The sequence below is a fragment of the Acartia tonsa genome, chromosome 8 (genome assembly GCF_053477335.1).
Source record: "Acartia tonsa isolate MP-2025a chromosome 8, ASM5347733v1, whole genome shotgun sequence".
NCBI lineage: Eukaryota > Metazoa > Arthropoda > Copepoda > Calanoida > Acartiidae > Acartia > Acartia tonsa.
In genome coordinates this window covers 20316767-20373433 of record NC_137267.1, presented here as the reverse complement: position 1 = coordinate 20373433, position 56667 = coordinate 20316767, and the positions used below count along the sequence as shown (strand labels likewise).

The following is a 56667-nucleotide window of genomic DNA, read 5'->3' as shown; positions in this document are numbered from 1 at the left end:
TCAGTTTCATAATTCACTTTGTCCGTTTGTTGATCTATATTTTTTGTGCTTAGCTGCATATGAATGTTTTCATCCTTGTTTTGTCCATTTATAATGTGTATTTGTACTATTACTGCTTCGTGTTGTTGAAAAAGTCATTGAAATTTAAATATGTGAAATATATTAGTAACAAAATTGACTCAATTAGGCAGTGGTGTCACAAACTGACCAGCGCGGCGTAGAAATATATTTATTTTACTTACAGAATTATCTACAGAATCTGATGGCAAATATATTTCTGCTCTTTTTTAACGACTTTCTTAATAATTTCGACGCTATTGGCTGATGCCCAAAGACCCAATTGAAAATTGGCACAGGGACCCAACGTGGGTAGAATTACATATAGCTCGAGCCCCCTCTTTTCTATTACTTTAATGGATCTACAATTATTTACTAGTAGATCAAACACATTTAAAAATACAAATTCATATTATGAATTTAGTGTTTTAACAAAAAATTCAAATTATTATACCTAATTTCTAGTATGGCTTTGAAACAAATTATTATCCGCTGGAATAGGGCCGATCCTAATCTGTTACTAAAAATCATTTATTTAATGGCCAGTGCTAATGCCCCTCCAAGCCACCAAACTGGAATAATTCTTAAAATTTTTATTTTTCTATCAAAGGAAAGCTGGCTATAAAATACGACACAAAGAGTAACTATTCTTTTCAATTATTTAGGATTGGGCTACTATTTTTAAAGTAAGAAGTTATCTTTTAAAACAAAAATTGTATTTTATGATAAATTACTCTAACTCTATGTTTTAACAGACGTACACACACAACTAAGTCACTATGTAGATGAATAGCCAATTGATTTATTGCCTTAGATGGTCTATCAGACACAAATCCATCCCACTTAAAAGGAATTTATTGCAGACGAACGTGTTTGTCTATGTTTAACAACATATGATTCATTAATTTATTTATATTGTAGATAACTTAATTAAACTTTATAACCAATAATGTTCCCCGATTGTTTATTCACTGTGTTCATCTTGGTCCAATTTACTGAGTAGGGATCTAGAGTTACTATATCTATATAGAATGACCAAAGAAACATTTAACAGGTATATATATTTCAAGAGTTTTGGCATCATGTCACAAATTTTTCACAAAGTACAATGTGATTTTTAATTACAATGTTTTAAACATTTTTAATGATTTTAAGTATCTTTTTATCAAAGAAGAATAACTTAAATGATTAAATAAAAACTTCTTTGCAAAAAAAAGATTTATTTACTAAATATTAACAATAAATTAACTGACATACTGTTTAATATTTTTTCAAATTTCTGACATTTTTTTTGCAATTGAAGCCAAAAAATATGAAGAAAATAAGAAACTTATAAACAAAACATTAATTTTTAAAGGAATTTCTTAATATCTTAATTTTTCTCGGCAGTTTAAAGTAAAATGAAAGTTCAGATAATAAAAGGTTAGCCCAAATAAAATTATGCTGCTACAAAAAGTGATCTTTTTTTTTAGATTTTCTAGATTTTTGCTTTAGATTATGAAGATGTACATATAGAAAAACTTAAAAGAAACTAAAAAGATTTATGAAATGAGTGAATGAAAATAAAATCAATAATTATTAGTAAAATGCGAAGAGAAAAATAGAAAATAATATGAGATTAATATTTGTTACTTTTATACTATTCGATAATATTTGGCTAGTCCTAACATAAATTAAGATAATCATTTTCCAACATGGCTCCGAATCAGATTAATTTCCGCTGGATTAAACCCGGTTCCGAGACTAACATAAGATAATAATTTTTCAGTTTACTATCCGCTGGTAACTGACTATAATTGCTTTGAAATGAAAAACATATCTTGGAATAGAAAAAAATTAAGGATTATTCCTGTTTCATACATTTTTCTGATAAATATGCATAAAGTGAGAGATTACCATAAATAATTGAAGAAAGTAATATCAAATTTACAGTTTTAAACATTTACTTAATTGATTTTAAAAATATTTTTATGTGCTTTTGGTTTATTCTGAAGTGGCTTGAGCTAGAAAATTGACCATTTTTGGGTACTTTTCAATTGGTACTTTTTGGGGTACACATCAATTATTATATTTACACAATAGTTTGGTACATTTTAATTTCTCCTGGTACAAATAAAAAAATTACAATAAATACAATTCTACTGATATAATTCTTAATATTCTTAGATAACAAAAAAATGAAAACTACGAACTTTGACTACAGAAACTAGTTAAAAACAAACAAAAAATAAAATAAAATTTAGAAAAATCTCCATTTTAGATTCTCAGAGTTTTCCAGTGTTATGAAATAACTGAATTTTCTTTGAAACAGTTTCATTTTCGCAAAATATTATTTGTTAACTTTTTGGGAAGTTTATGTAATTTTTCTGGGTAAGCTAAAGTAAATTATTTTTAACTACGCCTTTCATGGAAAGGATGAAAATTGATCACATTTTTCTACCTCTCATCATAATATCCTAGTTCTAGATTTCACTTTTATAATAATAATATTATTTAAAGTGCTTTTTATCACTGCACTTTGTTGGTTAAAGTATATTGTTCTAAAATTGATTTTATGCTTTAGAAATAATTTTAAATATTTCCTTTTTTTGTTTCAAAAAGGTAGATTATGAATGACATATGTCATTGGGGTTAATACCCCTGTGGGGTTAGCACTGCCTAACCTCATCAATGACAATAATCTTATCCTGGAACAGCTTTTCCTTGGGGTCCAGAGACCTGGCGGACGCCTCCGACCTGACGGAGATGCCGCCGTCCGAGGTGACGGTCATCACGGAGGGCGGATGGATGTCGGAGCATACGTCGGAGGTGCCGCAGCTGTTGTTGTCCGTCTGCACACCCTCGTCAATATATTCCTGAAAAATAGGATAAAATAAGTGGTTGGTTAAGTTGGGACTGTAAATTACACTGGTGCCAAAAGTTTAATGATCACGTTTTCTTAGTCTTTAGTTCAAAAACTTTCTATACTTTAATTGAATTTTGACTGGTTGGTTATAAACTTGAATTAACAAAATTTTTCTATACCAATAACCATAATATTTAGAATGGAAAATTTGTCTATTTTAATTTTTTGTCCATTATCTTATCCCCCAGGATCCTTGAATACCAGACATGCAAGAATAACATGTCGTCCATGGCATCTATGTAGTATGTAAACCCTATACTTTTCCACCAAAGAAATGTTTAGACAACAAAATATATAATAATCATAATGTGACAATATTGGAGGCAAAATTTATTTAGGAAGTTCTTTAGATAAGGAACTAGGCCCAATAGGTATATAATCTGGATAAATCCAAAAAATATTTAAATATTTAGGCCACTATAAGATAAAGTATAACAAAAACATTCCATACTTTTCCTTTCATAATATGTATGTGTGGGCATATAGATAGATAGTACTTGCTTTTTGTTTGCCAACTGCCTTATCAGTAGCGCAGATACTCTTTATCTTGGGCCAAACTGTGTGTCACAACTCAGTAAAATGCCCATCTTCCTTTAATTAGTGTTGAAATAAGACAACTTACATATTATGATTATTGACAATATATGAAAATTCTAAAATATTTAAATTATATCAGGTCTTTAGAGTATTACTTTTTTATCTTGACTTTATTATACTCTACTGTTCTTTTTCTTTTCTATTTTTTAATATTAAATTTATATAAAGAAATTAAATATGCTTAAATAAATAAAATAACATGGACGACAACAATTTCCTATTTGTAACAAAGCAATACAAATTTAATAGAATAATTGATTAAAACACAAATATTTTGGATTAAAAGTAATATAGTTTATTAGGATAAAAGGTTTTTGATTGTTATGCTTTTTAGAGAATTTTCTTTATAAATCATATGATACCTTATTTATTTCCAATTTAACGAATTGTCTATCCTTTTTTGGGCCTCTCATTGCAAGCATTTTTGTCTGTCTAGAAACTACACATGTATAGACGTTGTAAGACGTGTAATTTTGTTATAGTAGCGTAGCAACTCTACATATGTTAATCATTAGTTGTTTTAAGGTTTGTGTACTATCTGATAATTGTTAACCAGAGGAAGAAGGGACATTATTGGACTGTTAATCATACTTGTACCCAAAGTTATTGGTAAAAGTTTTGGGTACTTCTATTGAATCTTGATAGGTTGGTTCAAAGTAGCAGTTTAAAACTTGTAACTAATAATCTACATATGGGGTAATGTTTATTATTGGAAATGTACATTGTACAATGTACATTAATTTCTTTTCCATTGTCTTATTTCTTCAGATTCTTAGATATTAGGAAGGATATATTTAGTTATCCTCGCTACTTTTGAACTTAATCATCCTGGTTTCTGTGGACGACAATGCTAACGCAATTTATTATTTAAAGGCGTTAAAAGCTAACAAAACGTAATTAGTTTGTTGCAACAGTTTTGTAAAAAAAAACAATACACGTAAAGCCTTTTTTTACCATCCCATAAATGTTTAAAATAACATAAGGTTGGGTAAAATATAATTTGAAAAAGGTAGAGATGGTTATTAGATTCAAAAAGGTGATATTATTTTAAATAAATCCAAAAGAGATTATACCTATCGCAGAAAATAAGGCACTAAAGACATATAGTTTTTTTTTTATCTTGCTCAAGAAGGAAGGCTTTAAAATGAATTAAAAACGATAGTTATTTCCGCGGATAATGAAATGAAAAATTGTCTGTAATACTATGCTATAGATGATTTTTCAGTATGGCTGATAATTGGTTTTAATACCGCGGATATTAATCTGCTTTGAAGCCATACTATGTAGACGCTAGTTTTAATTTGTATCAAAGGGGTGGGGAGGGGCTTAAACATCCCAAAGTAAAAATTGTGGGATAATGCTAACTTTGTCTGTCTTATGACCTGTGTTCAATGTTGTACAGTTAATTTAAACAGGGATGGGGCATCCAAAGAAAACTGTTTTGCCATGTTTTGAATATTGTAGAAAATAGTCTAAAATTAACCCAACCAAATATAAAAATAGCAGAATGTCTATATGTCTGTGTATACTGAAGGTTCTCGCTAACCACTGAACCGATAGGTTTCTCCTTTTTTTGGGAGGGTACCACCACCCTTCTAAGACAAATCACCCTAGAAAAAATTACCCCCCCCCCCCCGCTTAATTTTTTTACTGAAAAATTTGAAAGTTTGGGTCAGGGTCGACTCCCCCCCCCCCCTCCCGACCTCAAGTGCTCATAGTGGACTCTTGGGGGTGTTGCTGGTAATAAAATAAGCATCTCTGAGAAGCATTTTAAAGATAAACAATATCAGCCTGGTGTACAAGCTATTAACATTTTGTCAAAAATATCTTTAGAATGGCCAAAACCTTCCAGGTAAAACAGTTATTCATCAGGTGCTGTGTCCACCATGTTCCTCAGACTTTCAAAAGTTTTCATGAATGCTAAAATATTAGAAAGATAACACTAATTATGTGGGCTTGTGTTCAGGGATCTCAGGGGATAAGACAATGGGTGATAAAGTTATATATATCCCTAAATGTGATATTCAAAATTATAGTTATTATTGAAAAGTTTGAATCCAACCATGAAAATTAAATAAAAGTACCCAAAGTTTTTAAGGCAACTGAATATTCTGTTTATTAAACGTTGGGTACAATTATAATTTACTGTCCAATGTCCCCTCCCTTGATGGCTTGAGTTGGGTTTTAAGTTTGAGTAAACAAGTAAAGGCGTCATCCTTTGAAGGGTGACTAAATAAATACGTAAAAAAAACATTTACAATGTCCAATAAGCCAATTATACTTTAGGATAATATATGACAAATGCTTAGAGAAAAAAACATTTAAGATTAAAAAAAAATTTGATCATGCTTATTGCTTAATAAAAATCATAACCATAAAGGCAAAAACTGTACCATCTTAGTCTGAAAGTTCTAAATGTGCAAGGCAACGTTATGGACCTTTCAAAAGCCATGGTATTCCCTATTTTTGATGCTTATATTTTCAACGAATCCAGGATAACATTGGATTGTAGAAATTTAAAGTGTCCAATCTTTTCTACCATTGATTCATAGAAGAGTTAAAATTGGGGTTTGCGCCAATTTATCGTCCATTGAATTGTCTTATCCCATAAGAATACTATGCTATTGTTCTCTTTGATAATATGAATTTTTTACGAAATAATTATAGTCCCAAAATTGAATTAAAACAACTTAATGCAAATGTACTAAAGTTCAATGTACTATGAGACTTATAATTAAACACGCGAAAGAAAAAATACATTCATTCAATTGTATTCATTAAGTTATTTTTTTTACATTTTTTCAAATTAAGAAATAATTTATTTTATTTTGTTTTAAATGCCATTGACCGAGTCTATATGCAAATATTAATGTCAAAGTTATTTATAAAGTTTTGCAAGTCAAAGGTTTTAATGATAATACCTGCATTTATACCAAATAATCGACATAAAATTAACCTTTCACAAATTTAAGGCTCTAGTTAATGATAAAAATACATAAAAAATATGATTGATAAGTTTTCCTTATAATAAGGGGATAAGACAATGAACAATAAATTGATGCACATGATAAACAAAATGACCCTTGAGTATTGTGCTACAATCTATTTCCCTACCTTAACTAATAACCTCTAATACCTAGATTTAAATTGTAATTTTTTTTCCACCCAAAGCATTTTTTAAAGTGGAAAATTTAAATAGTTTGCTTTACATTCCAGGCTGAGCAAAATTGTACAATTTTCAAGCAAGGTTATTTAATTTTTATATCAGGGGTTCACAAATATTTTGAAATTCAAATTTAAATACATCATACTTATGTTGCATCATTAGAGTAAAACACTAGATGGAGAAAGGGTTAAATAACTTTTTTTCCCTATTGCAATGACCTTGTGCCGACTCTCAATTGGGTCTTTGAAAATCAACCAGTGGTGTCGAAATATTAACATACATCATACTTATTTTGAATCAGTAGAGTAAAACACTAGACGGAAAAAGGTATAAATATTTCCCTATCGCAATGACCTTGTGCCGACTCTCAATTAGGTCTTTGAAAACCAACCAGTTGTGTCGAAAATATTAACACAGCCAAGTAACAGAAAACAATTTGCTAGCTGACGAAAAAGGTCATTGAAAAAGGGGGGGAGGTATTTATCTGTATTACATCTATACTATAGACCTGTTGTTAAATCAATAATTACACTAAAAATGTTTAATTGGGGTTACAGTTCAAAAACTCTATTTGAGTCTAAAAAACTACATTGCTTGAAAAACAAAGCCTTGAGTGCGATTCTGTCTTTTAGGAAAGTCAAAATTCTTTGCTAATATAAATCCGTCAAACATCTATATCCTGTATTTTTATTTCTCCTTTTTTTTCAAGCAGGTTTATTTATGGCAAATTTTTCACTTATTTTTCTTTATAATCTTTTAAGTTTAATAGAAAATATAATATTAAGAATATGGCAAAAATGTTAATATTTTGGAATATTGCAATGTGGGGGCCAAAATAAGATATTTAAAGCATTTTAACCTGAGTTCAAAGATTTACAAACACTAACTTTCCTAACAGCTTATAAAAGAAAAAAATAGGTATAATGTCCAGAATTTGCTAAAATCTAAACGCGCCACGATAGAAAAATAACAAAACAAAAAAGTGACTGGCGTGAATATAAAACCAAACCCCCTTTAATTTTGAATAAAATGAAAACATGGGTAGTTGTTTTTATAACAGCGCCTTATCTCGACTATGGACTTAAAAGAAACTAAGAATTGTATTAATTATAATCTGTATTAAGGTTATTTTATTTCATTTATAAACTCTGTCTTTTTTCTTAAAAAAAGGTAAAAAAAACTAAAATTTTACCTTAAATTTGCATGGCTCCGGCTCCACTATTCTCACATGATGGCTGTTATGATGTTGCTGCTTCGTACTACTGCTACTAGGAACCTGCAGCCGGTTCTCTGATCCCTGCTGGCCCTGGCCAGGTACAGCGACAGCGTGGCCGGACCTACGGCGGTCAGGTATCTCTATGGCCGCCAGCTCGTACTCTGACAAATCAATCTCCAGTTTGTCTGAAATAAAGAAGTTATAATTAGGTTTATATGTGGGGCAGGGTGGGGGAATTTGACTTTTAAATACACTGGTATGAAAAGTTTTATAAACACATTATCTTTTACGTTAGCTTTAAAAATTTGATTACTAAGTGTCTAATTTTTCTAACCAATAATCTTAATCTACAGGAAGAGTAATTTGTTTATCAATATTAGGGGGTATTTTAACCATTTATTTATTTTAGAATACGTTGATATTATGACAGGGAAAATTTGATCGTCAATTTAGATTGCTACAATGTTTCTCATTTATTGGTCAGTTCGTTCGTCTAGTAGGACGCTGGTTGATTGGGTAAAAGGGTTCATGGGGGGTACTGTTAATTTATCCAGCTAAGAATAGCATATGTATTTTTACTATCAGTATATTCGAGAATCTCGCACACTATCCCCTTATTCTATATCCATAAATATATGTATGAAACTAAATTTGTACTCTGACACTCTTATACACGGTGTAAGATAATTCCTTAACAAATTAATTTATTGAGTATATATTTGTTATACAGATAAATCCCAAATGATTTTAAAACATAATTTAAGATTAAGAAACAAAAGGGTTCTTTTATTTCAAGAGCCCTCATGAACTTTTAATACCACTATGGAACAAAAAATGTAAAATAAAACAGCATTTTATCAGTGTGTAATAATATTTTTCAAAGTTGAAATATGATAATCAGATCAACTCATGAATAATACATATACACAAACTTACATTTCATATTTGAGTTTATGTTTACACTGTAAAGAAAAATTTGCTATGAGGGATGAAACTTTGCACTGTAAATCCTACTGGTACCGATATTTTAAAACATGCTCGCTCATTTCTTTGCTAAAAAGACTTTTGATCGATAATCTTAAGATTTTAATTAAAAAAAAAAAACAGCCCCAAATCATCCTAATATATAAATTTATAACAAAAAAAAAGCCTAAAACCGGTTAAACCCAATCGGTTTTGTGGTAAGCAAAATCTCACAGACAAACAAAAAATTCGTATTGCTTCATATACAGGATAATGTATTGTTTACTATAGATATAAATATTGTACAAATTTACTTCTAATCATTTTGATATTTGATATTACCAAAACTGTTTGATTATTTTATTAATTTTTTACTACGACCAGCTCTTCCATAACTAGGGCTATGTACGTAAGGGCAGTTAGTATTAAAGTCACTTAAAGATTATAAGACAAGGATGACAACATCCATAAAAGAGAAGCTCTGAAATGGAATGATAAACGAACATTAACACTTGTAGAGTTTTAGAACTGAAAAAGCAGATTATAAATGTTAAGTTCAAACAAAATTGTAAGTAAATTTGTTCCAAAACTTCTTAAATACAGACTACTGTTCAAGGACATACATACATTTTTAGAAATTGATTATTGAGATGCTTCGCTTATAACATTGTTCCTTGATGTAATTGGAATCAGTTTACCAAAAATCAGATGACTCGGATAATTTTAACATACAAAATTTGTCAAAAAAGTAAAAAATCAGCATGTTTTAAATGGAAGTACGGACATTCTGTTAACGATTATAGAGTCGCTGCACTTTCTAAGTCGTACCTAACTGTTATAGGGGTCATCGTGCAAAGTTTTAAATCGATAGGACAATTGTAACTTTGATTTTTAAATAATGTTTTTCGCTTATAGATATATTATAATTATCCTTGTTTTCTTGGTTATAAAACAATTCTTAAGTAAATTCACTTATGTATTAACAATTATTTAGTACAATAACAAATTTAATATTAAAATTCCTTCATTAAAAATATTTAAGCTAAATTTTAATAATTTCTCAAGCATCCTTAATTAAAGTTTCTTTTTACGTTTTAATAAAACTTTTATAAAATTTGTATTTTGTGATACCTTTACCTTTTTCGGATTTTTATGACTTTTCTGAGATCTTAATTACAATAGTACATTGCATTGATTTTAGACCTGACAATAAATGCGCAAAAATAGTACATTCTAGTGATTAGCGGACATTTTCACGAGAATTGGAAAATAATCAGGTTTAAACTCTAGAGGACTTGTACATCCCAAATTTTTTTATGGAGTACCGGAACCAAGTTTTGATTATTTGCTATATTCATTTTATCATCAACTATTTGATTGTACTTTCTTTGTCTTAAAGTCCTAACGATTTTCGAACTTTTATCAAGATCTCCTTGTGAATAGACCTGATGTAGATTTAAAGAATTTGTACGGTGATTAAAAACAAGAATAATTTTGCTTAATGTTTCACAGTAATGTAACAAAAGTTTTTTTTTTAAAGCATAAGATCTTTATAATTGATAATATGTTTAATTTTTGCATTTTTGAAAAGCTATATTTTGATCCTGTTTTGGTTTTAGTCTATTTTCCAGAGGATGAAAATAACTTTCTACCTTAAAAACAAACAAGGCTATGGAGTATCATCGCATCCCCCTCCAAATAACACATTCAATGAGCACGTGTTCCTGTATTGTTTAGAAAGTCCAAATTTTCCAGAAAAAAAAGAGAAATAAAGTAAATACTTTTTTTGTTTAATTTGTCTGAACTTATAGCATCATGGATACGGATTCTAAATTATAAATGGTGTAAGAAATAACCGCGTTATTAAAGGGAGTAAGAGGTCAATAGACTATAAATTACACTGGTACCCAAAGTTTATACTCTTGTTATCTTATTTGTTTATAAAAAACTATGGGTACTTTTATTAAATTTTGATTGGTTGGATCTAAGCTATTAGTGTCCAAACTTTTCCACCAATATTTTAAATCTATAAAAGGGTTGTTTTTGTCTAAAATCATTGGGGTTGTAAATTAATTTATCGTCTATTGTCATAAACACGTTAAGATTGATATGAAAAGTTTCTAAAATGAACAATTAATTGTAAGTTTGACTTTAGCGTGACGTTTGTTTCATTTGATTTATTTTCCCTAATATTTTTTCATATTCCAAGTTCAAACAGAAAGATGTGTACTTTTAGTTCTATGTTTATTTGATGCTACGAAATAGCCCAGCTACTTTTGAATTAGTTAGCCTGTCATTTTAAAAGTACTTTTTTAATATAATTTAAAGTACATGATAAGTTTAGGAATGAAAATTCCCCTTTTAAATCTTGCTTTAAGTTTGGGTTAAGTTAGGTAATGTTGGCTTATATTGTTTCCCACTTGGTAAAGAACATATGATTGATCTACTACAGATGTATGAACCCGAGGGGAAAGGAAAAAACATTTATACTTACGTAATTTCTTTTATTCTTAAGCTATTTTTAATAATTTAACTGTTTTAAATGGTTATATATATATTTGTTCTGTTCCGAGCGATTATGTAAATGTAAAATTGTGAAGCTAGACCCTAAGGAACATTTTCTATTATTTTTCCAATTATATTTTTTATACACAGGGCCCAGCCTAGCTGGCTGATCACACTTAAAAGTGTTTCTGTGTAGTCTCTACAAATTCGCTCTTAAAATGATGATTAAAATACTATATAGAAAATAAATTTAAATATGTATATGTCGACTATTTTGCATAAATTTTATTTAAACAACAAATAATCTATATAAAAAAAAACATACCTTAAATTCATAAAAAGGACAAAATCACTAAAAAGTTAAGGGATCTAAAAAGGTAAGACAATGGCCGATAAATTGATGTACATTCCCAATGATGATACACAAAATTACCCCTTTTGGAGATTAAAATAAATGATTGAACCGTTTGAACATTCAACTTAATAAATCATCCAATCAAAATTCACTTAAGTCTCCAAAGTTGTTAAGCCAACGAATGAGAAAAGGTTATATTAAACTTTGAGGACTGGTGTAATAAACTGTCTAATGTCTCCTTTCTCTCCAAAAAAATGCTATTTAGAAAATCTGCTAAAAAGAAAGAAATCCACTAATGTTTAAAAAACAAGAAATTATCTTTGGGCGTAAACAAAGTCTTTCTAAAATGAAAACTTAAATATCACAGACTTTTAACCCATTATCTTCTATGGATGAATAACATTTTCAAATGTTTTCCAATATTGAGAGTTACTTTTGGCTTTTCCCTAGCCTTAAGGGGCTTTGTTTTAAAATGGAAAGGAAAGAAATTGAGAAGAGTTTATCCACAATTCAAACAAAAACCTAAAACCTGCAATGGTTTTAAGGTTTAAAGATTATATTATTTTTTGAATGAATGAAAGGAAAGAATTTTAAACACATGTTTAACCATAAACACAAGAAGTGTCAAAACATTTCCATTTTACACATACATTTTTAATCTACAAAATGGGTATTATTATCGTTCATTGTCTTATCCCTTAAGATTCATGCTTGTTATTAAAATGCGCAAAATAAGGTTTCTGTACTATTATTTTCATTAAAAACTCCGCCCTTAAATCTTTGGATTTTCCAAACTGCGTCACTAGGCTATGAAATACAACAAGGATGACAATAGCTAACATTAACAGAAAAAAGTAAGATTTCAATAACTACTAAAATGAATTAATTGTCTTTTTAAGTTTATGCTTTACGTACTGTCCTGGATGGGTTTATTTTATATTTAAGCCTTTTTCTGTACTTTTAAGGGAAGCTTAATAAATGTCCTTACTCTTTTTTCCTTGATCTAGCCTTCACTCCTTCAGAGGCTAGGGGCAATTCAAAGTAACTACTATATGATAAAGAATGAAGATTTTTTTTATTTTTCAAACAATAAAAATATTTTGACTTCCTTCTGAGAAATAATTGTCATGTTTTGGTTTCAAAGATTAAAAGGGAAAATATTTTGATATTGTTCAAAATACAGGATGATATAAATAGAAAGTGCTTTCCCTCAAAGTTCCTATCGAGCATTGAACTCCCCCTTTCCTCTTTATCCATGAAATAAATTAAAGTTAATGGAGGGAGGAGCGGCGGTGTAGTTTATTCTATATGTCTAACCCTTAAAGAACCTATATCTGATGTGCTTTAACAATGCGGGGCTACCCTGCACCAATTATAAGCTTACCTAACCCAATCTAAAGCAACAAACAAACAAAAAAGGAATTTTCTTTCAAATAAGGCGTTGGGTTATGTGCTGGATTAGGCACTTTGAAGGATAGAACAATTCCGACTAAAACCTTCATAATATTCATAAATGCTATAAAGTACTTTCTTCTTGAAATAAATGGCGTAGCAGCTCTATACTTTATTTTGACCATTAGTATACAGAAGCCTTTATTAAGATTATTTATTATCTGTAGATTAATCAAATATTAAATTAAACTTAATTTTACTCCTGTAAGCTGTTATTTCTGAGCTTCTTATGATTCTAATTATCCTTGCTTAAAGATTATTTGGCAGCCGAACTTAAGTTGAACAAAAAGCTTTGAAAGCTTTGAGGTGTGAAAAGAAAGGGTGGGAGGGGGAGTTATAACAAAACATTCTTAACCTTTCATTAAGAAATGTTTCACTTTGCTTCATAATCAGGGATAAGGCAACAAAATATTCGTTATTTGTCACTAATTTTTCTACAATTATAATATTTTTTTTAGCTAACATACATTTAGAATAGATTTAATGTGTGTTAAAAGTTGTAAGTAAGTAAGTTCTAGTACTCTAAGTATTATGAGCGAGTTTTCTCATTTTTTGGGTTAAAACTTTGGTTCCTATGAAAAAATTTTTAGTTTGTTGCTTCCAAACTAAGTAATTTTGTTCATCATTATTTATATAAATTTATACTAAATTGTCTTATACCTTAAAACCCTTGTATATCCACGCAATTAACTAATTAGATTTAGGAAAGATTACTTAACATAGCATTAAACACTTACTAACATAGGTTAAAATAATATCTTATGCAATTCTAAAGGTTTGCTTTAAAGAATCATATATCCTCGTGTAAAATTAATAGGATTGCTGTAAGTCTGTGTAGCAAACGATCTCACTAACCCCTTGACCGACATGGTTCTCCTTCTTTTGCAATTCTAAAGAGTTTACCATAATGAATCATATATCCTGGTGTAAAATTAATAAGAGTGCTGTCTGTCTCTAATAATTTGAAGTAGAGTAGTTTTCAATTTATTTCTTAAGAAATGAAAAAGAATTTTATAAGCATCAAAATAATAATTTTTTAAAGAATAAAAATCAAAGCAATAACAAATTCTTAATATAAAAGAACAAAACATCTAAATTTTAGATATCAAAACATATAAATCAAATCTGTTTTATATAGGCTAATGTGCTACAAATCTACTCCATAGATAAGGTTAGATATAATATTGACAATTTTTTATCCTTTAAAATTTGTGTTGATATGAAATTTTTAAGGTTAATGAACATATATCATTAGTACAATGAAAAACCCAAAACAATTTCCTAATCATGACACTAAAATTGTATTTTAATGTGCATATAATTGCTATCTAATATTTATAATTTATGGAAGAGTTTATTTTTGTTTTATATTCATATTTGTAGCTCAGCAACAAGATGTTATGAAGTTGCTCTAGCATAATTTAAACAAGAAAATTTTGTTCATAAGTAGCGGAGCAACAGGAAGTTAAGAATATTTAAGGTACAAGATGGTAAAATGAAGTTATATTAATTGATATTTGGTGCGAACTGAGCATCTAGAGAAGGAACGAGACAGAATTAATAATACCCTAAGAATTAAATAAAAAGAAGTAAATGGAATAAAATCAATTTGAAGCTTCCCTAAAATGAAGATCTCATTTTATTCAGTGTCTAGAGAGATCTATTGATAAAAAACCTTACTACTTTTTATGATATGATATAATATAATAAACGGCTGTATTTTAACAGTCTGACCGTCAAAGGATATGATAAAATGTAGCAAAACTGCTTTGAAACATTCAAATTATAGATGGAAAAAAGAAAGCCGTCATTTTCCTAAATCATTGTTCCGCTTAGTTAAAACAATGCTTGACGGCCGAATCCACTTAAAGAATGTTTTTCAAAACCCACTTAAAGTAATCTAACTTGCAACAATTTTTATGAAATCTCGAACCCGGTATTAGTGTCTTAGAAATTATCTTAGTGACGTAACTAAAAACGAGGGATTAGAGGGGAGCATAGGCGTCCAAGGGGGGGGGGTAATGGGCCATTTGGCACCCCCAAACGATTTTGGGGGTGCCATAGGCACCCCCAAAATTTTGTGAACAATACCCCCCCCAAAAAAAATTACCCCTACCTTGGGGGTGCCGTAGGCACCCCCAACGATTTTGGGGGGGGTATTTACCCCCCCCCCAAACCATTTTGGGGGGGTAAATACTCCCCCCAAAATAGAAAATCTTTAACAAAAAAAATTTTTGCGCGCTTCGCGCGCATTTTTAATACTAAATTTTTTATAAAATTTAAATTACCCCCCCCAAAAATTTTACCCCGGGGGTAAATTTTGGGGGGGGTAAACAAATTTTACCCCTGCCAACAGATTTCAGGGGGGGTAATTACCCCCCCCAAGCAAATTTTACCCCCGGGGTAAAAATTTTGGGGGGGGTAAAAAAAATTTGCGGCGCGCTTCGCGCGCCATTTTACCCCCCCCAAAACCAAATTACCCCCCCCTTAAAAAAATTTTACCCCCCCCAAAATAAAAAGCTTGGACGCCCCTGGAGGGGAGGTGGGAAAGGTAACCCCTAAAAAAGAGATGGATAATAGAGGTGATTGATAATTGATAATTGATAAAGAAAATGTAGGAAATAATTTATACTCTCTGTACTTTCTACCATAGATTAATTAATTTGTATTTTCTAGACAAGGATGACAACATCCATAAAAACGAAGCACAAAAATCAGAAGGTAGAACAAACGCACAATAGCTAGAGTGTCAGAACTTAATAAGCAGAATATTAATTTTGAAGTCTAAATGAAATTGCACATAAATTTGTTGCAAAATTGCGTAAATATAGCATACAGTAAAAGGACATACTTCCGTGCAAAATTTGAAATCAATAGTATAATTCTAATATGTCTAATAAATGTTGTCAAAAAAAGGTTGAAAATAGTCCGCATATTTGATTAAATTTTTCTTAAAATCCGCATATTATGTTGATATAAACTATAATATATTATCACTAGCAGTAACATCACTAGAAGCTTTTAGGGTGGTAAGGGGGAAAGTTCATTCTTCCAATTTTAAATTTAAGTTTTAAAACAAAGAAGTAAAATTGCGGAGATGGTACTTTTTTTCTAGGTGTTATTTTTTTTGGAGAGTGGAGAGCCCTCTTCCTAAATAGTTATAAACTTCTCTATACCTATAATAAGCTTCACTGTAAAGAAGAACCCTTTAGGTTCAGCGGTTAACAAGATCCGTTGCTAGAGTCAAAAAAAGCTTAGCTTACTAATTTATATAATAGGATATAATAAAGTAACAGGATGTCTGTTTGTCTGTCTGTTTGTTTGTTTGTTTGTCTTTTTCTTTTAAAATCTAGAAAAATAAATTGGTTTATTGAATTGGACTCTCTCCTCCTCAAGTGCCCCAAGAGGCCTCTAAGGCGTAGCCGCTAGTAATAGGATACAGTAACAAAATGCTAATCCTTATATCAAAGTAAAAGAATGTTTGTGTGTGTGTGTCTATTTATATGGAAGGATCTTCCTAACTAATATGCTTCTCCTTTGCAGGGACATAGGTCATAGGTCATGGGAAGGTTTATAACTATTTTAGGATAGGGTACCTGTACCCTCACGCGCTTAGAAAAAAAACCACCAACATTTTTTAAATTTTTTTCTTTTAAAACTAAATTGTCCTTTTAAGTATATCTGTCAGACAGACAGACAATAAATATATGGAGCAGATCTGTATAAATATAAGGTATCTTGACTAAAACTTACAGCTGGCTATCTAAAAAAGCAGTTGTGAAAATAACATTTCTCCAACAACAAGGTTTTTTAAGCATGACCGACAGTCAGACAGACAAAATAATGTATAGAGTAGATGCAGGGGGGGGGGGAAGGGGTGATTACTTGAGGGCAACCTCAAATTTTGGAAGTTGTTAAGTAGATGCACATATATCTTGGGTATAGTCCCTTTCATGACAATGCCTCTTAAGGGACGTTTCTTGGTATTTTCACAGTAGATTTTATCCTATTTCTAGCCACTGCGGGGGGGGGGGCTCTATCCATGCGGGGCCATTTTCCTAACCCTGCAGGGCAATCACCTAACCTAACCTAAAATAATCCATCAAAAGCTACTGTAAAAAAAAATACATTAAAACACCTCTTAAAAGACCTTTTCACTTAAAATTTCAGTTGTCTTTCTTCAATAGCAGCCAAAAAACACACAAAGCATGTTTTAAATGGACGTACTGACTTTCTGTTAACAATGATAGAGTTGCTTTCTAAATTATACCTAACTGTCATAGGAATCATCATGAAGAGTTTGAAATTGATAGGATAATTCTAACATGTCTTGTTTAATAATCTAAAATCAATTAATAATTTTATCTAATTTCAATTTCAATTTATCTATGAAATAAATGTAAAGCTGTACAGGTTAAGGCTACTATCTGACTCAATACATTTCTTTTTCTCCTCTTTTTAGCAACCGAATGAAAGTAATTCTTTTCAATTCCAGATAATTATAAGAATTGGTAACATTTGCTTAGATATTTATTTTATAAAAACATAGCAAAAAAAATAATAACCGTATTATAATACAGGTATTAAATATTTATATACAAACAATAAAATTGAATATGAATAAAAATTAAGGATAGATCAATCAAATAATAATTATGTACAGTGTCAAAGGACTAAACAATCTTGTGAGAGGTAATATAACTTATGCATTTTAAAAAGATATTTGTTAAATAGACTGATTATTTGAAGACATATTTGTTAAATATGTTGCTCTACTGGATATCATTACTCTTGTTAGAATGTACCATTCATAAAGAAGGTTATTTTTTAATGGCAAAACTGTTTAAGCTAGCTTTTTTAACAATTACGTTCAAATTCCGTTAAATTTATTGATATAAATAATCTAATAATTGATTGTTTTGTTTTTATTCGTAATTGTCTTTTTTATATATACATTATTATGCTTAACCCTTACAGATCGGGCCCCAATTCCCACCTTAATAGATCGGAGGGGGGGCTCTTTGAGCCCCCCCCTCTATCTCGGCTCCTGGTACAGATAAAGACGTAAAATTTTTTTCTGGTGGTTCATGTGTATTTTTAGAGAAAATTATTTTTTCTAGTCATAGCAGTCAGACCGCTCTTTAGCCGCTTTTTAGCGGCCAGCCGCTAAATTTTAAAACAGCTGTAGAGAGGCCAATTTTGCAGCTAGGATGACCAAATTTTAGGACGAACTTTTATTTTTCATAACAAAAAAATTACTTTTTCTGATCATCGCCGAAAAACGGCAAATAACGGAAACCGCCATTTTCGGCGGTTACGGCGGTAAAACGGCGGTTGGCGGCGCAAATAATGTTTTTATCTGTTTATTGTTGCTCAAGGATTTACCAAAAAAAATTATAGGTCTCTAGCTGTAATAGAAGCCACGATATTCATGATATATGTCTGTAGTAAAAGCCAGACAAAAATCGGTCATAAAGTCGGTCAGGGAGCGGTCAAACGGTCATAACACCACTTTTCTCAGAAGGTCATTGATATCTAAGTATTCACCAAAAAAATTTTAGGTTTCTACCTTATACACAAAAGTCATAATGTAGAAATTAAGATTTATTTAGAATTTTTTCTAATTTTTTTTTCTACCCAACCGACTTTGACCGGACACCATGACCGACACAGACCAGATATCCTAATAAAATCAACTCTTGCCGACGTATAATTACTAAACTTAAAAAGTCATGAAGTTACAGCTCTCCATCTTACCTACAAAAAAAATGAGATTAGAAAAACTAGAGGGGGGGGCTCTTTGAGCCCCCCCCCGATCTGTAAGGGTTAATTAAAAATTTCTGATAAACATCTCATTATATTTAAAGAAAAATTAGCTGTCTCTAAATTTAATATAGAAATAAAATTATTATGGAAAATCAATTGATTTTTCATGGTAACAGGTATAAGTTATAAAATACAGACGAATTTATAGATGTAATCTTGAAAAGATAGCTTTAATTTAAAATGATAAATATGCGTTATTTTTACCAAAAACTAGACAAAACCCTTTTTTGTTGTTGTTGATAGCAATATCTTATTTCTTTACTCTCGTTTATATATAGTTTTAACCTAATATCTTTTGATTTAATTGTTATTGGTTTGAAATTTTGACTAAAAAGCTGGCTTAAAAAATAGCTCATATGTGATAAAATATATAGCATTTTGCGCTAACTTATGAGGGGTTTATACAATAAATATAATTATAAAAGCAAATATTTGAAAATTATTTAAAATCATTCAATGTTTAATGTAAGATTAAGCCAATTATTAATCACGAAATTACATATAGGTTTTTTATTATTTTGCTAAATAATCTATAAAATATTTACACATTGTAAGTCAACTCTTGAGTTATGTAAGAAGTACAATATCAGCTGATAGATCTTATTTCAATTTTGAAAGATAATTTTATAAAAAAAAATAAAAAAAAGTTGATTTTGTTTTTTAAAAGTGAGCAAAAATAATGTAGAATTTTTAGAAATATTTTTAATATTTTTTTAAAAGCACAAAAAATCTTGATTTCAGGCCTATATTAACAATTCTTAAAAATCCTAGTAGTATCGACACATCCTATTTTTTTTACGTCACTAAGATAATTTCTAAGACACTAATACCGGGTTCGAAATCTCTTTTAAAAATCTGTTAATTTATGAGTATATTTTGTAAAAAAAAAGAGGTTTATAGATTTATTAAATAAATATTCAAAACTCATTTTAATTCTTAGAACACCTAAGGCATAATATCATCTTTTTCCTATTTTGTTTTAAAATTGTATTTAACTCTTCATTTTAAATTTTCAACAAAATTTAAAAATTGTAAACAGTCAAAAGCTTGAGGAAAGTCTAAAAATATGATAATTTAAATCCTTTTTTCTGGGAATATTAAAAAATTTGACATATTCTAAATATTGTCTCAAAAATGACAAAAGTCTTACATTTTATACTGCCTTTAAAAGTCAATTTTCACCATAAAGCTTTTTGTTTTGCGTGTGGGTGTGCATGTGTGCGTATGTGTGTGCGGGCAAATTTACTTTTCTGGTCATATAGTAAAAATAATTTGCAAATGTTGTAAAAAACATCTTTAAGTAGTTTTACAACATTGTTAAAAAATCATGAAAATCTTTGTCATTATATTTGTTACTTGGTTCCCTTAAAAAGGCTGAATTAAAAATAATAATAAGGCAAGTTTTAAGCTATTTTTAGGAAATTGGGTAATCCCCTAAAGCAACTTCTTAAAACTTAACAGAGTAATTGAGTAATATAAAGATGGCTCTTTTTTAACTTTGCTGTTTTGTCTCAACACTTAATATTTTGGTGAGTTTCAAGTTTCTCCCCTCCGCCTTTGTTTTTTCTTCGCCCTGCTTCACATAAATCTTTACGTCATGAAAAAACAAGAATATTTTAGAACTTTTTTTTCATTAAAAATTAGCGGACTTTAAAAAAGATGTTAATTTTAAAAATGTAATCTAATAAAATTCATACATTAAAAAGAAATAAATTCTTATAATAAAGTAACAGGATGTTTGTTTGTCTGTACCGAAGGATCTCGCTAACAGCTGAACCGATTGGGTTCTCCTTAACACATTAGCTTCTCAAAGGTCCCAGGAAGGTTTATAACTATTTTAGGTAGGGTACCACCACCCTCCCAAGAGAAATTACAAAAAATCGGGGTTTTTTTGCGTGGAGACTTGAACGCAACATATACAATTTTTTTTTAAATTAGATATTTGAAATCAAAAAAACACATTTAAAGTGCCACTGAAGGCCTCTAGGGGCGTAGACGCTTTTATCATATAAACTAGCTATAATACGATGAATAACTAAAACATTTAGGAAAAACTATGTATGAGCTTTGCGCCTGTAGAGAAAATAAAGGCTTACTTGTTCACATTTATGTTAATGTCATCTGAAAAGTCATTTACTTTTTTTTCCCTCCTGTCTTAACTCAAAACAAGAATCGTTGATTCCGCTAGTAGACCGGTAAAATTTTATGCTGTCACAAAAAATAACTGTTTGTTGACCAACATATCCCTATCACAACCCTGCGGGGCTTCCCTCACCTTACAATTACCGAAAATATTTTCTACAAAAGGTTCATTTGTGGTCAAGATATAATGGTAAGGAATCCAGAAGATTTTAAAATTCTTAATAAACCTTCCATTCTGAGACTTAATTATTTAGAAGTAATTATAGAGATGCAATGATTTGAAAACATGCACACGAAAAGGAATAATCATTAGAATAAAAACATTTAGCAAGAAAAAGAGTAGGAAAAAAAGCTAATCTCAGATAAATAACATGTTTATCAAAACTTTTCAAATCTTTAAAGAAAACATATTTTATGTAAAACTTCTTTAGAATCTTGATATTTATCTTTGGGAGTATGTATAGAGCTATCATTGACACATACGTTCAAGCTATGAATTTAAAGTTGACAAAAAATACAGGTAAAGCTAGCTATGCATGTAGTGACGTCGTTATTTCTACAGCGCAGCTACTCTTTATATAACCAACCATACGTCCGTCCATATTATGCTTAAAAACAATTAATGCTCTATAATTAAATGTTATATGTTAAAGACAGAAACAGATATATTGATCTTCCCTACATTCTTCCCCCTACAAAGACATCCTTTTATATTTAGTAGAATAGTTTTAAATTTGTCTGTTAAAATATCGAAAATAACGACAATTAAGGGAAGCTTTACATAAGTCCCAGGATGGTCTTTAAGCTATTTTTTTCTTTCCTATCAAACCCTAGACTACATAGCCCCTGCTGTAAAACTACCTCTGCTATATAGCTTTTAATTAATGACAGTATGACTTAAACAAAGCATATATTTCATTTAACTAATCTAGTCATGTAAAAAATAATTCTTAAAGAATAGACTTCTGTATACAATATTTTTATAGACTCAGACTAATTTAAACATTTTCCTTTCCGTTATTAAGAATTACAGAAAAGAAAACTTTAATGAAAAGCTTTTAAAGACATTGTTTTAATTTTCTTATTGACGTTTTTGATATACGTTTGTTAGCATTCAATTTTTTTTATTTTTCAAAAGCTATTATGTTTAAAATTTTCTAAAAAATATCTTTGAATAAACATCCAGGGTAAAGGCATCAAAAAGAAAACTAAATTGCATCTATTTTTTCGTCAGTTAAAAACAGCAGATAAATTGTACTTAATTTGAGGTAAAATTATTTTTTCAGTTTTCGAGAACAAAATAAAATTTTTACATTATTTATTAACATTTATCTTTATTTTCTGCAAAGAAAAATATTGGAAAAAACGCAATAAAATTTTTAAAATTTCCCACTCCAAATGCATTTAAATAAAATTTTTTTGCATTATTGAATCTATTCTTATATTTCTTTTTAAATGGCAGGTACAAAATTATCAAATACCTGCAGCGGCTATCTAAGCATCAAGAGGCATCTAGAGAATTTGAAGGTATATCAATAACTAATAGATTATATGAGAAAGTTGTACTTCTATTCTCTTTTCCCTTTTCGAAAAAAAGGCGAAACTAATTTTTGTACTTTGAAGTTTGACTTGATCTAAAGGTTATAAAAATATTGTAATTTTCGTCACCCAACCTCGTAACAAGAAGCAAAAACTAAAGTTTATGGGAAGGGAGAGTTGTTTATAAAAATTATTTATCCCCTTTATAAAAGACTAGCGATTGCGCCCCTCGCATCTAGGGGTTCTTAATTCCAATAATGTGTATGTAGAACCTTCTCAATATGTAGATGTTAAAATAGCCTTTTACCAACCCAGAAATATATGCTAATTGAAAAGCTAATTCAGTTAAGCTGTTAGTGAGATCTCAATAAACATATAAACATTAATACTATATATGATTAGGATTAGTTGATAGATGTCAGTGGGTTTTAAGTTATTCTATGACATAAAGTAGTAAGGATTTTTTTGTCTTTTAAGATCTCTCTAATAACTAAATTGATCGAGTTCTCCATTCTAAGGAAGCTTTTCTAGTTCCCGAGACGGTTTTTATGCTATTCATCTTTAAATTTAAGTCTTTTTCTGGTTTTATGCTTTTTTACTACCCTCTTTACTTTACCAAAGATGTTAGGGTTATAGCCGCTAGCAAAAAAAGGGTCTTCAACTTTTTCTTCAAAATTTCTATCCTATTCTGTGTTATGATGCAATATTTTATTTGAATATGCAAAGCAGAAATAAGAATGAACACAAATATAAAAGCGAAGCTCATAAATTAACATATTTGAGATGGACATATAAATAACTTTAGCGCTAAAATTATAGACTAGTCACTGTTATTAAAAAGCTACTCATTTTAATGAATGTATCTCTATGGATAAACTTAAATATAAGACACCAAGCAAACCGTAAATGTACACTTGTATTTAAAGTACAAAGGCTAATAACAGTGAAGTTAACGATAATCTATTTTATTTGTATATGAGAGTGTGACAGGGTTTGTTTGTTTGTCTGTGTGTAAGTGTTTAAAAAACATTTTCTAATTAAAATCTTTAAGTTGTTTGGAAATGCCTGGCGTTTTTTTGGTTGTAAAACATTGATTAGATCTTTTAATGCGGCTGGATTTAAAAAGTCCAGCTACTTTTTGTGCATTTGTCTGTATAATCAATCCTAGATGTTTAGATTCAAGGAGATGAGAGAGTTTGGGGGGGGGGGGGTGATTCATTCACTAAATAATAGACTAATCTCCAAAAATTTTATATTTACAAAGAATAAACAAAAAACTTGTTTTACATCCTGCCTCCTTTTATGTAAATATATTGGTATTTTAAAGAATTTTAATTTGACTCTATTTATATAATTTATCGATAAAGAAAAAGATCTAATTAAAATTGCTCTTTTGTTTTGCTTAAAATAAAAAAGATCTTCGAAAATTTAAAGTTTGATACCTAGAAATTTGAGAAATTGATATTGATTATTTAGTTAAGAAAAAATATTTAGCTACTACTATTAAGTGTTCATTTATTCGTATGTAAAATAAAAAAACGTGGTCTTTAAAAGAATAGTTTTATCCAGTAATAGCGGCTTTTTATTTAAAAAAAATTTGAATTCGACCTGTGCAAAAAAATGCGGCAGATTATTTTTGTCTCGTCCTACTAGAGAATTCGCGCGCCATTTTTAATTAAACCCGTGTCAACAAAGGAATTACAATAGATTTATCACCCTAGATGGAAAATCAGGATGTTGCACCATATGTTTATGTACTTTGACAAAGTGATACTCGCAGCTGGCTCAAATAATTATTACTGTATTACTATTCAGAGATCTAAGAGGGATAAGACAATGGCCAAATGTTAATAAACAAAATTACAACTTCTATTGATTATAATAAGTGATTGAAACGTTTGGACATTCAAAAAATCAACCAATCACAATTCATTAAAAGTCCTCAAAGTTGATGAGCCACCGAAAAAGAAAACGTTATTATCAAGCTTTAGGGACTAGCGTACTAAACATCCCATTGTCCCCTCTCTCTCTCTCTCTTTGGTTACTATTGGGCCAATTTAGGGATTGCCCATCTAGACTTTCTATATCTATTTGAATCACACATATCCAGTCGTATCCACCCTGAACCGGTTTTAATTACTTTATTTGTGGGCGCGGACACACAAAAAGTATTTTTTTATTTATAGAAATCAGCTTTGGGTATGTTTTGTTATGTTAGGCATTTTCTGACATTTCCTTAGTTAGAAATACGAACACAGAACATAATTCTTAAGAAATAGAGTTTATATTTAATTTTCCATCAGTTTCCTATTAAAGAATTTAAACATACTTAGATTACTCTAAATTCAACTCACAAAATTTCTATCCCCCTCTGGTATTTTGTTTATTGCGAGGGAGGCTTAAAACTCCAAATTATATTAGTACCCAAAATTATAGCAACATGATTTTTCAATAGTTTTCTTCAAATATTGGGGCTTATTAAACCTTGATTACGTTGTACCATTTATTGCTTATGAAACAAATTTGTATAATAAGTAAAACTTTTCTAAGCGATAAGTTAAAAGAATTTTTATCCGAAATTTCACTTATGAAAGCCTTTTCCATTATAATGGCCACTTTTTGTACTATTATACTATATATCACTTATCAGCTACAAGCTCTGTCAATAGTACAAAGAAAAGTTTAGAAAAAATCACTTTCAATGATATTATATAGAGAGATAGAGACAGAGAAAGTGAGGGAAGAAGAGAGAGAGAGAGAGAGAGAGAGAGAGAGAGAGAGAGAGAGAGAGAGAGAGAAAGAGAATTAGTGAGAGAGAAAGAGAGAAAGTGTTGGAGTCAGAATAATTTTTCAGAACAAATATAGTAATTATATAAAAGGAAACGCTTACATTTAACATAGAATAAAAAACAAACAAAAAATCTTTAAAAATTACTATTATTGATCAAAAATACATTTATGACTGTATCTTATATATTTTCAATGAATCACTAAAAAGTTAGGAAGTCACTCATAATTGAATAAAGCATACAAGGAATTACAAAAATTATGTCCTTTCATTTCAGCAATAAAATAGTTGTTCGTATTTTAGCTAAATAGAAAATTTTAGTTGCTTTGTAGACTTTGGATACCCTAAAATTTATTTTCAACACTTACTAAATACTAATACACACATAAAAACACACAGCCTAATACTGTAAGATTTTTTTCAGACCCTATTTGGCTCTTCTAAATATAAGTTTTAATGCCAAAACACCTAGAAAAACAGCCCAGGTAATTGGATACCTAGGCCGGTAGATAAGTTAGATATCCAGCTAGAAATTAAAATAAATTGTATGCCTTTTTCAAAATTTTATAATACAGCTTTATGATTTAAACAGAAAACAACAGTTCTTATTTTTTTCTTGTTACTGTAGGTAAGCCGTTTTAGAGATATCAAGTAAGGAACAGACAAAATCAAATTCAAATAATTTATTAAAACTATACTTGGTAACTTAGAACTTGTTACAAAGACAATCATTTCTTTATAAGTTTAACCTTTACCAGGGAGTAAGGGTTCATAGGACTTTAAATTATACTGGTACCCAAAGTTTTTAATAGTTATTTCTTTCATCGTATTATAAACGGCTTTCCGCGGATATAGAATGTACAATTATAAGATTAAACTGGTTTTAATCTTATGATTGTACATTTTTATATTCGTAGAAAGCTGGATATAATACGATGCTAGACATAGTTTTTTAGTATGGATGAGAACCGGTTCCTATCCACCGGATTCGAATGAATACGAGAAAATAAGTTCTCTCATTTTATGGCTTACAAACATTAATGACTTTTTAAAATCTTGATTGATTGGTACAAACTAAAAGTGTCCATTTTTTTCCACCAATACTCTATCTTCCCTAGTCTTATCCCTTAAGATCCCTGGCCCTCATACATAATCATTGCCTGTGAAATTTGGGATATTTTTCAAGGCAATACTAAATATGTATCCGTCTTAAATTTATCATTTTTGAAAGGATAAGTTTTCATTGGATCTAGTTAAATACCCAACCAGGAAATAAGAATTTTACTGTAAAGGAGAGCCATATCAGTTCAGTAGTTGGCGAGATATTTAGATATACACATTCATACATATATTCAGACAAATATTATGTTATATACATTTGTTGAGAAAAAATTTGAATAGCTGCTAAAAGATTTTAATGAAAGAAAAATCAGTTTTCCAAATGATTATTATGAATCAGAATTAGAAGGAAATCAGTTGTCCTGCCCTTCAAAGTGCAAAGCAAGGACAGAACACCCCACATACCCCATATTTAAAATTAAATAAAAAAATAAGGAGAATTTATTTTTCTATACTTAATACCTCCGGTAGCCTAACCCTGTTGGGCTACATTCTATCCAAGTTAACCTAACTTAACATTGCCTAAGTTATCAAGTATCACCAGAAAAAAATCAATACCTCCCTTATTTTTAATCTATTTTAAAAAAAAGGGTGGGGGAGGGCTTCTTTGATCAACAATGTACATTGAGGGAAACCACCAAATCAATTTGTGTTAATTGGAAATCTGATAACAAATCTTGTCTTTAGATTACAACTTTTAATTTGATCAGTTCTCTTTAAATGATTACGGTGATGGTCTACCATACACTTTACACAAATAAGCAGAGATCTTAAGTGATAAGACAATGGGCGATAATCTTATTTACATGATCATTAAACAAAATTACTTTTTAAGTAGATTTACATTATTGGTCTAATCAATAAAAAGTAAAAAGTAATACAAAACTTTGGGTACCATGTAATTAAAAATTAGATGTCCTCTTTTCTAAGAAATAAGAAATATTAATTTTTATATTTTACTGTCTTAACCTGAAACTGAACTTAACTGAAACCTGTGGATAAACCTGTGGACGTAGTCAGTGCAATTGCTACCTTCAAAAGCACCATGCAGGAGGTAAAAGCCATCGTTGGTTCTGAAGCTAAGGATTACCACCACCTAACTCTGATTCATATTTTTAAAGACAAATGTCCAGATGGCCTGAGAGATAAAATTATGATGGAGTTAGGTAGCATGAACTTGCCAGATATCAAGAAGATTGTAGAACTTCTGGAGAAGACAAGGGGAGCAATGTTGGCTGGTGATATGTCCTATGACACTGGTGCCGGCAGGAGGAATCGTGATAGAGCTGCCGCCGCGCAAGTATCTGGCCGCAGTGACAATAAAAATGGACGGGCTGGTAAGGACAAAACTTCCAAGTGGAATAGTACATGTCCTATTGAAAGCTGCAAGGATAAACATCCGATTTTCCGTTGTCTCATGTTTAAGAAGATGGATGTTGTTGACCGAAAAAAAGTTGTCCAGCAGAAGAAGTTGTGTGAACTCTGCCTGTGTGAAGGCCATGCTGCTGACAAGTGTACTAAATCGGATAAGCTTGGTGTCTGTGGCACCAATAATTGTGACAGATATCATAGCCGGTTGCTCCATGAGGCTAGTGCTGGTGTGAATACAGTCTACAAGTCAAGTTCTGCACCTAGCCCCTGTACCTTCCTGCTTCAGTTAGTTCCTGTTGTAGCACCTGGCGGCGGCGCCTGCCACGCCACCGTTATGTTTGACTCTGGTGCGAATCTACCACTTGTGTCTGAGAAGTTATCCAACAAGTTGAAGCTGAAATCTACTGGCAGATATACAACCATTTCTGTGGCTGACGGCAGTGAAACATCCTGCCGCAATGTTGTGTTTTATCTGAAGGACAGGGATGGTAATTTGAGGGAGTTTGAGGTAGCTGTTATGCCTACCCTTGGTGGGGCCAACGAGATGCGCTCGGTCCACCCTGAAACCGCCGCCGAAATATTTAAGATGCCGCCAGAAAGATTTACATATGTTAGTGGAGGCTTGGATATCATCATTGGAAATACCCATCCTGACGTGTTTCCGTCAACCTACCAGAAAGTGGGCCAGTCTATGTTGTGGCGAACCATTTTTGGTAGTGGTTTTATCTGTACAAGTGCTGACGGTGGAGCTGGTGACCAGAAATCGGCATATAAAGCTGTCAGTGTTAGTGGAGGCACTTCGATATTTATTCTAAGAGAAAATCAAGTATTTTTTTAGCAGATTTTTCTTTAAAAAAATTACATATGAATTTCAATCAAGTAAAACATTTTATTCAGATCAAGGAATGATTGAAAATTCATATTTAAATTTTCATTTTTTTTACAAAGATTAAAATTGGTATTTTATCATAATTTCGATGGAAATTCTAACAGAAATATTATTAGTTTGCTATTATCTAAGTATCGAAAAGTTTTATTGTTGATTAAGATAATTACAGTTTTTATTCATTGAGTTTGAAAAACTTTCTGCCCAATGATTTTGAATTTTTTTTCTAACTACTCTTTTTGATGCTTAACCAATTTAGTTTTAAGTACCTATAAATCTTAATTTTCTTGTCTAAGATTTATTTCGTTATTTGTTCTTACCATTATTTGTTCACATTTCAACCAAATTATTGTAGGTACTTATTGATTTATTAATAATGATTTATTACCTATTGATTATCAAATGATTATTAACCAGTATAAGTTGTTATATTTATAACATCATGATTAATAGGGTTGGGCCGGATACTTTTTTGGCCGGATACCGGATACCGGATATCCGGCTGATTTCAAATGCCGGATATCCGGTATCCGGCCGGATATCCGGCCAACGCCGGATATCCGGCAAATATCCGGTTATCCGGCCAAATTACCGGATATCCGGCCGGATAACCGGCTAAATTATCAGATATTAAAGTAGCAAAAAAAATTTATTAACAAACTTTTGAGATTTCATATATAAAATTTACATAAAGATAAACATATTCAAAAAATGTTCTTCTAGCTTCAATAATAAGACAAGGATGACAACATCCATAAGTAGCGAAGCACAAAAAATTGTGGATGGGAATACGTAGAAGTAGATTTAAAGTATATTTATTAAAATCAAGAATAGATGTATTGGAGAAAATAAACACAAAACCTTGTTTTATTTTGTATGATGAAGACGGTTAAAGTAAATTACATACTAGATGCACATAACAATGGGGGAAAAAAATTTGAAACTGTTAATGCAAAAAAGTTTTAAAATTGGACCAAAAATACCAAAGATATGGGAAAATATGTCAAACATATAAAAATAGCCAAAAACCTGCTAAAAGGCAGTTTGGCCGCCATTGTTTCTTTTCTTAAAACACCAGAAATTTAATGTTAATATCTTTAACTGAAAAATTTTAGAAAATTGGACTATAAACACCAAAGATGTGGGTAAAAATGTGATAAATACAAAAATAGCCAAAAACCTGCAAAAAGGCAGTCTGACAGTCATTGTTGTTTTCTTCAAATGACAGGAAATTTAATTTTGATATCTTTAACTGAAAAAATTTCGAAAATCGGACCATAAGCACCAAAGATATGGGGAAAAATGTGAAAAATATAAAAATAGCCAAAAACCTGCAAAAAGGCAGTCTGGCCGTCATTGTTGTTTTCTTCAAATGACGGGAAATTTAATTTTGATATCTTTAACTGAAAAAATTTTGAAAATCGGACCATAAACACCAAAGATATGGGGAAAATTTGCAAAGTATAAAAAATAGCCTAAAACCTGCTAAAAAGCAGTTTGACCGCCATTAATGTTTTATAGTTAATTGTGCTCCTTAATGATGGGAATGTTGTCAAAAAATTTCAGCTCTCTATCTTTTATAGGAGCCGAGAAAATCACGTTTCCCCCAATTCATTAATTACGGACGGACAGACGGACGGACAGACGGACGGACAGATGGACGGACAGACGGACAGACGGACGGACGGACGGACATTGTGAATTATAGAGTAGCTTTGCTACTAAAAATTATAGCCATTTAAAATTTTAAAAGGCAGAGATTTTTGGTGTAAAATATAAAAAAAGTTATAGCCGGATATCCGGCCGGATATTTTCAATATCCGGTATCCGGCCGGATATTGAAAATGGCCGGATATCCGGCCACACCAGATATCCGGCCCAACCCTAATGATTAATAGGATTGTCCATTTTAGGATTTTGTGTATGTGATCTTGTGAGTGTCATGTGCCTGGAATATTGTATGGTACAAACCAATCCCCATCCTTCTATCCTAAAATGTGAGGTATTATGAGTCCTAGTGAGGAGTATAATATTGTGTATGCATTTCACGGGGTTTCATTTGGTTAGGAGCAAAAATTGTCATGTTTTTCGGGATGTGGCCATTTTCATGTGATTATGGTGAGTTGAGTTTAGTGAGAAATGTTGCTAGTGCTCAGCGCAAAAAAAATCTTGAATCTCGTTAAGGAAGTTAATTTGACTTTCAAACGGGGGGTGTGTCTTAACCTCTTTTCGAGGAAGCTTTGTGTTTATCAAGATCAAAATTAATTTCCTTATTTACAATTCCAATTCAGAAAAAATGTCGTCTTTGTTTGACTATCCTTTCCTAAAGAGACGTGGCATTGAATGTTGTTTTTGTTTGGGGTCTCTCCACGTTATTTTTGAATGATATGTTTGTGGATAAAGATTTCGGAGAATAGAGTCGGGCCTATCATTGGTCTCATAGTGCGTGATTAACCCTAGTATGCCAGGTGCTTTAACCATAAGAACTTCAGGTAGATTTTTCTTTATTTATAAATAGTTGTATGGCGTATAGGACGGATTTATTAAGTTAAAAGCTTTAGCCAGCTACACGTGAAACTTTATTATGATTCAAATATTATGTTTTAGTAATTTTTTTATGTGCTTATATTTATGCATGTAACAATGATCTATTAAACCAAATAATTTTCCTTTAAAGCCAAAGTAACCAAAGATTCTTTAACCGTAGAAAAAAAGATTTTTAAAAAGCAAATAATATTACGTGGTTATAAAAACTGGAATTTTGTATTAATTGATTTTGTAATTTCAGGACTTTGAAATAGTTTGTATCAATAAATCTATACTCAAACCTGCTGTTGAAACTTGATGGTTCCTGGTGTTGGGGGTTTTGTCCGTAAGACTAAGATCTCTAGAACTTCCCGCGAATTCGGAAGTCAAACTTAACCAAAGTGTCATGGTTAAGACATTTACCATATAAGTAAAGCTTAAATATGACAACTGAATAGTTTTTATGTTAACGTAAATGATATAAAATACCACAAAGTTACAATATTTTAAAACGTTTTGCTATTAGAATTTCATTAAAAAGGGTTTTTAATTATACTATTAATTCAAATTTATTATATCCTCAAAGATTATAATTCTTTTCTGTATTTTTGGTTGAAAATTTTTTTTTACACTAGTTTGCTATTTGGAACCGATCAATCAAAATTTAATAAAATTACACTAAAGTTTTAAGCCAAAGAACGAAATAACTTTACAGTCTTACTACTTTTTAAAATTGGTAAATTCTTACACATTGTAAAGTTAAGACTTGTAAAGGTTATACAATCAAAAGGTTGCTTGACTGTAACGGGGATTAATAAGAAACATGATTCAAATTGAAAATTAAATTTTTTTTTATTGATTTGTTGACAATACCTACAAATTTGGGGCGAGAAAAAGACTTACCTTTCCGATGATCATGGTAGATACATTTCCATTTGAGTAGGCCCGGATAATCCATGACAACCTTAATCAAATTCTATAACAGACTTTGGGCATATTCATATTTTGTGGCAGCCGTGCAGATCAAAATAATTATCTTCAATTAAAATTTTGAATTGCCAATGATAATGAACAAAATTACACCTCCTATAGCTAAAAAATTGGAAACTGCTAGCTCAATGAATAAGTATTTAATGAAAGCACCAAAAGTTCTTAATTGCTCAAGTTAGCCAAAGTGTGTATAAAACGTATAATATACGGTCCAATGACCCCTCCCTCCCTTACTGCTTAAAATGTAGATCTATACACTTTAATTATGATAATTTTTAAAATTACGATTCAAGTATCTTATTATTTTAATTAAAGAGATTTTTTAATCTGTACAACTGCGATACATTGTATTTGTTTATGTTTATGTATAATAAAACTAGCAATTGTATGAATATCCCAAAGTTGGGCCAAATTATTTTTTTTAAAATCAAATAAATTTTATTTGCCCAACAGGAAATAAATTGTTTATGTTTATGTCTTATAGAAATAGTCTTACTAAATTCTATCTAAGCCTATAGTAATCTAATTGTTGGGTTATTCTAAAGTAGTTTCAACACAGCATTCTAATCTATTTAATCTTTAATTTCTAAGTGATACAACTAAATAAAATCTAAAAGTAATCTTAAAGTAATGTAATATGATCTTTAAAATTCCTATTTGGTAATCTAAAGTCATCTTTAGGAAATATAAAATCAAGTAAATTACCTTTAGAACTCTTTGGACTTCTAACAAAATTTGATAGAATCATTAAAAATCACTTTTACTAAAATCCTAAAATTGCTAGATTAACACGGGTAATTTATAGTAATTCTACAGAAATAAAAGTCTAAGTAATTATAACTATTAATACTAAATAAAATTACTATAGTATTTGCAACTTTAGAGTAATTGCATAAAACATTACCTTTAGTATCCTATCAGTCGAAGGGTAATCTAAGGTAATTCTTAGGTAATATGAATTCTTTATATCTATTTTCTTTCTAATGAGTAGTCTAGTAATCTTTCCTATATTCCTTATATAGATCTATTACTCGTCATTGCTAGGGTATTTAAAAGTAGCCCAAAACTTATCTTTAGAAGGCATATCAATTCTAGGATTACAAAGATTACTAGTCTGGTAATCTTTCCTATATTCCTTATATATATATATTACTCGTAATTACTAGGGTATTTTTGAGTAGCCTAAAACCTTATCTACAGAAGTCCTATAAATCATAGGACTACTAAGTTAGCCTAGTAATCTTTCCCATATTCCTTATGCAGACCTAATACTCCTAATATCACTTGGGTAATTTTATAAGCCCTTATCTTTAGAAGTCCTATGAGTCCTAGGCCTATTATAAAATCTTACCTTTAGAAGTCCTATCAGACCTAGGATAACCAGGGTGATGAGAATGGTCCATACTACCCAGTCAAACATTATCACCTAAATATCAATTATAGGTTCAGATTGGATAATGGAATCAATACAAACAAGGATGATAGACAAACAGACAAATTGGCGTGTTCATAAAAAGAAAGAATGAGAACGTTACCTATATGTATAAATAATTTTGTATGATATTTTTTTTTGTATGCTGACGACAGACCATCCGAACAAGTAAGATTGGAAAATCTTCACAAAAAGTTCAGTCGTTCATCTTAAGTAGCGTTACAGATGGACAGACGGACTGAGTAAACGATTAGCTTTGCACTAAAACAGATATAAATAATAATTATCTATTTGTTCCTAGAATAAATGGCAATGACAAATTGAGGATAGATTAATATCTCCCCCCCCCCTCTCCCAACAGCAATAACAAATAAAATTATTAATTTCTTTAATGAGCAGATATTTTTTAGGGGGGAGGGGGGGGGGGTTGCTGGTGTAATGATTTGTTAACATAGCACCTCGTCCTCCAATGATCAACTAAACGCAGGAACTGGTTTATAATGTTTTAAGGGAAGATTAAAAATTTTATTTTAAGTTATATTCTACATGCTCCAACCTTCCTTTATTTCTACCTTTCTCCGTTTTAGATTATTTGTGTAGCCTTTTCAAAATAAGAAGATAATTTTGAAGTAACTTTTCATATTTTTATATAAAACGATTATTGGAAAATAACCATATTTGTCAAAAGTAATCTAGAACTTAATTTGGATAAATAGCTTATTTTTTAAAATCTAGCTCTCAATAATGTTTGTTAAATTACTGACATCAATAATATGCTAAATGTAAACTTTGGAGGAGGGGGGGGGGTCTATGCCTATAGTGCACCGAACCCCCCCCCCCCCCCACCTGTTTAAAAAAATAAATTGATCAGATGAAAAACTAACCCCCCTCCTTATTTTTAATTTATTTCAAAACAAGGGTTAAGGGGGTTGCGTGCTTAACAAGGCACGTTAAAGTAAATTGCCTAATTTTATATCCAAATTATGTCTAAAAATAGTCTGTTTTCAACAAGTTATGGTTTCTAATTGATTTTATAATGATTACAAAACATCCTGATTAATCTAGAATTAGATTTTATATTTTTTATATCTTTATTTCTATTGGTGCAATATGTATTAATTTACTTCAAAATAGCGGTTGCGCCCCTAGCATCTAGGGTCTCAGTAAACAAATGTGGAGATCGAAAAATCGCCTAAAACCATCCCAAGACTTAAATCTAAAAAATGTACAATGCCTATTTAAAGTTTCCCTGAAATCTATACAGGGTACATTCAGGGAAATTACCAGGGAGGTAGGGTTCTTAAGGCGGTTTATTACACTAGTTCCCAAAGTTTTGTAATATCTTTTTCTTATTTGTTGGCTTAAAAACTTTGGGGACTTTTACTGAATTTTGATAGTTTGTGCATTAAGTTGAATGTTCAATTGTTTCAACCACTAATTGTAATATACAGAAGGGATAATTTAGTGTAATATCATTGGGGACGTAAATCAATTTATCGGCTATCGACCTTATCCCTTTGAATCCTTGGAAATTATCAATAAACTTACCCCTTCTAAAACTTCGACAATATGTTGAGGAAGTTTCAGGTCTTTTACGCTTACTTGCTGAATTTTGAATTTGGTATGTGCACGTCTTTTTAAACTTTTATAACTGCGCTACTTGCAAGCAGCTTAACACCCCTAATTCTAACTTGGAATTGGCTTTGTAAAGATATATGTTCTTTTATTATTCGTCACTGGATTCCTCTATGTCAGGCTCGGTTTCTTCAGAATTGTTTTCACACTCCAACATTGTATTTTACACCTCTGAAAAATTAATGGATTAATTATTACTAGGATCTTACACCAGATTATTACGGACCCTAAAAGACAAATTCTTCCTCCTCCAACCTCTTTACCCCATCAGCCCTCCTCCTATTTGATAAACGAACTAACCAATAAATGCCAGGGGAAAAAGCAAGCTAAATTTACGACAATATTTCCCCTGTCATACACATATATTTCATATTCGTTGAAAAGTTTAAAAACAAAGACGATTGCATCAAAAACTTGCGAATCTCCTCAAAATTACATATATGATGAATATAAATAAGGTAAAAACTTTAAAATATTAAGGGAAAAAGTAAGAAAGACAGACAGGAGGACAGGCAGACAAAGAAATTAAGTATTTTGCATTAGTCAAATATGTCCAATTTTGGAGAAAAAAAAGTATTTGTTGTATTGTACAGCAAATACCATTGCTACAATAAACTTTCATATAAAGTAATAAGTTTTTTTATTTATCCAATCGATTTTACATTTTAGGAAAGCTTCACAGAGCTCCCCAGGGTTTTTTCAGATTTAAGTAATTATTGATTAAAGCTTTCGTATGGTTTTAGGCTATCTTTTCTACACCCTGTATTCCTCTTCGAATTCAGAGCCATTGTATGCTATGGGCACATCCGCCAGTAAATGTACAATATAATTATTTTAAAAATAAGAAAGTTTTAAAAACAATTGTGTAACAGAAAAGTTCCAATTAAATTTTAAAGTTTGTTTAGAATTTACTTTAAGAGTTTATAGTTTATTTGTCTGATAAAATAAAGCAATTGGATGTGTTTAGTAATACCTCCAAAACAGATCATTTTAGGGAAATTTAAAATTGTCCTTTATTGGTATCGAAGCTAATCTATCATTTACTGTTTGTTAGTACGTCAGTCAGTCCTTAAAGCTATGGGGGAAATGTGATTTCTCGGCCACTAATTAAGATATACAGCTGAAATTTTCAGTGTAGATTCCTATGACCTCTGCGCATCTCTTCGCTAATTATGGACAATGTCTTCCTTGTTTTTATGTCTGCAATACTTGAACAATTCTAAAGGTAAAAGTTAACTTTATGGCATTTGTCTCGTCATCTTTTCAAGGAAGCTTTTAGTTTGTCAACCACAAATTAATTTCTGATTTTCTTCCTTGTTTTCCTTATAAGAAAATGTCGTCTTTGGTTGTTTGATAGGATTTTTTTGAGGATGTGGCGCGGCATCCTTTTTGTTATGGTACTTCGGAATTAAACGGAGAAGAAATAACATATTTTGAGACCAAAAGTAAGCTCTCTTGTGTGTCAAAAAGTGTGGAGTGTTTTACTAGTAAATCAGGGGCTTCACCATGAAACACCTCAGGTACAAATGAGATCCTTTGAGCAGAATATTGTGGTATATAGGGTAAAATAATAGGTTTTCTCTACGGCATTTGAGCCAGCTTAGTAAAGCATTTAATTATGATTCATAAACTTATGTTTTTGTTTTTAAAATAGGTATTATTTTGATGCATTTTTACATGAATCATTAAGCCAAAGTAATATTTTTTTATAAACAAAAGTACCCAAAGTTTCTTAACCTTTAAATAATAAAGATTCATAAAAGTACCCAAAGTCGCTTAACCCACAAATGATATATTAATACTATATTAATATTTAATGTTTTTGATTATTATTTGATATTGTATTTTCAGGACTATTGTAATAGTGTAGAGTAACACAATAAATCATTATATACAAATCCTGTTGATTGGTCCTGGTTTTGGGTAGACGTCTCCAACTTAAGATCTCTAAAACTTTTTGCTTTTGAAGTCATACTTGACCTAAACTGCCATATGGTCAAGACAGCATTTAAACTTGCATTTAACGCTGTTTTAATAAGAATCTTACCAGCCTTGCTTGCCATCTATCTTTCTTGTTATTTCATATGAAAACAAAAGAAAAGTTTAGCTGTGTTGTTGCTTTCTAAATTGGGTCTCACATAAAACATTCCACCCCTTTCTGTTCTAAATAATCCTATCATGATTTATCATACTAGAGACGCTAAAAAAGCTGCCATATCAGATGCATGAAATTAGATATTTAAAAATATACAAAAGAACAGTAACCTAACATGGCATAATGTGAAAAACAAACACTAAAAACTTCCCCTCCCCACTTTTATTTTTAATTTATTTCAAAATAAAGGGAAAGGGGGGTATTTCTATGCTCGACAAAGAACTCGGAGGTAAATCACCAGTTTTTGGTATAAAAGTTAACACAACTTTATCTTATGTAAGTAATTCTAATTAAAGAAAGAGATAAAGATTTGTGAGAAAAAAATTTAATCTGTCTAAAAGTCCATAATGAGAAGAATAATAATTTGTGGCAATCGTCTAGTATTAAAGCTGTAGAATCATTTCTAACGTCTTTAGTATGATTAGCGCAGGCCAGACTTTCACTTGACACCCACCACAAAACCAACCCCAAACAACAACTAATTTAATTCGAAAATTTTTTCCATGATTTTAGCTGTTTTTGGGGTTTGTCTTAATGGCGACCATTTTTATATGCCCCCCCCCCCCAAAAAAAAAAAATTTTTTTGTTGTTGTTATCTTCTGCTAAACAAAAATATGTTTCTTTTGTTGTATTACAGTTAGGGAGTTGAATCCATTTTTATAGAAGCAGAAACATAATCTATGATTATGGTTTGGACCCTATAAAACTGTAATCTACCCTTCCACTTTCCCCTCTCTTGGTGAAGATATCTTCAACGCCGATACGATTTTTGAAATGTAAGATTCCACTTTCAATAGAGGCGAAACTGGAATCATACATTCATGTTTACATATCAGCGTATTCATAAACATTGATTTCCTTATTTATATCGACATAATAGTAATGTATCATTCTACTTTCAATAGAGACAAAACTGGAATGATACATTCAAGATAACATATCATATATTTAAATCGACATAGTAGAAATTGTACATATTAGTTAGTTTTTTTTTTAAATTTTTATTAGTTAGCAAAAAAAATTGATCATGTTACCTGTTAAATAATAAATTTCCGACTTTAAGTGAGACAAAGTAATTTTTTGCTTTCTTCACCCTTTCATTTAACAACTTTCTTTTTAAGGTTAATTAAAATGTTAAATGGATGTAATTTCCTTATTTTTGAAGCTAGAACAATTTTTTCAGAAAATCTTTATCTTAAAGTAAATTTTATATTAGAAATCTCAAAACATAAATTTTCTTATTCGTTTGCTTAACAACTTTGGGCACTTTTACTGAATTATTTAATATCTATAATACAAAGTAGAACGATGTCTTTCTGTCTATCTGTCTGTCCATCCGGCTGTCCCTTAAGATCTCAGTAACAACTGAACCGATCAAATTCTACTCTTCAGGTCCTGTTGTGGTTTTAAGCTATTTTCTTGAGGGGTGGGACAACCCCAACCCCCCTGGTTCTGGTGATGCTCATAAATTATGGGCGCAGCACCAGAATTTTATTTTTTTATTTTTAAATTTTTTTTTTTAAATTACCTCATGGGGCAAAGCTCCTAGAGGCTAGGGGCGAAGCTGCTAGTACTTAATAACCTAACTATTCAAAATCCAATAAAAGTCCCCAAAGTTGTTAAGCCAGCCAATAAGAAAACGTTATTGTAAAACTTTGGGGACTAGTGTAATAAACAGTCCATTGTTCACCTCTCTCTATGCTAGTTCCCAAAGTTTTACAATAACGTTTTCATTTTTGTTTGCTTAACATCTTTGGGGACTTTTACTGAATTTTAATTGGTTAGTTAATTTAGTATAGTGTCGAAACGTTTCAACCACTGATGGCAAATTACAGTAGGGGTATTTTTGGGAATGTACATCTTTTATCGGCTATTGTCTTAAACCCATCAGATCCCTGGTGGCGATAAACTTGAATTAAAGTACCTAGAGGTTTTGGACCAGCTAGGAAGGTAATTTCAGTCCAATGTTCCCTACCTCCCTGGGTACAATAAAAGTTGTATACAGGGAGGGAAAAATGGACGAAAAATTAAATAAATTCTGTCTATGATAACATGAGAAAACAGAATGAGAAGGACAGTAGCACCCTGTAATCGATATCAGAAAGTCCTGAATGTCCATTTAAAACATTTGACGAAGCTTTTTATATCATCTATAATACAAAGAAGCTTGATGTCTGTCCGTCTGTCTGTCCCTTAAGATCTCGGTAACCACTGAACCAATTGGATTCTACTCTTCAGGGTATATACCTATTGGTCCTGTGGTGGTTTTAAGCTATTTTCTTGGAGGTGGGACACATTGGTTGATGAAAACTGGCATTGTCAAAACTAAACAGCCAAGATTAGTTGTTTATTGCATCTGTTTTTCCAGTTTTGTTAGTCCTGAAGGGGCGAAGGCCCAGTCTAACAAAACTGGTGTTCATATTACAACTTTTTAATTTACTATTTGTAGAAAAATGTCTATAATACAATACATTATACAATATATGGTTTAAGTATGGATTAGACGGGTCTGATCCAGCGGATATTAATTGGTTTCGTAGCCATACTGGAAAATCATAAAAAATCATGGACAGAATGACGGACAGGCAGAAAAGTGAATTGTAGAGTACCATCGCATTTTATTCTTTTTTAGTTAGTATTCGTATCCAGAGAGGGAGGAGACAACTGACTGCTTATTACAATAGTACACAAAGTTTTACAACAATGTTTTCTTATGCATTGGCTTTGGGGATTTTTACTGAATTTTGATTGGTTGATTAAATTTTGTTTATAAACGTTGGAACCACTAATTTTAATCTACAGAAGGGGTTATTTAGAGCGTCATCATTATGGATGTGCATTAATTTATCGGCCATTGTCTTATCTCGTTATATCCCTGATATGTTTCATAATTTTATTTGTTAGCTTTACTTAAAGGGACTGTGAACTAGAATATTTCTTATCAGATTGGAGATGCGATCTCCAAATTTCAAAATTCTTTGAACGTATGAATAAGACTTTTACAGAAATGCTTCGCATCTAGTCCACTTACCTATGTATACTATAAATTTTACACCATATAAAAGTTGAATCTGAATATTTGATTGACATGCCATGGTAATTATTGAGCGCAACTCAGGCACGAGATACAATTACTCTAGCTAGCCCTAAGGCACTTTTTATATGTTTTTAAGTATTTATTAGCCTATCTTTACCAATATAATACCTTATATGGGTAACGCTAGCCTAATCATGGTAAACTGTATGTGATTGATTATTGTTATATGCTTATCAAAACATTATGTTTATTGTTAAAGTAACCATGTGACCACTTTTTTCTAGTATGTATGCCTACAACCATAGTTTGATTTACGTCACAAGTTTAACATACAAACATCATTTTCATCATTTATATAAATGATTTACCAGACATGATCAAATGTTTCATAAATCTCTTTGCAGATGACACCATGATTGCAGTAAGTGGCAAAAACAAAACAGAAATAGAAACCCTAGGAAACACTTTAATGGCAGAAATCACTGAATGGTTCAACCACAATAAACTAACCCTAAACCCCACTAAAACCAGAATTATAAATTTCAACACAAAACAAGAAATTAACATTAAAATAAACGATACCATCATACAAACTGTTAAAAGCAATCACATTAATACTCAAGAATCCTCTTTCAAATTCCTAGGATTTCTATTAGATGAAAAGGCAAATTTTAATAGCCACATCAATAAAACAATAAGTAAATTAAATACATGCAATCATATCTTAAGAAACATAAAAAAAGAGATTCCAACAAAGCAAAAAATACTATGCTACAATGCACTAGGTAAGCCTTTCATAGAATATGGAATTAGCATTTGGGCACCAAACAACACAAAAGCTTTAAATACAATCACTACTATACAAAAACGTATCATTTTAAACATACATGGTTCATCCAGAAGAATCCACACTGAACCACTCTTTAAGAAATACAAAATTCTCAAATTCAAAGATCTAATCACATACAATAACCTATTAATAGGACACTCCGTTTTCTATGAATACGCACCAACTGCAATTCTAAACTTAATAAATAATCCACATGAGAGACTACGCAGGAATATTTGGAACTTGAAAATAAACGGAGCAAACAAATCATCTATAACAAAATTTACCATTCCCAAAGACTGGAATGAACTAAATATAGAATTAAAACAAATAAAAAACAGACAAAAATTTAAAAAAGCAATACTAAAACACTTTATAGATAAATACAAACTATTCATAAACTGTAGCGATCATAATTGCAATATCTGCTACTAAAACCTACACAATAACCCTTGTACATGTCCATAAAATAATTACTTATGAACATACTCTCAGCCTTCAGCCTGCCTTGTCCTCCGCCGTCTTCTCACAATCAGCAACATGAAAATTAAAATTAAGTCATGGGTAAACCTACAATAGTATCTATTATACAAATGTAGTGCCATGATCTTCCTAGTTATATTAAATATTTTATTATTGATATTGTTTATTCAATGTAATGAACTTATATAAAAATTTGTTATAATTAGTGGAATTAATAAATATCTATCTATCTATCTAAACACTTTATTAAACAGACAAGGGCTTAGATCCTTATTAATAGTTGATGTTATAACTTGCACTTCTTAAAATATCTCAGTTATTTATTGACTCTCTAACCATCAAGTTCTTCTGGCTTTAAAGGTAATGACTTAGTTGTTTGGCATGCATTGTAGTTTAAATTTAGGACCCTCAGTACTTAGCATGAATTGAGCTTGGGTCTTATGTTAGAGATCTAACACTTAGCACAATTCAATGCTTTGGACTTGGGGCACTTTTCTGTCCTACACTACTTATGATTATTATCACTTATCCTGTAAATACTTTCATACTTAACTTATTCACTTGTAATGTAAATACACTTTATAAAACCATCTTCCTTCTTGAGTGCTTAATATACTTATATGATATAGATCGAATACCATAACCAGCCATTTATTCTTAGTTTAAAGCAATATAATACCTCGCGTGGGTCTTTGTTGAGCTACCACGGGCTCAACCAAATTCGTATTATACTTGTGGGAATAGAGGGAAAAGCATTCTAAATTGACGAACCGACGATGAGAATGTCTATGTGTATTGCAGTAAAAGTAGGATTTTTAGTAGTACTCATAGAAGAGCGATCTCCATACCATAATATTGGACAAGCGCCCCATTCGCACTACCAAGATTATCAAACCTTAACATCATCTCATTAATATAATATCAAATATAGGGCAAAACTGTCTCTGGTTCTTTTAAAAACGGCTTTTTCCGACGATTTTTACTATGTCCAAGTTTGAGGAAAAAATTTTCGGACTATATAAATGTGCAGTTAATTGTCTTTTTTTCCTTCTATAGCTAAAACTAAACTTTTTAACATAGTTCTCTATTTTTCCTAACGGTTAAGCTGACTTTTAACAATATCCTTGCTGTAAACCAATGTATAGTTACTTAAAAATTGATAAAATAAGTAATATTTTTATTGAAAACCAAATACAATAACAAAGCTAGAAACAGGTTATTTTATTAGTATCCAAGTAACTTTAGATGGCCCATCTCTCGCCCACCTTTAATTACAAATTTGTAAATAATAAAGGTGCAATATTTCTTTATAAACAGTCTGATAAAAGTGTATACTTATTCTTCAAAGTGGGTTATTTATTGTCCAACACAATAAAAAAAGGATATCATTATTTTAAATAACCTATGAGATTCAACCCTTTGTAGACTTTGAGGTATTTTTTTGTCAATAATACAAGTTTAAGATAGATCTTTATTACCTAATTACTACGTTATAAAAAAACTAATTGGCAATTTTATATTACAAAATAAATTCCTTAAAAGTAACTAAATTGTTTCAACTATATATGACAAGTTAAATACCCCTACAAACATTTTAAGAAACAAAAACGTTCAGATTTTCCTTGTTTTTTCCTTTTTCCCTTCCAAAATACCATAAAATCAATGCATTATTTCTAGATATTTTTGTTAATAGAACGTTTTTGGTTGATCAATGTAGTGAAATGTGCTTAGAAAATGTTACGATTTGATAATCATTTGGGAAATTTTTACGTTCACACTCCCTTTAAGTGAAAGCTTTTCATTACATTAAGTTTTAAGTCTTAACCCTTTACAGTCGGGCCCCTTGCTGCACCTTAATCGGTCGGGGGGGGGGGGGGGGGGGGGCGTTCAACGTCCCCCCCTATTATCTCAGTTCCTATTAGAGCTAGAGGGCTAAATTTTTTTGTGCAAGTCCCCTGTTTGATAATGAAATTCCGACCTTTTATAAGTCTATGTCAATTTTCGCTTCCTTCACCCTTTTATTTAACAACCTTTGTTTTTAGGTCTTTTTTTACTTAAAAATTTCAAACGGCTGTAATTTTCTTAATTTTGAAGGTAGAAGAACAATTTTATTCCAGAAACTGTTTATCTTTAAGTAAATTTTACATTAGAAATATCAAAATATATATTTTAGCGGCCGCAGCTGTACTTGGCAGCTGCCAGCCGCCACAGTCGGCGATTGGCAAGAAAATGGCGGCGGATCTTTATGAAATTTTTTATGTTATGTAGACATGTAAGAAAAGCTTAAGTTTAAAATTTGAAGTCTCTAAGTCAAAAGTTGCAGCCACAGGAGCCTTTTAAAGATTTCTGGAGACCTGGGGGATCAGGACCTGCAGGATCATACCTGGAACCTGAAAGTAACTTGAACACCTGTATTTCATATCAGGTTGTACTACTAGAGGATATTTTAGTATTTTGGTATGATAAATGTTTTTTTTTAGTCAAAAAATATTTTTGCTCTTTACCTGGATGACCCTGCCAGGTTTGCTGGCATCCTGTGCCCGCCAGGATGGAGATATTCAAAAAAATTCCAACTCTCAGTTGTGTGTCTTACCCATACTTAAAAAGTCACGCAGTTTGGGCTCTTTATCTATCACACACTGAAAATGAGATAGAAAAAACCGGAAGGGGGGGCGTTCAACGCCCCCCCCCCCCGACCGTTAAGGGTTAAGTATGTGTTATAACATATAACATAGGCCAAAGTTAAACTTTATCTGAGAGTGATAGGACAATGGCAGATTGGTTATCACACCTTTTTACATAAAAATGAAATGGTTTTGCAAGGGTAATTAATATTCCATCATCCTTTACCATTATCCCAAAGTTAATTAAATCTATAAGGCCTTTGAATCTAATTTATTAAGCTATTTGAAATATATTTAAATCTATTTTTACAGTTTTAAAGAATCCTGAGATAAGAATTACCTTTACATAAATTCAATCCACCTACAATGAAAGCCAAAATAGACAGGCAAAATTTCTGGATTCTATTTTGTACTTCAGTTTGAATTTTCATTGGTTTGAAATAAATGCACATTTAAAATAACCTTTGTTTATTTTTTGTTATTTATGAATCATTCCAGTAATACAGCAAAGGAATTTTTCAACCATATGATTTCTAAAAAGCTATCTTTGTCTTAAGAAATGCAAATTTTATCTCTTTCCTGTCAAAATTTTTACATGTTTCTACCAATAACTTAGCCAGATTGTTCTTCTGCAGTTATTCTATTCGGCAAGAGAGTGTTCCACCTGACCCATCCAACAATCCTGACAGACCAGCAAATGGACAAGTTGATCTTCGACACAAACAAACTGACCATCTATCTAGCACAGCACTTCAAGGGTAGGGTGTTTATTCTAGGACCCTTCCCAAGACACATCTCTCAATGCTGTGGTTTGCAAGAACACTCTGTGCTAGACAGCGAAAATCAGAGAATCTCCATGACTGGTTACACCAACCTCCTTAACCAATACCTACAGTCAAGCCTGATCCTATCTGACAGATGCGAGTTCCTGGTTTACCAGAACATTTTTGGTAGGAACTTCAACAAACACAGCCTAGTTGATGGAGTACACCTTACAGCTTCAGCCTATAAATCGTGTGCCAACTTTTTCCTGGGAGCTTTTCAGCAGAAACCGAGAAGACAAGCTGATAATACCTTGAAGATGACAACTTTCAACAGTTATCTGACCGCAAAAGGACTGCTGACCAGAAATGACACCGACAACAAAGAACCAATGGAAGGCGCAATAGATGATGCCATCAATCTAGCAAAATAAACTATTGTAATCTTTTTTTTTTACCTGATTTTATTCGTGCTTTTATTCATTATCCTATTATCGTTTTAATTAATAAGTAAAGAATTCTATACCTTAATGTTTAAGATCAAAAAGAAAACAAATAAAACATTTAGACAAGTTAACCAAATTCAAGTCAAATCACAACTGCTGCATTGATTTCACATTAAAGAAAGCCTGCAAGAAATACCACGCTTTAACTGCTAAAAGACTGCCACAAGTAGACCCAAGGCCCAAAATTTTAAGCCTTTAGCTTCTATAACAAAAAAAGTTTTAGGCGTTTTAAAATGACATTTATGTGCAATGAAAATTTTGAAAGAATCTAAATGCTAATGTTAGAAATTTTGAAATTAAACTACGTGGCCTAGAAACAAAATTATAAGCTTATTTTTGGCATAAATTTAGGTTGCCAGTAACTAATTATATTTTTACAATAAAAATATCCATTTTTATAGTCACAATCATTAAAAAAATTAAGTTTAACTCGTGTTATACCAAGTGTACTGTACCCAGTCAGAAGGCTGAATCAGCTAAGCAACCAAACACAGCTGAGCTTGTATTAGTTTACCCCTTTGTTTCCTCTATGATTTTTGTTTACAAATGCAATTTAAATTGAATTTTTTTCATAGATTTTGACTATGAAATTTGGTGTTTTTATTTTAAAAATCTAAGCAGTTACCAGCAATCTAAGTTTCTGACAAAGATAAAGTTATAATTTTTTGTCTAGGCGACGTAATTCAATATTGTTTTTTCTTTTATGAGCATTGAAAATCTTTCAAATTTTTCATTGTACATAACATGCTATTTTGAAATGCCTATAACTTTTTTGTTATTGAAGTTGAAGACTTTAAATTTGGGGTATTGGGTCTACTTGTGGCAGTCTTTTAACAGTTAAAGCGTGGTATTTCTTGCAGGCATCCTTTAAGGGTCTCAAAGTTGGACAAAAAAATTTTTTTGAAAATTTTTCAGTAGGTGTTAAAGATCGACCTACACAAAAATTGGTAAGACCTAGAACTAATCTGTAAAAACCTTTTTAACTAAGAATTGTTTATACTTTTCAAATCGGTTGAGAACTTTAAAATAGAGTTAATGTTTTTTTTTCAAAAATGACCAGAGTTGGTGGCGGGGCATTTTCAGGTAATTTTGAAAAAAAATTTAAACATGATTTATAAGGTCAATTTTTAGGTTTTCCAAAATTCAATATGGGCTTTTAAAGAATTAGTCCAAAAAGTGGGTAAGACAGTGTTTTTTTATGAAAATATTTTATTTTTAAAGAAAATTTTTGCAAAAAAATTAAAATTTCACATCTTTAAAAAAATGATTTTTGACATAGAAGGAATAGTCTAATCCTTATGAATTTTTTTGTGGATAATCCCTCTAACCTAACCTAATTATGTCTGATTGGCTGTTTTTCATTGATTTTTTTTAGGTTGAAAAAAACGTAATTGGTTTAGCCCCCCTGTGGGGTATTAATTGGTAACGACTTTGAGTCCAATTATATCAAACTTCTAAAAGTCCTAGGATAACCTGATAGTCTTTTCCATAAGCTTTCTAATGGTCTTGGTTTCATTAGAAACTATTTTCTTTCTCCAAAAACTAAAAAATTTCCAGTTTAGCCTGCCCTCATCCTAATGCAAGATAATTTAACTCTTTCATTTTGTACAAAAATAGTTAAATATAAATTTTTGATTAATTTTGAAAGAAATTGATCAAAGTTTTTGTTTATTAGGCTTATATACCAAATTATGCCTTTTGTTGATAAATTACTTTCAAGCAATCAATTAAAATTTTTGCTATTATCCAAATCATGGTAATTTTACGAAAAAATACTCATAATCAATCAATAAAAATTATTGCTAATTTGGCTCATATACCATAGTTTTGTATGGTTTTGACCTGGAGTAGGCTGAGACACTTTTCCATAGAAGTAGGGCTTTCAAGCTCCATGTTGAAGCACATTTTGTTTTGACTTGCTCTCATGAAATCTACTCCTACCTTACCCTTGCCGAATATGGCAGATGTCCCAAATTAAGTCACGGTAATGAATGAAGCTCTCCAAAGAGGAGCTTGGGTTAAGGGTAGTACTGTAAGTAAGTGAGTATTGGGTATCCAAACTTACTCAATAATCCCCTTCTTACACAACCAGGGGATGATGCATGATTAATGTTGCAAATGAGAAATTAGAGTCAACCTACAGAGAATTGAACTTGAACTCTCACCACTGTAGCTCAGTGTGCTACCACTAAGCATGACACCCCTACTAAGTAATCAATGAAAATTATGTGGCTTATATATATACAAAATCATACTATTTTTTGATAAATTACATATAAGCAATCAATGAGAATTATTGCTTATTTGGCTTATATACCAAATCATGCCTTTCTATGTTAAATTTCTTTTAACCCCTTACAGTCGGGCCCCTTGCCGCACCTTAATCGGTCGGGGGGGGGGGGGGAGGGGCGTTCAACGCCCCCCCTAATTATCTCAGTTCCTAATAGAGCTAGAGAGCTAAATTTTTTTGTGCGAGTCCCCTGTTTGATAGTGAATTTCCGTCCTTTTATAAGTCTAAGTCAATTTTTGCTTCCTTCACCCTTTTATTTTACAACCTTTGTTTTTAGGTCTTTTTTTACTAAAAAATTTCAAACGGCTGTAATTTTTTTATTTTTGAAGCTAGAAGATCAATTTTTTTCCAGAAAATGTTAATCTTTAAGTAAATTTTAGATAAAGGGTTAAGCAATCGATGAAAATTTTGCTCTTTTGGATTATATCGGCCAAATCTTCAATTTTTGTCATAAACTGCTTACAGGAAGGAAGGGATTAAGGGGGAGGGGGAAGTTCTGACACATTTGCGTAAACCTGGTGTATAGGCTTTATCTTTGGACTGAGAGGATAGGTTATTAGGGATAAAATCATTCTTATATGATGAATTTCCTCCAGATTTAAGATTTTTTGGATAGGCCTCCAGGTTCCGGAGCTCCAGGCCTCTAGGTGGTCTCTCTACAGGTAAAAATGAAAAAAAAAAATTTTTTTTAAGAGTTAGAAGTCAGCTTATGAGACAAAATATGTATGTTTTTCTTCAAATATGTGAATAACAATCAAAAAGAAGCATATTTTGTTTTATAAGTTAACCTTTAACTCTTCAAAAAAAATCTTATTTTTAATTTTTATCTGTACAGAGACCACCTGGAGGCCTTAAGCTCCGGAACCTGGAGGCCTATCCAAAAAATCTTAAATCTGGGAGAAATTCATCCTATAAGAATGATTTTATTCCTAATAACCTATCCTCTCAGTCCAAAGATAAAGCCTATACACCAGGTTTACGCAAATGTGTCAGAACTCCCCCCCCCCCCTTATTACTCCTCCTTCTTTTTCTTCACTTCAACCGATACAAGCAAATTTTACTATAAATGTCCATTTATTTACTCCATCCACTTTTAACACACAAATCATACTAAATTGTTCAGTAATTGATCAGTAATTTACCACAAAAATGCACAATTAGATAAGTAATTAACCTTTTAGTGCTTACTTACACGGTGAGAGATTACTAGGGAAATATTAAGATGAAATAAATTGAACAAAAAAATTACAAATATATACAATTGAATTAATTAATAAACGACTTTCTTAAAATAATTTTGATTACTCATTTGATACACTTTTAAAAGTATTTTTTTAAATAAACAAAACAACTTTTATAAAAGGCTCTTTGTATGTTTTGTTTAATCAATTAAGAATATACAACAATGTTTAAATTATATATAAAATCTATGCTTTTTTTCACATTTGACATAATTTTAAACTAGTATGGTACATTTCTATTATGTCGATGTTAAACAAGTAATGGAAGATTACAGAAACATAGATATTAAAAATGTAAACCATGATTCCAGTTTCGCCTCTATTGAAAGTGGAATCTTACATTTCAAAAATCATATCGGCGTTGAAGATATCTTCACCAAGAGAGGCAAAAGTGGAATCTTACATTTCAAAAATCGTATTGGCGTTGAAGATATCTTCACCAAGAGAGGGGAAAGTGGAAGGGTAGATTACAGTTTTAGAGGGTCCAAACCATAATCATAGATTATGTTTCTGCTTCTATAAAAATGGATTCAACTCCCTAACTGTATTATCCCTATCTCAGTACATATGTAGCCTAGGGTTAATAAAGAACATGAAAAAGAAAACAAACAAACAATCTGACAATCAAATAATGCATTGCAGGTTGCCTCAAAGTTTTCGTTCTTTTTAATCCTAATATGAAAGGATTAGTATGACTGTCTGTCTGTGTGTTTCCCTGTGTGTTTAGGTGTGATAACCATCAATATCATTTCAGAGGAATTTGTTATGATATATTGCGATATAAATTGACGTAAATAGTTTTAATTTTTCTATTGGTTACTACTCTTTTACATGACTGAATTCTAGACCGTAGCTAGCCGTTAAGACCTATACGGGGACGTTAAAGAGAAGCTTCGATTTTAATAAGGAAAAAGATGAAATAAACTTTGTTTCTTTTAGCCCGCTTTACTCTTCATCAAACAAATAATTATAGCCAGCCAAAAAATAAAAGGGCAGTCTTCACTTTTTCTTTGATTGAGTTTTAGCTTTTATAATGAAAATAAATATTACATTCATTTAGACATAAATAAACAGTAAATTTAGTAAATTTTGTCTTAATTATGATTTTTCTTAAATATAGGAAAATTATATCCATATGTAGGACAGTAGCGAGTTTAGTTTATTTAGAGACATAATAAAAATCATATTAGTTAGGTTTAAATTTTCGTTGTTTAGAATCTTGAAAAGGAGATTTTGATCTTCATTCAAATTGAGCTTTTTACCTGTTCAATATACTAAAATATTGAATAGTTAGTTTTACAGTATATCTAAGTAAATCAGCATTGTTGATAAGAGAGCTACACTTTTTAAAAAGTAAGATATTAAGGTCAAAGAAAAAAAAGTTTATGTAAGATCTAATTTAGAATTAATTAGAGTTAGAGGGTATAAAATCATGAGAATTTGAATGTCAAATATATTGCTCAATTATAGTATTTTTAGTATTAATATTAAGGTCACGTTTTTTTATTTCTAAGAGCAGAAAATAAGAAAATTTATCACAATCCCCCCACCCAAATAATAAGCTTGGACGTCCTTGCCCATATACAAATTACGAAATCAATTTTTAATTAAGTTTCCCTCAAAGTTACGAGTCGGGCACAGAAAATCCGACGCATTAAAAAAATAACGGATGGGGGTAGTACTCACTACTCAATGGGCATTTTAAAGGGAAGCACCTAAATTTGAAAGGTTTTTAGAATGCATTATATTTGAAATTGAATTATACAAAATTTATTTGGGATATAAAAAGTTTGAATACTTGTACATACATCAAAATAAACCTAATTTGAAATTGATGGATATGATTTTAAATTATGTCAGATCAGGAATCTAAAGGGATGAGACAATGGCCGATTAATTTATGTACATCCCTAATGATGATAAACAAATTAGACCCTTCTGTAGATTACAATTAGTGGTTGAAACGTTTGGACACTCAGCCAATCAACATTCAATAAAAGTCCCCAAAGTTGTTAAGCCAAGGAATAAGAAAACGTTGTTGTGAAACTTTGGGGACTGATTTCATAAACAACCCAATGTCTCCTCCCTCCCTGATGTCAGATGCATGGAGTAAGAAGGATAGTAAACTATGGTAATCTACACATCTGTCTTCCCCCTAATGATGATCAGCTACCAAAGCCAGAGTTTTATAATGAATAATTAGTTGAATCCCTGTATCCCTGTGTTTGATATCTACATTTTTCATATTTCAAGGAAAATATACATTTTATGTGACAAATTATATTAAAAGCTTTTTATTTTAGGACTCTCCAAATTTAAATGATTTTTAAAAGGATGTTTTAAGTACCTAAATAAAAAGAATTAACCCTGCAGGGTTATCATAATCTTTCCAAAAAAAATTACAAATATGTAAGAAAATTTGGCTTGGAAGAAGTTTAAAAGCAGGGCTGAACATATTATTAATATTTTACCCTGATTTTTTGTATTTTTTTCCGACGATTTTTGTATACCCTTTCCTCGATTTAATTACACACAGTACATGGCAAGTAATAAGAAATTGAAAACAAGACAAAAAACAAGGAAAAACCCATTATAACAAGTACATCAACATTCAACGTTGCGTAAAAATGAAATACATAGAAACAGAGACATTTACGTTCGTCTATAGCGTAGCTTTAAAAGTTAATTATGTAAAAAATGTTAATTAAAGAGAAATAGTAAACCTAAATTTAAAATGTAAAAAAATGAAAATAAAAATCATACTTTATTTAACAAAGGAGCGTAACAAACATGAATATTTAAACAACACATAACGGTTTTAGTGGTTAGAACGATATTTAGATAATTAAAACGTTAAGAACCATTAACGATATTGTAGAGAAGATGCGCGGTTTATCTTTTTGCGGAGCACGCTAAAAATTACAACATAATTCCGATATTGAAAATATGCCCATTTTATAAAACTGCCGACTCGACAAAATTTTATCAGTAATTTTGATAATTTGATAAAATCATAGAAAATATACTTTTAATTAATTTTGTACGTTTTCCTAAAATTGGGTCTCTTTTTATCATGTTTCTTTAATCTTTTAGGGACAAAATGATCTTAAAGTACAATTTTATGCATTAATTCTTTACGACAAAGATACATTTTTTTATTTTTCTAAATATTCATTTCAAATTTGTGTGATATGTTCTATTTTTTGAAAACATTTTATCAAAAATTTTGCACAAAAAATCGTTAAGCATAGTTAAAAAGAAATTTTAAGTGGATTCTTATCGCCTCAAACATTTTGCTCATAATTAAGATAAGGAAATTCAATTTAAAGTTTGATTTACATAACATTTGACTTAAATTCATAGTAGTACCCAAACATGTTCTCTTATTCATTGGATTGAAAACTTTGGGTACTTTTATACAATTACGGTTGGTTGGTACAAATTTGTAGTGTCCAAACTTTTTAACCAATAAATTTGGATCTACTGAGGAGAAATTTATTTTGTCATTATTAGGGAGATGTACATCAATTTATCTCCAATTGTCTTATACCCCAAAGTCTTGATTATAATTAGAAAAAATGTATAAATCAAATGCAATTCTAAAGTCAAACTGCTATTAAATATGTACTAATTTTATTCTATCTATAATACACAGATACATTATAAAGATAAAGAAGTAAGGTTTGTAGTAGCTTAAAACATGTATATTTACCAAACCGAATTACGAATTCTCCATGTTTGGGAAGCATTTTATAGGTACCGTGATGGTTTTAGGCTATTTTTCTGTAATTCCCAAACCCTAAAGCAGAACAGAATTGGGGCACAGCTGCTGGTAATCTAAAAGTTAGTAGCGAAGCCACCATTGTATGAATAGAATAATTTTACTCAAAAAAAGTCAAAGTGCCTACGTAATATACTCTACGTACAAACATAGACAAGGATGACAACATTCATTAAAAAATATATATTATTATATGTTTATTTGAAAATTTCTAGAAGTCTAAACAAAATTCCGTGTAAATTTGTCCTAAAATTAATTAGATACAAATTGTTCATATTGGACATACTTACATTTTAAAACTTGTTTGTCCTTAGCTTATAGAGAAGCCTCATACTGACTCTTGTACAAGTATATCTTATCGAATCAGCATCTTATTTTTGGAACATTTTTTTCTCATTCTTTCCCTTACGTAAACACAAACAAAATGTGAATTTGTTTACATACAAAACAATTTTTCCTAGAGCTCGGCAGCCACAATTTAATCTAGTTTAGGTATATACAAATATTTAATGAAAAACAGAATGTCATATTAGGAACATTTTTGTACAACCAGCTACCTTTAGATATCATAAAATGTCGATTTTCTTGCGATTTATGAGCGGCTGACGCTCGGCTGCCGAGCAATGACAGAATCTTATATAATGCAAGTTATAATCTGAAGATAAAGTAAAAGCAATGTTTTAAAAAGAAAAAAAACGTATAGAATTAAAAATCTAATTTAAATTTAAATGAACGTTACAAGTGGCGAGACTACTCTATAACTCAAATGTCTTTTTGTCCGTCTTCTGACCATTGTCAGCCATACAAGGAGGTATTTTTGTGTCACGTAAATTTCACTGACAAAATTAGCATATATTCTATTACTCACTTAGTCCGTACGCCCGTCTGTTATGACTTTTATTTTTATTGAGGAAACATGGTTTATTCAGAGAGAGACATTCGACTATAAATTGTTATGGCACCTCTATGTTTTGTTTTTATAATTACGCTCTCTAATTCGCTGGCTTTAAACTCTTATCAAATCTTGATTGGTCGGATCAAACTAGCAGTGCTTTTCAACCAATAATTTTAATATATATAAAAGGGCTTCTTTTGTACATAAACGTCAGGACGAAAACCACATCAAAATCAAATTAAAATTGAATAATTTTTCTTTGAATAGTGACTTCTAGTGGCTATAGTCCCATGTAAGCTAACATAACCTAACATTAAGTAATAAACAAACTAACTAAAAAATCACCCTTATTTTCAATATATTTAAAAAATACAGATTCGTAGCTCAACAAGGTGCTTTGAGGGAAAACACCAATTTTATGTTACACTATCTATAAAATAAATCAAATTACAACAATGTTGGAGTTGCGACCTTGAAATTATCTTGCCATTGTTTGTAATGATAGACAATGGACAGACACTATAGACATACTTTTTAGTGATAGACATAATTACACATAATAGGAATAACAGAGAGACAGACCAAGGGTATTTGTTAGACTTTGATCATGGCCCAATTTTTAGAAGAGTAGCTTCTGTTTAATGAGGCAGTCCGCACCTATGTTTTATACCTTAGAGATAACAACTTTAGTCATGTAAGAGTTGTCCTATCAATCTCAAACCCTGAAATCAGTTTTCTGAAATGGTAATGTAATGTAAGTTAGATTTGCTTTTGATAATTAATAATCATTATTGAAACAAAATGTATTATAGTTTGCTATAATTTTTATTAGAAAAAAATTGAAATTATTTCACCAAAGGAAATAAAATGTAAAATGTTCCGTCCTTTATAAAATGAGGTCTAGGTCAAGTTGAAATTGTATACTAATGACCCACTATTGTCCTAATCACCTAATTAGTCAAACAACTTTCTACGCCGTTATAAAATTGATTTTTAAAACATATATTCATAATTGTAACGCAGTATAAACTAACAAGATGTTTTGAACTTTAACATTGCAAGTGTTAAAGTATAGAGCATTTTGATTTAATAAATCATTTCATTTGGATTATTTGTCAATTAATTTTTATTATACCAGGAATAAAGTATAACCAAACATTGAAATAAATCTAAAATAATGTATAGGGGCAGGTGGAAAGGTCGTAAATTTTACGATGTGTTTCCCCTAACCACAGCTGAAAAACATATAGTCATTATTTTTCTAATTAATTTCGAAGTTGGTATAAGCTGTAATTATACAAGCTTTCGAATATAGACAACGCTATTTTAGTGAGAGACAAACATACATACATTAGTTATCAAAGCTGCGCTATTATGGGCTGTTTTATATCAAACTGTTTTTTCCTATTATATTTGCAACCTAATTAATTCTTTTGTTTTTTAAATAAAAATCTTAAGCTATAAATATTCATTTTTTTGGCAGCAAAACTTCTGCATATATTAAGTTTGTTGGTCTGTAATCCATGCGACAATGCTAGATGTGTGTAAATTAAAATCTCAGGTAAGATCTTTCCCAAAAGCATTGTATTGGAACAAGGACAGGTTTTAGGCTATTATGGCAAAGTAATTTCTTCAAGAATACAACACTCCATAAAATTATATTTCGACATTTATTTTGAACATCATTGTGCTTTTAAAATGCATATATATTTTTACAAAAAAAGTAACGATAGTAATACTTAACAAAACAAATGAAAATTCAATTATGAAAAGAATTAATCGCAATACGAATGTTCTTTTTGATTCTTGGCATATTTATAAAAAGAAAATTTACGTTTTAAAGAGAAACATTAATTTTTAAAATTATTTGAAATTATTAATTAGATAAAATAGTTATCAAATTTTCTTTTAATATTATTAAACTTTACCTTTTGTTTTTATGAGAATGTTTAAGAAATGTTTATGAATAACAAAAATATACAAAGAATGTAGCACAAAAAGAAAATTTATAAATAATTTATTCAAAGAATTAAGTATTTTTTTGTTCTGAATTTTAAGTGTGGATTTCAAAGTCAAAAGTTTTCTTTAGATTCAGCCTTTTTTTCTCTCTATCTTTTTCTAAATATTTTTGTATTTTGTATGTAAGAATAGTTGTAAAAATAAGCTAACTCAATTTTTTGGACAGTAAAATTTTACATTATAATTACCTAGTCCATTCATGTTTTAAACTATTAACAATTTACCAGTAGCTGTATATACATATTTCTAAATCTATCTATCTTTCTTTTACTCTTAATGATATTATGTTTTTTTCCAGAATGACTTCAAAACCTATTGATATCCGCTAAAATGAAACTGGTTTTCGGCCTTACTGAAAAATCAAGTACAGTATCGTATTACAGACAATTTTCTGCAAATAATAAAACATAAAATTAAAACCAGTTTTGCTAGCTCCGCGATTATAAATTTTTATTTTAATATCTGCGGTAAGCTGATATTTAATACAATGCAATAATAGTTATTTCTCGCATCGTATTATAAACGGCTTTCCGCGGATATAGAATGTACAATTATAAGATTAAAACCAGTTTTTTT

At 30.6% G+C, this 56667-nt stretch overlaps 1 protein-coding gene across 2 annotated transcripts; it reads right to left on the bottom strand.

The window, feature by feature from the left end:
- Positions 1–1099: 1099 nt before the first annotated feature.
- LOC145326198 (uncharacterized) lies at positions 1100–35643 on the bottom strand. Of its 2 annotated transcripts, none has more exons than XM_080169363.1 (5): positions 35384–35643; positions 33755–33829; positions 32317–32377; positions 7918–8126; positions 1100–2912 (listed from the first exon to the last, which is right to left on the bottom strand). In XM_080169363.1, the coding sequence occupies exons 2-5, from the start codon at positions 33821–33823 to the stop codon at positions 2706–2708; spliced, it is 546 nt and encodes a 181-aa protein (XP_080025489.1). In that variant the 5' UTR covers positions 33824–33829; positions 35384–35643; the 3' UTR covers positions 1100–2705. The 2 variants fall into 2 exon arrangements, with proteins under 2 accessions (XP_080025489.1, XP_080025488.1); XM_080169362.1 differs by having other exon boundaries at positions 32317–32389; positions 35384–35637.
- Between the last annotated feature and the right edge of the window lie 21024 nt (positions 35644–56667).

Bases quoted from the DNA above. Each gene is read 5' to 3' on its own strand.
- LOC145326198 (XM_080169362.1), bottom strand. From the start codon at position 33,823: ATGTTTGACTGGGTAGTATGGACCATTCTCATCACCCTGGTTATCCTA. The intron at 8,127-32,316 runs GTAAGTCTTTTT...TCTTTATTTCAG, and splicing joins CTACCATGATCATCGGAAAG to ACAAACTGGAGATTGATTTG. The intron at 2,913-7,917 runs GTAAAATTTTAG...CCTATTTTTCAG, and splicing joins CGGAGCCATGCAAATTTAAG to GAATATATTGACGAGGGTGT.